This window comes from Coenobita brevimanus, chromosome 67, assembly GCF_032717465.1.
Source record: "Coenobita brevimanus isolate Jiangsu-jjx chromosome 67, ASM3271746v2, whole genome shotgun sequence".
Taxonomy (NCBI): Eukaryota; Metazoa; Arthropoda; class Malacostraca; order Decapoda; family Coenobitidae; genus Coenobita; species Coenobita brevimanus.
Window position 1 is genome coordinate 15,270,874 of NC_137020.1, and position 72,089 is coordinate 15,342,962.

Consider the following 72,089-nt stretch of genomic DNA (forward strand, 5'->3'; position numbering starts at 1 on the left):
TGACTTGTGTCCTTCCAACAATGTCCAAGCTTCACTTCCGTACGTTAGAGTTGGTATCACAATACTGTCATGTAGTAACTTTTTCACTTCCATGCTCACTTCCCTGTTTCTTATCACTGCTTTCAAAGAACCAGCAACCTTTCTTCCCTGCTGTACCCTTTCAAGCACTTCACCCTCCAAACCTCCATCCTTACTCATCACACCACCCAAGTACTTAAACGTACTCATATTTTCCAATTCCTCACCATCCAACCTCACTGCACTATCACCTACTTCACCTCACTCAAAGACCATCACTTTACTCTTCCCTACATTCACCTTTAGATTCCGTTTCTTACTCTCTCAAACTCATCCACCAAGCCTTGCAGCTCCCCTTCGTCTTCACTCAACAACACAGTATCATCTGCAAACAACAGTACAGGGAGTTTCCAAACACTATCCTCTCTCACCAGGGCCACTCCAACATCCACTACCCTACCTTGTACCTCTTTTATTACCCCATCCATGTACAGATTGAACAACCATGGAGACATGACACATCCCTGTTTCAAACCAACTTTCAAAGAGAAAAATTCACTTAGTTCACCATCCACACGCACTGAAGCCTTCGCACCATCGTACATACTCTTCACAGCATTCAACAACTTCCCATCTACTCCATATATTCTTAACACTTTCCACAATCCTTGTCTATCCACCCTGTCATATGCTTTCTCCAAATCCATGAAAGCCGCATACAACTTCTTTCCCTTCTCTAGAAACTTTTCCACTAAAGATCTAAGAAAGAATATCTGATCTACACAACCTCTTCCATTCCTAAAGCCTCCCTGTTCTTCTCCAACTAATTTCTCTGTTCTTTCTCTAACTCTGTCTATAAGTATCCTACCATACACTTTTCCTATTATACTAAGAAGACAAATGCCCCTATGATTACCACACACTTCTTTTTCCCCTTTTCCTTTGTGCAAGGGAATAATTATACCTGACTTCCAATCATCCGGGACTCTACCTTCCTCCCAGGCCAATCTGCACATCTTCCACATCCATTCTACTACTATCTCTCCCCCATGCTTCAGCATTTCACCACACACTCCATCAATTCCTGGGGCTTTCCCCGATTTAACTTATTCATTGCTTCCACAACTTCTATCCTACTGATTTCTTCCTGTCTTCTCACCTTCCTCCTTCTCCCAGCCATTCCCCAGCCACTTATACTTGCATTACTTCCATCCTCTACGTTCAACAATTCCTTAAAGTGTTCTCTCCATCTGTTCACTTTTTCTCCCTTCTCCACTAGTAATCTACCATTTCTATCTTTCACTCCCCTGCTAACTTCACTTCCACCCTGTCTTACTCTTTTCACCTCTCTCCAGAACATTTTCTTACAGTCCCTCCACTTTACACTCAAATTCCTTCCAAATTCCTCATCCACTCTCTTCTTACTCTCTCTTACTAATCTTTTCACCTCTCTCTTTCTTTCCACATATAACTCTCTCTTCCGCCTCTCAACTTCTTCCACGCCCCTATTTCTCATCCATTCATTGTATGCTTTCTTCTTTAGTGCCACAGCCTGTTTCACCTCTTCAGTCTACCACGCCATTCCTTACACCCCCCTCCGTCTTCTCTTCCTTCCACACACCACACCACATGCTGCACATATTGCTTTTGTAAATATCTTACACACACCTTCCACGTCTCCCATCTGCTCCAATTCATATTTGCCCAATCGTTCCTCCACTTCTCTCTTATACTCTGCCTTTTTGACACAGTAGTAAATTGTAGGTAAACATACTAAATGCAACGTCATTACTCATTAGCACAAATTGACAATGTGTGTGTGAAAAAGTTACTACATGACAGTATTGTGATACCAACTCTAACGTATGGAAGTGAAGCTTGGACGTTGTTGGAAGGACAAGAGTCAAGAGTGAGAGCAGTGGAAATGAGTTATTTAAAAGGAGCCTGTGGAGTCACATGGAGAGACAGGCTGACAGATGAGGATATAAGGGAGCGTTGTGGTGTGGATGTGGATGTGATAGGAAGCGTTAGCAGGAATACACTGAGGTGGTTTGGCCATGTGGAGAGGATGGAGGGTGGATGACTGACGAAGAGAGTGTATGTGAGTGAGGTGGAGGGGGGGGAGAGGGAGGGGAAGGTGAGGATGAGATGGAGGGATGGGGTGGAGAGGTATATGAGGGAGGGGGGTGTGAGTTGGGAGCAGGGCAGTGAAATGGCGGGGGACAGGGCGACGTCGAGGCGATTTGTTTGTGGCCACCCGAACGGGATTGAGGCGTCTGGCAATAGATAGATAGATAGATCGTGTGTGTGTGTGTGTGTGTGTGTGTGTGTGTGTTATTGATAGCCAGTTGAGGAGTTTTAGAGAGAGAGAGAGAGAGAGAGAGAGTCGAGGCGGTGGGGCAGGCTGCATGTCATGTTTTCCGTTAACGAGGAGGAGGTATCCTACAGGAGCGTCATATCGATTTTCCTTTGGGGGACAGGCTATTTAGGAGGCCTCCCTACTCCCACCTCCCCACATGGGGGGGATGGCCAGCAAGCATTTTGAAGCCACATGAAAAGCTATATTTAGAGAATGAAAGCAGTAAACATATATATATTTATATACTGTTTATAATTATTTATTAAACCAATTACTTCCTGACACACACACTAATCGATATTCTAGCATTGGCAGTATTTCTATGTGAAGTTGAATATGTAATTTAAAGTTCATTGTAAAGTATATATAGTTGCATTATATGCTAATGAACTTGGATAATAGACCAAATCGCAATTAAAATATTTTTATTGGCGAAAGCTTAAACTGACTTCATTCTTATAGCCTAATGAAAAGATAATCAATAAAAAATTGAAAATGAAAAGTTGTAAACTTGTAATTGAATTAAAAATGTAAAGCTTTAAGCTTACTAGCCCCAAAATTCCATGAACCATATAAAGTAATGTGAAAAAGTAAGCTCTACACTAAGAGGTGGGAGAAATCAAATTATGGTTTTTAAATCTGGAAGACTCTCAGGTAAGAATAGTATATTAATTTCAGAATTCATTAGGGGAACTTTAAAACTAAACTACGTGTATTTATTGCATTGAATAATGAATTAACTACTGCACCAGTGGATATCTCCGTGATCTCTGCTTTGTAAGTTATTTCTAGTCCCCTTTGTGGCTTACGTGCCATGGTGAACAATGCAGTAAATTCTGCCTAAAGCAGCTTTATACTGTACCAATTCCAAGTGAGTATTATAGTTACATGGCAAGATATCATACATTAATTTGACATGTGAGGTGGTGTGTGAGGAGAAGAGAAAATGAAAGGGGATGCAAGGAACAGCATGGTGGAATGAAGAGGTGAGAGAGTCTGGCACAAAAGAAGAAAGCATGTAGGGAGTGGATGAGAAACAAGGGTGTGGAAGAAGTTGACAGACGGATGAGGGGGTTATATACAGAGAGGAAAAGAGAAGTGAAAAGATTGGTAAGAGAGCAAGAAGAGAGTGGATGAGGAATTTGGAAGGAATTTGAGTGTAAAGTGGAGGGAATGTAAGAAAATGTTCTGGAAAGAGGTAAAGAGAGTTAGACAGGGTGTCAAAGGAGTTAGTTAGAGAGTGGAAGATAAAAATGGTAGATTACTAGTGAAGAAGGGAGAAAACGTGAGCAGATGGTGAGAACACTTTAAGGAATTGCTGAACATAGAGCATGGAAGTAATGTGAGTATAAGTGGCTGGGGAATGGCTGGGAGAAGGAGGGAGATGAGAAGACAGGAGGAAATCAGTAGGATGGAAGTTGTGGAAGCAATGAAGAAAGTTAAAATGGGGAAAGCCCCAGGAATTGATGGAGTGTGTGGTGAAATGCTGAAGCATGGGGAAAAGATAGTAGTAGAATGGATGTGGAAGATGTGCAGATTAGCCTGGGAGGAAGGTAGAGTCCCGGAGGATAGGAAGTCAGGTATAATTATTCCCCTGTACAAAGGAAATGGGGAAAAAGAAGTATGTGGTAATCATGGAGATATTTGTCTTCTTAGTGTAATAGGAAATGTATATGGTAGGATACATACTGACAGAGTTAGGGAAATAACAGAGGAATTAGTTGGAGAAGAACAGGGAGGTTTTAGAAAGGAAGAGTTTGTATAGATTAGATATTCATTCTTAGCTCTCCAGGAGAAAAGTTTCCAGAGAAGGGAAAGAAGTTGCCTGCGGCCTTCATGGATTTGGAGAAAACATATGACAGGGTGGATAGACAAGGGTTGTGGAAAGTATTAAGAATCTATGGAGTAGATGCGAAGATGCTGAATGCCGTGAAGAGTATGTATGAGGGTGCTAAGGCTACAGTGCGTGTGGATAGTGAACCGAGTGAATTTTTCTGTTTGAAGGTTGGATTGAAACAGGGTTGTCAGGTCTCCATGGTTGGTCAATCTGTATATGGAGGGAGTAATAAAAGAGATACAAGGTTGGGCAGTGGATGTTGGAGCTGCCCTAATGAGAGAGAGCAGTGTTTGGAAACTCCCTGTACTGTTGTTTGCAGATGATACTGTGTTGTTAAGTGTAGACAAAGGGGAGCTGCATGCCTTGGTGGATGAGTTTGTGATAGTGTGTAAGAAATGGAATTTATAGGTGAATGTAGGGAAGAGTAAAGTTATGGTCTTCGAAAGAAGTGAAGTCAATGAATTTACAATGGGGTTCTATGAGGAGGAAATGCAAAATGTGAGTGCGTTTAAGTACTTGGGTAATCTGATGAGTAAGGACGAAAATTTGGCGGGTGGAGCGCTTGAGAGGGTACAGCAAGGAAGAAAGGTTGCTGGTTCCTTGAAAGCAGTGATAAGAAACGAGGAAATGAGCATGGAGGTGAAAAAATTACTACATGACAGTATTGTGATACCATCTGTTACGTATGGAAGTGAAGCTTGGACCTTGTTGGAGGGACAGAAGTCAAGAGTGAGAGCAGTGGAAATGAGCTATTTGAGAGGAGCATGTGGAGTCACATGGAGAAACAGACTGACAAATGAGGAAGTGAAGGAACGGTGTGGTGTGGATGTGGATGTGATAGGAAGCGTTAGGAGAAACACACTGAGGTAGTTTGGCCATGTGGAGAGGATGGAGAGTGAGAGACTGAAGAAGAGAATGTATGTGAGTGAGGTGGGGGGGGAGAGGGAGGGGAAGGCCAAGGATGAGATGGAGGGATGAAGTGGAGAGGTATATGAGAAAGGGGGGAGTGAGCTGCGAGCAGGGCAGTGAAATGGCGGGGGACAGGGCGACATGGAGGCGATTTGATTGTGGCCACTTCTTATGGGATTAAGGCGTCTGGCAATAGATAGGTAGATAGAACTGTGTTCATACGAACTTTACCAGCCCTTACAGAATGAACTCCCCCATGGTGTCTGCTCTCTGACTGGCTGGCCGCTGGCTTGTGGTGCCTATCGTGTGCAGACCACATTACCAAGATATAAAGAAAGCATTCGAACTTTTAATTCCGATGTCGAACCAAAAAATAAAATAAAACCTTTCTATCGTGTATATTTATATTTTTTTTAAAAGCTTACATGTCACTTAAGTGTTTGTGACTTACATTTTGTCATATAGATTTTGTAAAAAAAAAAAAAAAAAGTTTGCTTGGTGTTACGAGGAGTTATCTCTTATTTCATACAGTACGTTTTCTTTTGTTCTGTATCATGAATGTAATGAATATTATGTTTATTATTGTATAATGTGATTGTATATTGTGTTGGAGTTTATCTTTGGAGAATGTAGAAATGAATTAATATTTGTGAAGTTGTTAAGGGTTAACATGTAAGGTTATGTTGTTGTATTGTGATCCCGTTAGTGAGAGATATGTTATGTATGCACGAGGGGAGAGTGCGTGGCTTCTCTCTCTCTCTTGGTGGCTGGCGGCGTGTGAGGAGCTGATCTGGGTTTCTGCTCGGGTGGGCGTGTTGGAGGGGACACGTGGTGATTTTGGGAGAGCAGCGTGGTCACACAGTGTGAGGTGTTATACAAGGGAAGTGGTGAGATAATTATGTGAATATATTGATGAGTATTACTTGTGGGAGGAGAATATACAGGTGATGGAGAGAGAGAGCGTGGTGTGGGTGACCACAAGATAGCCTAAGGGGCACGTGGTGGTGTACTTGTGATAGTGGAGATTATTATTGTGTGAACCATTGTGGAGTATTTGTGTGGTTAATATTATACAGTAACATGTGAGGGAGAATGGTTAATTATTTTGAGATATTATGGTTATTATTTAATGTCATTTGGTGTTGAGAAGATCATTGTGGGGATATAGCATAAGTGATCTAAGCATATTCTTTATTTGAGTATCATTGTGTTTATTTGTAAATATATGTAAATAGTGTAGTAGGCTATTTCATTATCATTGATGGTGTGATGGATGATACAGTATTTGTGGTGGAGATATCTCATGTTGCTATCCAGATGGCCCGGGAATGAGGAGTTGCAGGCCGAACGAATTTCTTGCTGTACCTAACTATTGCAGCGTGCTTGAGGAGTGACGACAGCTGGGGACGTAACAGAAAATTGGAGGCCTGTCCGGGAGATCTTTGTGATTGTGTGCCACCTGTCTATGAGGCCAGTGTGTGTGACCAGGAGAATCTGCCTTCCTTGCCAGCCCTCCCCTCTGGACTACTGTGTTGTGGTGAGCCTTGAAATTATGTAATCATGGTAGAGAGTAATGGGCAAAACTTTATGAGCAGTAAGGATGTACATTTTCTATACCAGTGCACAAGAGAAGAGCTGAGGGAGTTAGCATGCACTTATGGCATTGAGTTAAAAACTAATCTTAAGGAGGATATGCAGAGAGAACTGATAAAGGGTTTGATGGAATCTGGCATTTTGGGTAGAGAGCAGAGTGAGTGTGAAGAAGAAAAATGGAAAAGGATGAAAAGTATGTAGAAAGAAACAAAGAAATGACTGGTAGTGAGATGATGGAATGGAAAGTGAAGGTAATGGAGATGGAGATAATGTTACAGAGGGAAAAGAATCAAGAGGCTATGATTCAGGTGGAGATAAAAACGTTGGAAGTAGAAAAAGGGGAACACAGAGGAAATTCAGCAGATATAAAGATGAAACTTATGCCAGAATTTGTAGAGGAAGAGGCTGAGGATTTCTTTATACAATTTGAGAAAATTGCTGAATTGAGAAGTTGGCCAAGGAAAGAGTGGGCTTTGTTGGTGCAAGCTAGATTAAAGGGCAAGGCAAGAGAGGCTTATGCTGGTTTGGGTATTGATGAGTGCAGTGATTATGATGTTGTTAAAGAGGCAATCTTACAGACTGTGAAGGTGGATCCAGAAATTTATAGACAGCGTTTCAGAGACGTTGGAAAGACACATAGTAACACCTATTTGGAAGTTGCCAGAGAGATTGTGCTGAAGTGTGGTAAATGGTTGAATTCTGAGGATGTGACAAGCAAGGAAGATGTGATACAGTTATTGATGTTAGAACATTTTAGAAATACTTTAAAACCAGCACTGAGGTATGAAATAATGAAACTAGACATTAGAAATGTGATTGAGGCTGGACGTAAAGCGGATCAGCTTGCTGTTGCGTATGAGATGAGCAAAGGTGCTGATAAAGGTAAATTTAACCAGAGCTGGGTTAACAAGTCCACCAACTCTTGGGGTGGTAAACAAGGTACAGCTAACCAAAACAGTTTCAAGAACTCAAATAATTTTCTGAAATCTAATGTTGGACATGTTCAAGGTCAGGCTGTAGAGTCACCTTTGTTTAGGAGTGATAAGGTCAGTAATGCCTCACATCAAAATAAGTCAGGAATCAAATGTTATAAGTGTGGTGATTTTGGACACTTAAGTATAAGTTGTAAGAAAAATCAGGTGCAACCCAAGTGTCTGCATTGTGGTAAAGTAGGTCACAGGAAGTATCAGTGTTATAGTTTGAAGAATTCCAAGGAAGCTGGATTGACTGTAACTGGGAAGGAACATGTAGAACAATTGTTAGCAAATGTATGTACAGGATCCAAGGTGTTACCTGCAGTAGAGTTTAAGCCATTTATCACCAAAGGTCAGATGAAGGTGGGTGAGGGACAAGGAAAGGAGATTGTGATACTGAGAGACACAGGAGCTAACCTGAGTCTTGTACGTAAAGGTATTGCAGAGTGGAGTGATGAGTCCTTTACTGGTGAAAATGTTGTTGTTAGGGGTGTGAGTTCTTCAGAGCTTGAAGTACCAGTACATTGTATGCGGCTTGAGAGTGGATTTGTCAAAGGAAATGTGAAAGTTGGAGTAAGTGAAGGATTGCCTGTGTCAGGAGTGGACATGCTATTAGGGAATGATTTGGCAGGCAATGAAGTTGTCCCTGAGCCTGAAATTGTGGAGAATCCTGAGGTTGACCAGGAAAGTGAAACCGTAGACCCAGAAGTATGTGAGGATGGTGAGAGACTTGAGGAGAGTATGATTTATCCAGCATGTGTAATGACAAGGGCTAGTGCTAAAAGAGCGGAGGAAGATGAGGAGTGTGAGTTAGACCTAAGCTCATCCTTGCTTTGTGAACCTGGAGATGAAGCAGAGCAGGTGAAAGGGAAGGAAGTAGAGACTTTGCCAGACTTTGTTGTGAAAAAGGAGGACTTAATTGATGCACAAAGGAATGATGAAAGTCTGAAGGCGTTGTGGAGTGAGGCTGAGAGAGGAATTCTTGATGGAGATGTGGGATATTATGTGCAAGACCAAATTTTAATGAGAAAATGGAGACCTGCTGATAGCCCAGTATCTGATCATTGGATGATGAAGACCCAAATTGTTGTCCCTAAGAAGTACAGAAGTAAGATTTTGGAGTTGGCTCATGAAGATAGTTGGTCAGGACATTTTGGTGTAAGAAAGACTTTGAGTAGAGTGACAGCACATTTTTATTGGCCAGGTGTAAAGATGAGTGTAATTAAGCATTGTAAGACTTGTCATACATGTCAGGTTGTTGGTACACCTAACCAGAATATTGTAAAGGCACCATTGCACCCTATTCCTGTTGTAGATGAACCATTCAGCAGGATATGTATTGATGTTGTAGGTCCTCTACCTCGTTCTAAGCGAGGCAATCAATATTTGCTATTATGTGTATGTCAACAAGGTTTCCAGAGGCAATTCCTTTGAGAAGTATCCATGCTAAAGTGATTGTGAGGGAGTTGGTGAAATTTTTCTCATGGGTTGGACTCCCGAGAGTAATTCAGTCAGATCAGGGCAGTAATTTCACTTCAAGGTTGTTTGGTCAGGTGTTGAAAGAGTTGAGGATTAAGCAGCAGTTATCGAGTGCCTACCACCTGCAGTCGCAGGGATGTGTGGAAAGGTTTCACCAAACTCTAAAGAAGACTTTAAAAATATACTGTACTGAAATGGATAAGGATTGGGATGAGGCAGTGCCACTAGCTTTGTTTGCCATAAGAGATGCTGTACAGGAGTCCACTGGCTTCAGTCCATTCGAACTTGTGTATGGACATGAGGTCAGGGGACCTCTGCGTATGTTGAAGGAGAAGTGGTTGGGAAATCATGATGTGCCAAATATGCTGGATTATGTTACTATGTTTAAGGAGAGATTGTTGAGAGCTAGAGAGATTGCCTGTGAGAATTTAAAGGAGTCACAGACTAATATGAAAACCTGGTATGATAAGAAGGCACGAGATAGAAGTTTTCAGCCTGGTGATAAGGTGCTGGTGTTGTTTCCATTGCAGGATAATCCTTTGAAAGCAAAATATTGTGGGCCTTGGGCCATTAAGGAGAAAGTCAGTGATGTAAATTACATAGTCAGAACCCCAGGGAGACGGAAGGGAACTCAATTGTGTCATGTAAATATGATCAAGCCATACTATGGTAGGGAAGAAGTATTGGATGTAAATGATGAAGTAAATTGTGGTAATGGTGTGAAGGTAGAGAAGAGTGATGGTGAAGATGATGACTTGATGAATTGTGAAGGTCAGAGTTTGGAAAAATCAGTCATATTAAATATTTTGGATGAGAAGTTGAAGCATTTAGATAAGGATAAGAAAGGAGAGGTAAAACGAATTGTTAACAAGTTTAGATTTTTGTTTCCTGATGCTCCTAGAAGAACCCATGTTATTGTGCATGATGTGGAAGTAGAGGATGTAAGGCCAATTAAGCAACATGCATACAGAGTGACTCCACAAAAGAGAGAAATTCTGAGGAAGGAAGTAGAGTACATGTTGAAAAATGATTTGAGCCAAGTAATAGTCCATGGAGTTCACCCTGTGTACTTGTACCTAAGGCTGGAGGGAATAGTTACAGATTTTGTACTGACTTTAGAAAAGTGAATACTGTAACTAAGACTGACTCATACCCTATTCCCAGGATTGATGACTGTATTGATCAGTTAGGAAATGCTAAGTATGTGACAAAGTTAGATTTGCTTAAGGGTTTTTGGCAAGTTGGATTAACTGAAAGGGCTAAGGAATTGTCAGCATTTGTTACCATGGATGGGTTGTATCAGTATAAAGTTTTGCCATTTGGAATGAAGAACAGTAGCAATTGTTTTCAGAGATTGGTTAATGCAGTGTTGAGTGGAGTGAAGTGTTGTACTGTATACATTGATGATATAGTACTGTATTCTGATACATGGGAGGAGCATTTGAAGTTGTTGGATGAAGTATTTAGAAAGTTAGATGATGCAAATCTCACAGTGAATTTAGCAAAGAGTGATTTTGTGAAGGCTTATGTGGACTATTTAGGATTCAAAGTAGGACAAGGACAAGTGAGGCCATTGGATGCTAAGGTGAGAGATATTGTGAACTTTCCTTCTCCAACAAATAGGAGAGAATTGTTGAGGTTTTTGGGAATGAGTGGGTATTACAGAAGATTTTGTAAGAACTTTTCAGCCGTTGCATTGCCATTGACCAGGTTGTTGTCAAAGAAGGTGAAATTTATGTGGAGTGAGCACTGTGTGGAGGCTTTTAAGAAAAGGATATGCTAGTAAATGCACCCATATTGGTCACTCCTGATTATGATAAGCCATTTAAATTGTATGTGGATGCCAGTGGTGAGGGAATTGGAGGAGCATTAATGCAGGAAGTGGAGCAGGTTGATCATCCTATTGGGTATTTTTCTAAGAAGTTGTTACCACATCAGATGAATTACAGTACTGTGGAGAAGGAGGCTTTGGCACTGAATATGTGTTTGAATCATTTTGAAGTGTATGTGAAGGGTACCATGAGGCCAGTGCAAATTTTCACTGATCATAATCCTCTTGTATTTGTAAATAGGATGAAGAACTCTAACCAGAGGTTAATGAGATGGTGTCTGCTGTTGCAAGAATATAATTTGGTTGTGACTCATGTAAAGGGAAGAGAGAATGTGATAGCAGACGCTCTCTCTCGCGTTCCTGAGAGATGTGAATCCTCTTAAAGGGAGAATTCACATCTTTACTGGAAGGGGGGTGTTACGAGGAGTTATCCCTTATTTCATACAGTACGTTTTCTTTTGTTGTGTATCATGAATGTAATGAATACTATGTTTATTATTGTATAATGTGATTGTATATTGTGTTGGAGTTCATCTTTGGAGAATGTAGAAATGAATTAATATTTGTGAAGTTGTTAAGGGTTAACATGTAAGGTTATGTTGATGTATTGTGATCCCGTTAGTGAGAGATATGTTATGTATGCACGAGGGGAGAGTGCTTGGGGGGGGGCAAGCGCCCCTCGTTGCCCCCCACAAATGACGCCCCTGGTATCCTAGTGTGTAATCGGGTCTATATAATAAAAATAAATAGGTTTATTATAATTTAGGATACAGGATATCATTGACACCTTAACTATACTGTAATGACGACGATTATACAACTGTTGGCCGCTCACTCCAATACTCCCCTCTTCCCCCTACATCGCGCCATTTCTGGGTGAACTTGCCCTCTGTTTCCATTTCACTGCCCTGCTCCCAACTCACACCCCCCTCTCTCATATACCTCTCCACCCCATCCCTCCATCTCATCCTCGGCCTCCCCCTCCTCTTCCCCCCTCCCTCTTCCCCCCTCCACCTCACTCACATACACTCTCTTCGTCAGTCTTTCACCCTCCATCCTCTCCACATGGCCAAACCAACTCAGTGTGTTCCTCATAACGCTTCCTATCACATCCACATCCACACCACAACGCTCCTTTATATCCTCATTCGTCAGCCTGTCTCTCCATGTGACTCCACAGGCTCCTCTTAAATAACTCATTTCCACTGCTCTCACTCTTGACTTGTGTCCTTCCAACAATGTCCAAGCTTCACTTCCGTACGTTAGAGTTGGTATCACAATACTGTCATGTAGTAACTTTTTCACTTCCATGCTCACTTCCCTGTTTCTTATCACTGCTTTCAAAGAACCAGCAACCTTTCTTCCCTGCTGTACCCTTTCAAGCACTTCACCCTCCAAACCTCCATCCTTACTCATCACACCACCCAAGTACTTAAACGTACTCATATTTTCCAATTCCTCACCATCCAACCTCACTGCACTATCACCTACTTCACCTCTCTCAAAGACCATCACTTTACTCTTCCCTACATTCACCTTTAGATTCCGTTTCTTACTCTCTCAAACTCATCCACCAAGCCTTGCAGCTCCCCTTCGTCTTCACTCAACAACACAGTATCATCTGCAAACAACAGTACAGGGAGTTTCCAAACACTATCCTCTCTCACCAGGGCCACTCCAACATCCACTACCCTACCTTGTACCTCTTTTATTACCCCATCCATGTACAGATTGAACAACCATGGAGACATGACACATCCCTGTTTCAAACCAACTTTCAAAGAGAAAAATTCACTTAGTTCACCATCCACACGCACTGAAGCCTTCGCACCATCGTACATACTCTTCACAGCATTCAACAACTTCCCATCTACTCCATATATTCTTAACACTTTCCAAAATCCTTGTCTATCCACCCTGTCATATGCTTTCTCCAAATCCATGAAAGCCGCATACAACTTCTTCCCCTTCTCTAGAAACTTTTCCACTAAAGATCTAAGAAAGAATATCTGATCTACACAACCTCTTCCATTCCTAAAGCCTCCCTGTTCTTCTCCAACTAATTTCTCTGTTCTTTCTCTAACTCTGTCTATAAGTATCCTACCATACACTTTTCCTATTATACTAAGAAGACAAATGCCCCTATGATTACCACACACTTCTTTTTCCCCTTTTCCTTTGTGCAAGGGAATAATTATACCTGACTTCCAATCATCCGGGACTCTACCTTCCTCCCAGGCCAATCTGCACATCTTCCACATCCATTCTACTACTATCTCTCCCCCATGCTTCAGCATTTCACCACACACTCCATCAATTCCTGGGGCTTTCCCCGATTTAACTTATTCATTGCTTCCACAACTTCTATCCTACTGATTTCTTCCTGTCTTCTCACCTTCCTCCTTCTCCCAGCCATTCCCCAGCCACTTATACTTGCATTACTTCCATCCTCTACGTTCAACAATTCCTTAAAGTGTTCTCTCCATCTGTTCACTTTTTCTCCCTTCTCCACTAGTAATCTACCATTTCTATCTTTCACTCCCCTGCTAACTTCACTTCCACCTTGTCTTACTCTTTTCACCTCTCTCCAGAACATTTTCTTACAGTCCCTCCACTTTACACTCAAATTCCTTCCAAATTCCTCATCCACTCTCTTCTTACTCTCTCTTACTAATCTTTTCACCTCTCTCTTTCTTTCCACATATAACTCTCTCTTCCGCCTCTCAACTTCTTCCACGCCCCTATTTCTCATCCATTCATTGTATGCTTTCTTCTTTAGTGCCACAGCCTGTTTCACCTCTTCAGTCTACCACGCCATTCCTTGCACCCCCCTCCGTCTTCTCTTCCTTCCACACACCACACCACATGCTGCACATATTGCTTTTGTAAATATCTTACACACACCTTCCACGTCTCCCATCTGCTCCAATTCATATTTGCCCAATCGTTCCTCCACTTCTCTCTTATACTCTGCCTTTTTGACACAGTAGTAAATTGTAGGTAAACATACTAAATGCAACGTCATTACTCATTAGCACAAATTGACAATGTGTGTGTGAAAAAGTTACTACATGACAGTATTGTGATACCAACTCTAACGTATGGAAGTGAAGCTTGGACGTTGTTGGAAGGACACAAGTCAAGAGTGAGAGCAGTGGAAATGAGTTATTTAAAAGGAGCCTGTGGAGTCACATGGAGAGACAGGCTGACAGATGAGGATATAAGGGAGCGTTGTGGTGTGGATGTGGATGTGATAGGAAGCGTTAGGAGGAATACACTGAGGTGGTTTGGCCATGTGGAGAGGATGGAGGGTGGATGACTGACGAAGAGAGTGTATGTGAGTGAGGTGGAGGGGGGGGAGAGGGAGGGGGAGGCCGAGGATGAGATGGAGGGATGGGGTGGAGAGGTATATGAGGGAGGGGGGTGTGAGTTGGGAGCAGGGCAGTGAAATGGCGGGGGACAGGGCGACGTCGAGGCGATTTGTTTGTGGCCACCCGAACGGGATTGAGGCGTCTGGCAATAGATAGATAGATAGATCGTGTGTGTGTGTGTGTGTGTGTGTGTGTTATTGATAGCCAGTTGAGGAGTTTTAGAGAGAGAGAGAGAGAGAGAGAGAGTCGAGGCGGTGGGGCAGGCTGCATGTCATGTTTTCCGTTAACGAGGGAGGAGGTATCCTACAGGAGCGTCATATCGATTTTCCTTTGGGGGACAGGCTATTTAGGAGGCCTCCCTACTCCCACCTCCCCACATGGGGGGGATGGCCAGCAAGCATTTTGAAGCCACATGAAAAGCTATATTTAGAGAATGAAAGCAGTAAACATATATATATTTATATACTGTTTATAATTATTTATTAAACCAATTACTTCCTGACACACACACTAATCGATATTTTAGCATTGGCAGTATTTCTATGTGAAGTTGAATATGTAATTTAAAGTGCATTGTAAAGTATATATAGTTGCATTATATGCTAATGAACTTGGATAATAGACCAAATCGCAATTAAAATATTTTTATTGGCGAAAGCTTAAACTGACTTCATTCTTATAGCCTAATGAAAAGATAATCAATAAAAAATTGAAAATGAAAAGTTGTAAACTTGTAATTGAATTAAAAATGTAAAGCTTTAAGCTTACTAGCCCCAAAATTCCATGAACCATATAAAGTAATGTGAAAAAGTAAGCTCTACACTAAGAGGTGGGAGAAATAAAATTATGGTTTTTAAATCTGGAAGACGCTCAGGTAAGAATAGTATATTAATTTCAGAATTCATTAGGGGAACTTTAAAACTAAACTACGTGTATTTATTGCATTGAATAATGAATTAACTACTGCACCAGTGGATATCTCCGTGATCTCTGCTTTGCAAGTTATTTCTAGTGCCCTTTGTGGCTTACGTGCCATGGTGAATAATGCAGTAAAATCTGCCTAAAGCAGCTTTATACTGTACCAATTCCAAGTGAGTATTATAGTTACATGGCAAGATATCATACATTAATTTGACATGTGAGGTGGTGTGTGGGGAGAAGAGAAAATGAAAGGGGATGCAAGGAACAGCATGGTGGAATGAAGAGGTGAGAGAGTCTGGCACAAAAGAAGAAAGCATGTAGGGAGTGGATGAGAAACAAGGGTGTGGAAGAAGTTGACAGACGGATGAGAGGGTTATATACAGAGAGGAAAAGAGAAGTGAAAAGATTGGTAAGAGAGCAAGAAGAGAGTGGATGAGGAATTTGGAAGGAATTTGAGTGTAAAGTGGAGGGAATGTAAGAAAATGTTCTGGAAAGAGGTAAAGAGAGTTAGACAGGGTGTCAAAGGAGTTAGTTAGAGAGTGGAAGATAAAATGGTAGATTACTAGTGAAGAAGGGAGAAAACGTGAGCAGATGGTGAGAACACTTTAAGGAATTGCTGAACATAGAGCATGGAAGTAATGTGAGTATAAGTGGCTGGGGAATGGCTGGGAGAAGGAGGGAGATGAGAAGACAGGAGGAAATCAGTAGGATGGAAGTTGTGGAAGCAATGAAGAAAGTTAAAATGGGGAAAGCCCCAGGAATTGATGGAGTGTGTGGTGAAATGCTGAAGCATGGGGAAAAGATAGTAGTAGAATGGATGTGGAAGATGTGCAGATTAGCCTGGGAGGAAGGTAGAGTCCCGGAGGATAGGAAGTCAGGTATAATTATTCCCCTGTACAAAGGAAATGGGGAAAAAGAAGTATGTGGTAATCATAGAGATATTTGTCTTCTTAGTGTAATAGGAAATGTATATGGTAGGATACATACTGACAGAGTTAGGGAAATAACAGAGGAATTAGTTGGAGAAGAACAGGGAGGTTTTAGAAAGGAAGAGTTTGTATAGATTAGATATTCATTCTTAGCTCTCCAGGAGAAAAGTTTCCAGAGAAGGGAAAGAAGTTGCCTGCGGCCTTCATGGATTTGGAGAAAACATATGACAGGGTGGATAGACAAGGGTTGTGGAAAGTATTAAGAATCTATGGAGTAGATGCGAAGATGCTGAATGCCGTGAAGAGTATGAATGAGGGTGATAAGGCTGCAGTGCGTGTGGATAGTGAACCGAGTGAATTTTTCTGTTTGAAGGTTGGATTGAAACAGGGTTGTCAGGTCTCCATGGTTGGTCAATCTGTATATGGAGGGAGTAATAAAAGAGATACAAGGTTGGGCAGTGGATGTTGGAGCTGCCCTAATGAGAGAGAGAGCAGTGTTTGGAAACTCCCTGTACTGTTGTTTGCAGATGATACTGTGTTGTTATGTGTAGACGAAGGGGAGCTGCATGCCTTTGTGGATGAGTTTGTGACAGTGTGTAAGAAATGGAATTTATAGGTGAATGTAGGGAAGAGTAAAGTTATGGTCTTCGAAAGAAGTGAAGTCAATGAATTTACAATGGGGTTCTATGAGGAGGAAATGCAAAATGTGAGTGCGTTTAAGTACTTGGGTAATGTGATGAGTAAGGACGAAAATTTGGCGGGTGGAGCGCTTGAGAGGGTACAGCAAGGAAGAAAGGTTGCTGGTTCCTTGAAAGCAGTGATAAGAAACGGGGAAATGAGCATGGAGGTGAAAAAATTACTACATGACAGTATTGTGATACCATCTGTAACGTATGGAAGTGAAGCTTGGACCTTGTTGGAGGGACAGAAGTCAAGAGTGAGAGCAGTGGAAATGAGCTATTTGAGAGGAGCATGTGGAGTCACATGGAGAAACAGACTGACAAATGAGGAAGTGAAGGAACGGTGTGGTGTGGATGTGGATGTGATAGGAAGCGTTAGGAGAAACACACTGAGGTAGTTTGGCCATGTGGAGAGGATGGAGAGTGAGAGACTGAAGAAGAGAATGTATGTGAGTGAGGTGGGGGGGGAGAGGGAGGGGAAGGCCAAGGATGAGATGGAGGGATGAAGTGGAGAGGTATATGAGAAAGGGGGGAGTGAGCTGCGAGCAGGGCAGTGAAATGGCGGGGGACAGGGCGACATGGAGGCGATTTGATTGTGGCCACTTCTTATGGGATTAAGGCGTCTGGCAATAGATAGGTAGATAGAACTGTGTTCATACGAACTTTACCAGCCCTTACAGAATGAACTCCCCCATGGTGTCTGCTCTCTGACTGGCTGGCCGCTGGCTTGTGGTGCCTATCGTGTGCAGACCACATTACCAAGATATAAAGAAAGCATTCGAACTTTTAATTCCGATGTCGAACCAAAAAATAAAATAAAACCTTTCTATCGTGTATATATATATTTTTTTTTAAAAGCTTACATGTCACTTAAGTGTTTGTGACTTAGATTTTGTCATATAGATTTTGTAAAAAAAAAAAAAAAAAAAAAAAAGCTTACTTGGTGTTACGAGGAGTTATCTCTTATTTCATACAGTACGTTTTCTTTTGCTGTGTATCATGAATGTAATGAATATTATGTTTATTATTGTATAATGTGATTGTATATTGTGTTGGAGTTTATCTTTGGAGAATGTAGAAATGAATTAATATTTGTGAAGTTGTTAAGGGTTAACATGTAAGGTTATGTTGTTGTATTGTGATCCCGTTAGTGAGAGATATGTTATGTATGCACGAGGGGAGAGTGCGTGGCTTCTCTCTCTCTCTCTTGGTGGCTGGCGGCGTGTGAGGAGCTGATCTGGGTTTCTGCTCGGGTGGGCGTGTTGGAGGAGACACGTGGTGATTTTGGGAGAGCAGCGTGGTCACACAGTGTGAGGTGTTATACAAGGGAAGTGGTGAGATAATTATGGGAATATATTGATGAGTATTACTTGTGGGAGGAGAATATACAGGTGATGGAGAGAGAGAGCGTGGTGTGGGTGGCCACAAGATAGCCTATGGTGCACGTGGTGGTGTACTTGTGATAGTGGAGATTATTATTGTGTGAACCATTGTGGAGTACTTGTGTGGTTAATATTATACACTAACATGTGAGGGAGAATGGTTAATTATTATGAGATATTATGGTTATTATTGAGTGTCATTTGGTGTTGAGATCATTGTGGAGATATAGCATAAGTGATCTAAGCATATTCTTTATTTGAGTATCAGTGTGTTTATTTGTAAATATATGTAAATAGTGTAGTAGGCTATTTCATTATCATTGATGGTGTGATGGATGATACAGTATTTGTGGTGGAGATATCTCATGTTGCTATCCAGCTGGCCCGGGAATGAGGAGTTGCAGGCCGAACGAATTTCTTGCTGTACCTAACTATTGCAGCGTGCTTGAGGAGTGACGACAGCTGGGGACGTAACAGAAAATTGGGGGCCTGTCCGGGAGATCTTTGTGATTGTGTGCCACCTGTCCATGAGCCCAGTGTGTGTGACCAGGAGAATCTGCCTTCCTTGCCAGCCCTCCCCTCTGAACTACTGTGTTGTGGTGAGCCTTGAAATTATGTAATCATGGTAGAGAGTAATGGGCAAAACTTTATGAGCAGTAAAGATGTACATTTTCTATACCAGTGCACAAGAGAAGAGCTGAGGGAGTTAGCATGCACTTATGGCATTGAGTTAAAAACTAATCTTAAGGAGGATATGCAGAGAGAACTGATAAAGGGTTTGATGGAATCTGGCATTTTGGGTAGAGAGCAGAGTGAGTGTGAAGAAGAAAAATGGAAAAGGATGAAAAGTATGTAGAAAGAAACAAAGAAATGACTGGTAGTGAGATGATGGAATGGAAAGTGAAGTTAATGGAGATGGAGATAATGTTACAGAGGGAAAAGAATCAAGAGGCTTTGATTCAGGTGGAGATAAAAACGTTGGAAGTAGAAAAAGGGGAACACAGAGGAAATTCAGCAGATATAAAGATGAAACTTATGCCAGAATTTTAGAGGAAGAGGCTGAGGATTTCTTTATACAATTTGAGAAAATTGCTGAATTGAGAAGTTGGCCAAGGAAAGAGTGGGCTTTGTTGGTGCAAGCTAGATTAAAGGGCAAGGCAAGAGAGGCTTATGCTGGTTTGGGTATTGATGAGTGCAGTGATTATGATGTTGTTAAAGAGGCAATCTTACAGACTGTGAAGGTGGATCCAGAAATTTATAGACAGCGTTTCAGAGACGTTGGAAAGACACATAGTAACACCTATTTGGAAGTTGCCAGAGAGATTGTGCTGAAGTGTGGTAAATGGTTGAATTCTGAGGATGTGACAAGCAAGGAAGATGTGATACAGTTATTGATGTTAGAACATTTTAGAAATACTTTAAAACCAGCACTGAGGTATGAAATAATGAAACTAGACATTAGAAATGTGATTGAGGCTGGACGTAAAGCGGATCAGCTTGCTGTTGCGTATGAGATGAGCAAAGGTGCTGATAAAGGTAAATTTAACCAGAGCTGGGTTAACAAGTCCACCAACTCTTGGGGTGGTAAACAAGGTACAGCTAACCAAAACAGTTTCAAGAACTCAAATAATTTTCTGAAATCTAATGTTGGACATGTTCAAGGTCAGGCTGTAGAGTCACCTTTGTTTAGGAGTGATAAGGTCAGTAATGCCTCACATCAAAATAAGTCAGGAATCAAATGTTATAAGTGTGGTGATTTTGGACACTTAAGTATAAGTTGTAAGAAAAATCAGGTGCAACCCAAGTGTCTGCATTGTGGTAAAGTAGGTCACAGGAAGTATCAGTGTTATAGTTTGAAGAATTCCAAGGAAGCTGGATTGACTGTAACTGGGAAGGAACATGTAGAACAATTGTTAGCAAATGTATGTACAGGATCCAAGGTGTTACCTGCAGTAGAGTTTAAGCCATTTATCACCAAAGGTCAGATGAAGGTGGGTGAGGGACAAGGAAAGGAGATTGTGATACTGAGAGACACAGGAGCTAACCTGAGTCTTGTACGTAAAGGTATTGCAGAGTGGAGTGATGAGTCCTTTACTGGTGAAAATGTTGTTGTTAGGGGTGTGAGTTCTTCAGAGCTTGAAGTACCAGTACATTGTATGCGGCTTGAGAGTGGATTTGTCAAAGGAAATGTGAAAGTTGGAGTAAGTGAAGGATTGCCTGTGTCAGGAGTGGACATGCTATTAGGGAATGATTTGGCAGGCAATGAAGTTGTCCCTGAGCCTGAAATTGTGGAGAATCCTGAGGTTGACCAGGAAAGTGAAACCGTAGACCCAGAAGTATGTGAGGATGGTGAGAGACTTGAGGAGAGTATGATTTATCCAGCATGTGTAATGACAAGGGCTAGTGCTAAAAGAGCGGAGGAAGATGAGGAGTGTGAGTTAGACCTAAGCTCATCCTTGCTTTGTGAACCTGGAGATGAAGCAGAGCAGGTGAAAGGGAAGGAAGTAGAGACTTTGCCAGACTTTGTTGTGAAAAAGGAGGACTTAATTGATGCACAAAGGAATGATGAAAGTCTGAAGGCGTTGTGGAGTGAGGCTGAGAGAGGAATTCTTGATGGAGATGTGGGATATTATGTGCAAGACCAAATTTTAATGAGAAAATGGAGACCTGCTGATAGCCCAGTATCTGATCATTGGATGATGAAGACCCAAATTGTTGTCCCTAAGAAGTACAGAAGTAAGATTTTGGAGTTGGCTCATGAAGATAGTTGGTCAGGACATTTTGGTGTAAGAAAGACTTTGAGTAGAGTGACAGCACATTTTTATTGGCCAGGTGTAAAGATGAGTGTAATTAAGCATTGTAAGACTTGTCATACATGTCAGGTTGTTGGTACACCTAACCAGAATATTGTAAAGGCACCATTGCACCCTATTCCTGTTGTAGATGAACCATTCAGCAGGATATGTATTGATGTTGTAGGTCCTCTACCTCGTTCTAAGCGAGGCAATCAATATTTGCTAACTATTATGTGTATGTCAACAAGGTTTCCAGAGGCAATTCCTTTGAGAAGTATCCATGCTAAAGTGATTGTGAGGGAGTTGGTGAAATTTTTCTCATGGGTTGGACTCCCGAGAGTAATTCAGTCAGATCAGGGCAGTAATTTCACTTCAAGGTTGTTTGGTCAGGTGCTGAAAGAGTTGAGGATTAAGCAGCAGTTATCGAGTGCCTACCACCTGCAGTCGCAGGGATGTGTGGAAAGGTTTCACCAAACTCTAAAGAAGACTTTAAAAATATACTGTACTGAAATGGATAAGGATTGGGATGAGGCAGTGCCACTAGCTTTGTTTGCCATAAGAGATGCTGTACAGGAGTCCACTGGCTTCAGTCCATTCGAACTTGTGTATGGACATGAGGTCAGGGGACCTCTGCGTATGTTGAAGGAGAAGTGGTTGGGAAATCATGATGTGCCAAATATGCTGGATTATGTTACTATGTTTAAGGAGAGATTGTTGAGAGCTAGAGAGATTGCCTGTGAGAATTTAAAGGAGTCACAGACTAATATGAAAACCTGGTATGATAAGAAGGCACGAGATAGAAGTTTTCAGCCTGGTGATAAGGTGCTGGTGTTGTTTCCATTGCAGGATAATCCTTTGAAAGCAAAATATTGTGGGCCTTGGGCCATTAAGGAGAAAGTCAGTGATGTAAATTACATAGTCAGAACCCCAGGGAGACGGAAGGGAACTCAATTGTGTCATGTAAATATGATCAAGCCATACTATGGTAGGGAAGAAGTATTGGATGTAAATGATGAAGTAAATTGTGGTAATGGTGTGAAGGTAGAGAAGAGTGATGGTGAAGATGATGACTTGATGAATTGTGAAGGTCAGAGTTTGGAAAAATCAGTCATATTAAATATTTTGGATGAGAAGTTGAAGCATTTAGATAAGGATAAGAAAGGAGAGGTAAAACGAATTGTTAACAAGTTTAGATTTTTGTTTCCTGATGCTCCTAGAAGAACCCATGTTATTGTGCATGATGTGGAAGTAGAGGATGTAAGGCCAATTAAGCAACATGCATACAGAGTGACTCCACAAAAGAGAGAAATTCTGAGGAAGGAAGTAGAGTACATGTTGAAAAATGATTTGAGCCAAGTAATAGTCCATGGAGTTCACCCTGTGTACTTGTACCTAAGGCTGGAGGGAATAGTTACAGATTTTGTACTGACTTTAGAAAAGTGAATACTGTAACTAAGACTGACTCATACCCTATTCCTAGGATTGATGACTGTATTGATCAGTTAGGAAATGCTAAGTATGTGACAAAGTTAGATTTGCTTAAGGGTTTTTGGCAAGTTGGATTAACTGAAAGGGCTAAGGAATTGTCAGCATTTGTTACCATGGATGGGTTGTATCAGTATAAAGTTTTGCCATTTGGAATGAAGAACAGTAGCAATTGTTTTCAGAGATTGGTTAATGCAGTGTTGAGTGGAGTGAAGTGTTGTACTGTATACATTGATGATATAGTACTGTATTCTGATACATGGGAGGAGCATTTGAAGTTGTTGGATGAAGTATTTAGAAAGTTAGATGATGCAAATCTCACAGTGAATTTAGCAAAGAGTGATTTTGTGAAGGCTTATGTGGACTATTTAGGATTCAAAGTAGGACAAGGACAAGTGAGGCCATTGGATGCTAAGGTGAGAGATATTGTGAACTTTCCTTCTCCAACAAATAGGAGAGAATTGTTGAGGTTTTTGGGAATGAGTGGGTATTACAGAAGATTTTGTAAGAACTTTTCAGCCGTTGCATTGCCATTGACCAGGTTGTTGTCAAAGAAGGTGAAATTTATGTGGAGTGAGCACTGTGTGGAGGCTTTTAAGAAAAGGATATGCTAGTAAATGCACCCATATTGGTCACTCCTGATTATGATAAGCCATTTAAATTGTATGTGGATGCCAGTGGTGAGGGAATTGGAGGAGCATTAATGCAGGAAGTGGAGCAGGTTGATCATCCTATTGGGTATTTTTCTAAGAAGTTGTTACCACATCAGATGAATTACAGTACTGTGGAGAAGGAGGCTTTGGCACTGAATATGTGTTTGAATCATTTTGAAGTGTATGTGAAGGGTACCATGAGGCCAGTGCAAATTTTCACTGATCATAATCCTCTTGTATTTGTAAATAGGATGAAGAACTCTAACCAGAGGTTAATGAGATGGTGTCTGCTGTTGCAAGAATATAATTTGGTTGTGACTCATGTAAAGGGAAGAGAGAATGTGATAGCAGACGCTCTCTCTCGCGTTCCTGAGAGATGTGAATCCTCTTAAAGGGAGAATTCACATCTTTACTGGAAGGGGGGTGTTACGAGGAGTTATCCCTTATTTCATACAGTACGTTTTCTTTTGTTGTGTATCATGAATGTAATGAATACTATGTTTATTATTGTATAATGTGATTGTATATTGTGTTGGAGTTCATCTTTGGAGAATGTAGAAATGAATTAATATTTGTGAAGTTGTTAAGGGTTAACATGTAAGGTTATGTTGATGTATTGTGATCCCGTTAGTGAGAGATATGTTATGTATGCACGAGGGGAGAGTGCTGGGGGGGGGGCCAAGCGCCCCTCGTTGCCCCCCACAAATGACGCCCCTGGTATCCTAGTGTGTAATCGGGTCTATATAATAAAAATAAATAGGTTTATTATAATTTAGGATACAGGATATCATTGACACCTTAACTATACTGTAATGACGACGATTATACAACTGTTGGCCGCTCACTCCAATACTCCCCTCTTCCCCCTACATCGCGCCATTTCTGGGTGAACTTGCCCTCTGTTTCCATTTCACTGCCCTGCTCCCAACTCACACCCCCCTCTCTCATATACCTCTCCACCCCATCCCTCCATCTCATCCTCGGCCTCCCCCTCCTCTTCCCCCCTCCCTCTTCCCCCCTCCACCTCACTCACATACACTCTCTTCGTCAGTCTTTCACCCTCCATCCTCTCCACATGGCCAAACCAACTCAGTGTGTTCCTCATAACGCTTCCTATCACATCCACATCCACACCACAACGCTCCTTTATATCCTCATTCGTCAGCCTGTCTCTCCATGTGACTCCACAGGCTCCTCTTAAATAACTCATTTCCACTGCTCTCACTCTTGACTTGTGTCCTTCCAACAATGTCCAAGCTTCACTTCCGTACGTTAGAGTTGGTATCACAATACTGTCATGTAGTAACTTTTTCACTTCCATGCTCACTTCCCTGTTTCTTATCACTGCTTTCAAAGAACCAGCAACCTTTCTTCCCTGCTGTACCCTTTCAAGCACTTCACCCTCCAAACCTCCATCCTTACTCATCACACCACCCAAGTACTTAAACGTACTCATATTTTCCAATTCCTCACCATCCAACCTCACTGCACTATCACCTACTTCACCTCTCTCAAAGACCATCACTTTACTCTTCCCTACATTCACCTTTAGATTCCGTTTCTTACTCTCTCAAACTCATCCACCAAGCCTTGCAGCTCCCCTTCGTCTTCACTCAACAACACAGTATCATCTGCAAACAACAGTACAGGGAGTTTCCAAACACTATCCTCTCTCACCAGGGCCACTCCAACATCCACTACCCTACCTTGTACCTCTTTTATTACCCCATCCATGTACAGATTGAACAACCATGGAGACATGACACATCCCTGTTTCAAACCAACTTTCAAAGAGAAAAATTCACTTAGTTCACCATCCACACGCACTGAAGCCTTCGCACCATCGTACATACTCTTCACAGCATTCAACAACTTCCCATCTACTCCATATATTCTTAACACTTTCCAAAATCCTTGTCTATCCACCCTGTCATATGCTTTCTCCAAATCCATGAAAGCCGCATACAACTTCTTTCCCTTCTCTAGAAACTTTTCCACTAAAGATCTAAGAAAGAATATCTGATCTACACAACCTCTTCCATTCCTAAAGCCTCCCTGTTCTTCTCCAACTAATTTCTCTGTTCTTTCTCTAACTCTGTCTATAAGTATCCTACCATACACTTTTCCTATTATACTAAGAAGACAAATGCCCCTATGATTACCACACACTTCTTTTTCCCCTTTTCCTTTGTGCAAGGGAATAATTATACCTGACTTCCAATCCTCCAGGACTCTACCTTCCTCCCAGGCCAATCTGCACATCTTCCACATCCATTCTACTACTATCTCTCCCCCATGCTTCAGCATTTCACCACACACTCCATCAATTCCTGGGGCTTTCCCCGATTTAACTTATTCATTGCTTCCACAACTTCTATCCTACTGATTTCTTCCTGTCTTCTCACCTTCCTCCTTCTCCCAGCCATTCCCCAGCCACTTATACTTGCATTACTTCCATCCTCTACGTTCAACAATTCCTTAAAGTGTTCTCTCCATCTGTTCACTTTTTCTCCCTTCTCCACTAGTAATCTACCATTTCTATCTTTCACTCCCCTGCTAACTTCACTTCCACCCTGTCTTACTCTTTTCACCTCTCTCCAGAACATTTTCTTACAGTCCCTCCACTTTACACTCAAATTCCTTCCAAATTCCTCATCCACTCTCTTCTTACTCTCTCTTACTAATCTTTTCACCTCTCTCTTTCTTTCCACATATAACTCTCTCTTCCGCCTCTCAACTTCTTCCACGCCCCTATTTCTCATCCATTCATTGTATGCTTTCTTCTTTAGTGCCACAGCCTGTTTCACCTCTTCAGTCTACCACGCCATTCCTTGCACCCCCCTCCGTCTTCTCTTCCTTCCACACACCACACCACATGCTGCACATATTGCTTTTGTAAATATCTTACACACACCTTCCACGTCTCCCATCTGCTCCAATTCATATTTGCCCAATCGTTCCTCCACTTCTCTCTTATACTCTGCCTTTTTGACACAGTAGTAAATTGTAGGTAAACATACTAAATGCAACGTCATTACTCATTAGCACAAATTGACAATGTGTGTGTGAAAAAGTTACTACATGACAGTATTGTGATACCAACTCTAACGTATGGAAGTGAAGCTTGGAAGTTGTTGGATGGACAAGAGTCAAGAGTGAGAGCAGTGGAAATGAGTTATTTAAAAGGAGCCTGTGGAGTCACATGGAGAGACAGGCTGACAGATGAGGATATAAGGGAGCGTTGTGGTGTGGATGTGGATGTGATAGGAAGCGTTAGGAGGAATACACTGAGGTGGTTTGGCCATGTGGAGAGGATGGAGGGTGGATGACTGACGAAGAGAGTGTATGTGAGTGAGGTGGAGGGGGGGGGAGAGGGAGGGGGAGGCCGAGGATGAGATGGAGGGATGGGGTGGAGAGGAATATGAGGGAGGGGGGTGTGAGTTGGGAGCAGGGCAGTGAAATGACGGGGGACAGGGCGACGTCGAGGCGATTTGTTTGTGGCCACCCGAACGGGATTGAGGCGTCTGGCAATAGATAGATAGATAGATCGTGTGTGTGTGTGTGTGTGTGTGTGTGTGTGTGTGTGTGTGTGTGTGTGTGTGTGTTATTGATAGCCAGTTGAGAAGTTTTAGAGAGAGAGAGAGAGAGAGAGAGAGAGTCAAGGCGGTGGGGTAGGCTGCATGTCATGTTTTCCGTTAACGAGGGAGGAGGTATCCTACAGGAGCGTCATATCGATTTTCCTTTGGGGGGACATAGGCTATTTAGGAGGCCTCCCTACTCCCACCTCCCCACATGGGGGGGATGGCCAGCAAGCATTTTGAAGCCACATGCAAACCTATATTTAGAGAATGAAATCAGTAAACATATATATATTTATATACTGTTTATAATTATTTATTAAACCAATTACTTCCTGACACACACACTAATCGATATTCTAGCATTGGCAGTATTTCTATGTGAAGTTGAATATGTAATTTAAAGTACATGGTAAAGTATATATAGTTGCATTATATGCTAATGAACTTGGATAATAGACCAAATCGCAATTAAAATATTTTTATTGGCGAAAGCTTAAACTGACTTCATTGTTATAGCCTAACGAAAAGATAATCAATAAAAAATTGAAAATGAAAAGTTGTAAACTTGTAATTGAATTAAAAATGTAAAGCTTTAAGCTTACTAGCCCCAAAATTCCATGAACCATATAAAGTAATGTGAAAAAGTAAGCTCTACACTAAGAGGTGGGAGAAATAAAATTATGGCTTTTAAATCTGGAAGACGCTCAGGTAAGAATAGTATATTAATTTCAGAATTCATTAGGGGAACTTTAAAACTAAACTACGTGTATTTACTGCATTGAATAATGAATTAACTACTGCACCAGTGGATATCTCCGTGATCTCTGCTTTGCAAGTTATTTCTAGTGCCCTTTGTGGCTTACGTGCCATGGTGAATAATGCAGTATATTCTGCCTAAAGCAGCTTTATACTGTACCAATTCCAAGTGAGTATTATAGTTACATGGCAAGATATCATACATTAATTTGACATGTGAGGTGGTGTGTGGGGAGAAGAGAAAATGAAAGGGGATGCAAGGAACAGCATGGTGGAATGAAGAGGTGAGAGAGTCTGGCACAAAAGAAGAAAGCATGTAGGGAGTGGATGAGAAACAAGGGTGTGGAAGAAGTTGACAGACGGATGAGAGGGTTATATACAGAGAGGAAAAGAGAAGTGAAAAGATTGGTAAGAGAGCAAGAAGAGAGTGGATGAGGAATTTGGAAGGAATTTGAGTGTAAAGTGGAGGGAATGTAAGAAAATCTTCTGGAAAGAGGTAAAGAGAGTTAGACAGGGTGTCAAAGGAGTTAGAGAGTGAAAGATAAAAATGGTAGATTACCAGTGAAGAAGGGAGAAAACGTGAGCAGATGGTGAGAACACTTTAAGGAATTGCTGAACATAGAGCATGGAAGTAATGTGAGTATAAGTGGCTGGGGAATGGCTGGGAGAAGGAGGGAGATGAGAAGACAGGAGGAAATCAGTAGGATGGAAGTTGTGGAAGCAATGAAGAAAGTTAAAATGGGGAAAGCCCCAGGAATTGATGGAGTGTGTGGTGAAATGCTGAAGCATGGGGAAAAGATAGTAGTAGAATGGATGTGGAAGATGTGCAGATTAGCCTGGGAGGAAGGTAGAGTCCCGGAGGATAGGAAGTCAGGTATAATTATTCCCCTGTACAAAGGAAATGGGGAAAAAGAAATATGTGGTAATCATAGAGATATTTGTCTTCTTAGTGTAATAGGAAATGTATATGGTAGGATACATACTGACAGAGTTAGGGAAATAACAGAGGAATTAGTTGGAGAAGAACAGGGAGGTTTTAGAAAGGAAGAGTTTGTATAGATTAGATATTCATTCTTAGCTCTCCAGGAGAAAAGTTTCCAGAGAAGGGAAAGAAGTTGCCTGCGGCCTTCATGGATTTGGAGAAAACATATGACAGGGTGGATAGACAAGGGTTGTGGAAAGTATTAAGAATCTATGGAGTAGATGCGAAGATGCTGAATGCCGTGAAGAGTATGTATGAGGGTGCTAAGGCTGCAGTGCGTGTGGATAGTGAACCGAGTGAATTTTTCTGTTTGAAGGTTGGATTGAAACAGGGTTGTCAGGTCTCCATGGTTGGTCAATCTGTACATGGAGGGAGTAATAAAAAAGATACAAAGTTAGGCAGTGGATGTTGGAGCTGCCCTAATGAGAGAGAGCAGTGTTTGGAAACTCCCTGTACTGTTGTTTGCAGATGATACTGTGTTGTTAAGTGTAGACGAAGGGGAGCTGCATGCCTTGGTGGATGAGTTTGTGATAGTGTGTAAGAAATGGAATTTGAAGGTGAATGTAGGGAAGAGTAAAGTTATGGTCTTCGAAAGAAGTGAAGTCAATGAATTTACAATGGGGTTCTATGAGGAGCAAATGCAAAATGTGAGTGCGTTTAAGTACTTGGGTAATGTGATGAGTAAGGACGAAAATTTGGCGGGTGGAGCTCTTGAGAGTGTACAGCAAGGAAGAAAGGTTGCTGGTTCCTTGAAAGCAGTGATAAGAAACGGGGAAATGAGCATGGAGGTGAAAAAATTACTACATGACAGTATTGTGATACCATCTGTAACGTATGGAAGTGAAGCTTGGACCTTGTTGGAGGGACAGAAGTCAAGAGTGAGAGCAGTGGAAATGAGCTATTTGAGAGGAGCATGTGGAGTCACATGGAGAAACAGACTGACAAATGAGGAAGTGAAGGAACGGTGTCGTGTGGATGTGGATGTGATAGGAAGCGTTAGGACAAACACACTGAGGTAGTTTGGCCATGTGGAGAGGATGGAGGGTGAGAGACTGAAGAAGAGAGTGTATGTGAGTGAGGTGGGGGGGAGAGGGAGGGGGAGGCCAAGGATGAGATGGAGGGATGAAGTGGAGAGGTATATGAGAAAGGGGGGAGTGAGCTGCGAGCAGGGCAGTGATATGGCGGGGGACAGGGCGACATGGAGGCGATTTGATTGTGGCCACTTCTTATGGGATTAAGGCGTCTGGCAATAGATAGGTAGATAGAACTGTGTTCATACGAACTTTACCAGCCATTACAGAATTAACTCCCCCATGGTGTCTGCTCTCTAACTGGCTGGCCGCTGGCTTGTGGTGCCTATCGTGTGCAGACCACAGTACCAAGATATAAAGAAAGTATTCGAACTTTTAATTCCGATGTCGAACCAAAAAATAAAATAAAACCTTTCTATCGTGTATATATATATATATATATATATATATATATATATATATATATATATATATATATATATATAAATTTATATATTTTTTTTAAAGCTTACATGTCACTTAAGTGTTTGTGACTTAGATTTTGTCATATAGATTTTGTAAAAAAAAAAAAATAAATAAAAGTTTACTTGGTGTTACGAGGAGTTATCCCTTATTTCATACAGTACGTTTTCTTTTGTTGTGTATCATGAATGTAATGAATATTATGTTTATTATTGTATAATGTGATTGTATATTGTGTTGGAGTTTATCTTTGGAGAATGTAGAAATGAATTAATATTTGTGAAGTTGTTAAGGGTTAACATGTAAGGTTATGTTGTTGTATTGTGATCCCGTTAGTGAGAGATATGTTATGTATGCACGAGGGGAGAGTGCGTGGCTTCTCTCTCTCTTGGTGGCTGGCGGCGTGTGAGGAGCTGATCTGGGTTTCTGCTCGGGTGGGCGTGTTGGAGGAGACACGTGGTGATTTTGGGAGAGCAGCGTGGTCACACAGTGTGAGGTGTTATACATGGGAAGTGGTGAGATAATTATGTGAATATATTGATGAGTATTACTTGTGGGAGGAGAATATACAGGTGATGGATAGAGAGAGCGTGGTGTGGGTGGCCACAAGATAGCCTATGGTGCACGTGGTGGTGTACTTGTGATAGCGGAGATTATTATTGTTTAAACCATTGTGGAGTACTTGTGTGGTTAATATTATACAGTAATATGTGAGGGAGAATGGTTAATTATTATGAGATATTATGGTTATTATTGAGTGTCATTTGGTGTTGAGATCATTGTGGGGATATAGCATAAGTGATCTAAGCATATTCTTTATTTGAGTATCAGTGTGTTTATTTGTAAATATATGTAAATAGTGTAGTAGGCTATTTCATTATCATTGATGGTGTGATGGATGATACAGTATTTGTGGTGGAGATATCTCATGTTGCTATCCAGCTGGCCCGGGAATGAGGAGTTGCAGGCTGAACGAATTTCTTGCTGTACCTAACTATTGCAGCGTGCTTGAGGAGTGACGACAGCTGGGGACGTAACACTTGGTTCTGATACCACCCTGCCGCCCCCCCCCCCCTACCGTCCCCTTTTTCCTCGCGGTCCCATGGTACCTCCCCTCCCCTCTGGATCTTTCCACCTTCCATTTTGGGAACCACTGATCTACATGAACTCTTAAGATTCCTGCCTACAGGTACGTACTTCCTAAGATGAAGAAAATCTTGTAATGATTGCCAGAATACAATAAAAAAGGCAGCTCGATACTGAAAATAACTGAACAGGGACCTAGGAACATACAGTATTTACATTGACATCCTTTAGTATACCTAGTAAATTATTGTGATTATTACACACACACACACGCACACACACACACACACACACGATATATTTCACTCAAAACGTACTGAGGCTAAATACGAATTATTTTTAATGTCATGATGTTAACCTTATATTTTTTCATTAATTGTCGTTGATTTGGAGGCCCCCTCAGAAAGCTTGGGGGGGGGGCAAGCGCCCCTCGTTGCCCCCAACAAATGACGCCCCTGGTATCCTAGTGTGTAATCGGGTCTATATAATAAAAATAAATAGGTTTATTATAATTTAGGATACAGGATATCATTGACACCTTAACTATACTGTAATGACGACGAATATACAACTGTTGGCCGCTCACTCCAATACTCCCCTCTTCCCCCTACATCGCGCCATTTCTGGGTGAACTTGCCCTCTGTTTCCATTTCACTGCCCTGCTCCCAACTCACACCCCCCTCTCTCATATACCTCTCCACCCCATCCCTCCATCTCATCCTCGGCCTCCCCCTCCCTCTTCCCCCCTCCACCTCACTCACATACACTCTCTTTGTCAGTCTTTCACCCTCCATCCTCTCCACATGGCCAAACCACCTCAGTTTGTTCCTCATAACGCTTCCTATCACATCCACATCCACACCACAACGTTCCTTTATATCCTCATTCGTCAGCCTGTCTCTCCATGTGACTCCACAGGCTCCTCTTAAATAACTCATTTCCACTGCTCTCACTCTTGACTTGTGTCCTTCCAACAATGTCCAAGCTTCACTTCCGTACGTTAGAGTTGGTATCACAATACTGTCATGTAGTAACTTTTTCACTTCCATGCTCACTTCCCTGTTTCTTATCACTGCTTTCAAAGAACCAGCAACCTTTCTTCCCTGCTGTACCCTTTCAAGCACTTCACCCTCCAAACCTCCATCCTTACTCATCACACCACCCAAGTACTTAAACGTACTCACATTTTCCAATTCCTCACCATCCAACCTCACTGTACATTCACTAACTTCACCTCTCTCTAAGACCATCACTTTACTCTTCCCTACATTCACCTTTAGATTCCGTTTCTTACACACCCTCTCAAACTCATCCACCAAGCCTTGCAGCTCCCCTTCGTCTTCACTCAACAACACAGTATCATCTGCAAACAACAGTACAGGGAGTTTCCAAACACTATCCTCTCTCACCAGGGCCACTCCAACATCCACTACCCTACCTTGCACCTCTTTTATTACCCCATCCATGTACAGATTGAACAACCATGGAGACATGACACATCCCTGTTTCAAACCAACTTTCAAAGAGAAAAATTCACTTAGTTCACCATCCACACGCACTGAAGTCTTCGCACCATCGTACATACTCTTCACAGCATTCAACAACTTCCCATCTACTCCATATATTCTTAACACTTTCCACAATCCTTGTCTATCCACCCTGTCATATGCTTTCTCCAAATCCATGAAAGCCGCATACAACTTCTTTCCCTTCTCTAGAATCTTTTCCACTAAAGATCTAAGAAAGAATATCTGATCTACACAACCTCTTCCATTCCTAAAGCCTCACTGTTCTTCTCCAACTAATTTCTCTGTTCTTTCTCTAACTCTGTCTATAAGTATCCTACCATACACTTTTCCTATTATACTAAGAAGACAAATGCCCCTATGATTACCACACACTTCTTTTTCCCCTTTTCCTTTGTGCAAGGGAATAATTATACCTGACTTCCAATCATCCGGGACTCTACCTTCCTCCCAGGCCAATCTGCACATCTTCCACATCCATTCTACTACTATCTCCCCCCCATGCTTCAGCATTTCACCACACACTCCATCAATTCCTGGGGCTTTCCCCGATTTAACTTATTCATTGCTTCCACAACTTCTATCCTACTGATTTCTTCCTGTCTTCTCACCTCCCTCCTTCTCCCAGCCATTCCCCAGCCACTTATACTTGCATTACTTCCATCCTCTACGTTCAACAATTCCTTAAAGTGTTCTCTCCATCTGTTCACTTTTTCTCCCTTCTCCACTAGTAATCTACCATTTCTATCTTTCACTCCCCTGCTAACTTCACTTCCACCCTGTCTTACTCTTTTCACCTCTCTCCAGAACATTTTCTTACAGTCCCTCCACTTTACACTCAAATTCCTTCCAAATTCCTCATCCACTCTCTTCTTACTCTCTCTTACTAATCTTTTCACCTCTCTCTTTCTTTCCACATATAACTCTCTCTTCCGCCTCTCAACTTCTTCTACGCCCCTATTTCTCATCCATTCATTGTATGCTTTCTTCTTTAGTGCCACAGCCTGTTTCACCTCTTCAGTCTACCACGCCATTCCTTGCACCCCCCTCCGTCTTCTCTTCCTTCCACACACCACACCACATGCTGCACATATTTCTTCTGTAAATATCTTACACACACCTTCCACGTCTCCCATCTGCTCCAATTCATATTTGCCCAATCGTTCCTCCACTTCTCTCTTATAATCTGCCTTTTTGACACAGTAGTAAATTGTAGGTAAACATACTAAATGCAACGTCATTACTCATTAGCACAAATTGACAATGTGTGTGTGAAAAAGTTACTACATGACAGTATTGTGATACCAACTCTAACGTATGGAAGTGAAGCTTGGACGTTGTTGGAAGGACACAAGTCAAGAGTGAGAGCAGTGGAAATGAGTTATTTAAAAGGAGCCTGTGGAGTCACAGGGAGAGACAGGCTGACAGATGAGGATATAAGGGAGCATTGTGGTGTGGATGTGGATGTGATAGGAATCGTTAGGAGGAATACACTGAGGTGGTTTGGCCATGTGGAGAGGATGGAGGGTGGATGACTGACGAAGAGAGTGTATGTGAGTGAGGTGGAGGGGGGGGAGAGGGAGGGGGAGGCCGAGGATGAGATGGAGGGATGGGGTGGAGAGGTATATGAGGGAGGGGGGTGTGAGTTGGGAGCAGGGCAGTGAAATGGCGGGGGACAGGGCGACGTCGAGGCGATTTGTTTGTGGCCACCCGAACGGGATTGAGGCGTCTGGCAATAGATAAATAGATAGATCGTATGTGTGTGTGTGTGTGTGTGTGTGTGTGTGTGTGTGTGTGTGTGTTATTGATAGCCAGTTGAGAAGTTTTAGAGAGAGAGTGAGAGAGAGAGAGAGAGAGAGAGAGAGAGAGAGAGAGAGAGAGAGAGTCGAGGCGGTGGGGTAGGCTGCATGTCATGTTTTCCGTTAACGAGGGAGGAGGTATCCTACAGGAGCGTCATATCGATTTTCCTTTGGGGGGACATAGGCTATTTAGGAGGCCTCCCTACTCCCACCTCCCCACATGGGGGGGATGGCCAGCAAGCATTTTGAAGCCACATGCAAACCTATATTTAGAGAATGAAATCAGTAAACATATATATATTTATATACTGTTTATAATTATTTATTAAACAAATTACTTCCTGACACACACACTAATCGATATTCTAGCATTGGCAGTATTTCTATGTGAAGTTGAATATGTAATTTAAAGTACATGGTAAAGTATATATAGTTGCATTATATGCTAATGAACTTGGATAATAGACCAAATCGCAATTAAAATATTTTTATTGGCGAAAGCTTAGACTGACTTCATTGTTATAGCCTAACGAAAAGATAATCAATAAAAAATTGAAAATGAAAAGTTGTAAACTTGTAATTGAATTAAAAATGTAAAGCTTTAAGCTTACTAGCCCCAAAATTCCATGAACCATATAAAGTAATGTGAAAAAGTAAGCTCTACACTAAGAGGTGGGAGAAATAAAATTATGGTTTTTAAATCTGGAAGACGCTCAGGTAAGAATAGTATATTAATTTCAGAATTCATTAGGGGAACTTTAAAACTAAACTACGTGTATTTACTGCATTGAATAATGAATTAACTACTGCACCAGTGGATATCTCCGTGATCTCTGCTTTGCAAGTTATTTCTAGTGCCCTTTGTGGCTTACGTGCCATGGTGAATAATGCAGTATATTCTGCCTAAAGCAGCTTTATACTGTACCAATTCCAAGTGAGTATTATAGTTACATGGCAAGATATCATACATTAATTTGACATGTGAGGTGGTGTGTGGGGAGAAGAGAAAATGAAAGGGGATGCAAGGAACAGCATGGTGGAATGAAGAGGTGAGAGAGTCTGGCACAAAAGAAGAAAGCATGTAGGGAGTGGATGAGAAACAAGGGTGTGCAAGAAGTTGACAGACGGATGAGAGGGTTATATACAGAGAGGAAAAGAGAAGTGAAAAGATTGGTAAGAGAGCAAGAAGAGAGTGGATGAGGAATTTGGAAGGAATTTGAGTGTAAAGTGGAGGGAATGTAAGAAAATCTTCTGGAAAGAGGTAAAGAGAGTTAGACAGGGTGTCAAAGGAGTTAGAGAGTGAAAGATAAAAATGATAGATTACCAGTGAAGAAGGGAGAAAACGTGAGCAGATGGTGAGAACACTTTAAGGAATTGCTGAACATAGAGCATGGAAGTAATGTGAGAATAAGTGGCTGGGGAATGGATGGGAGAAGGAGGGAGATGAGAAGACAGGAGGAAATCAGTAGGATGGAAGTTGTGGAAGCAATGAAGAAAGTTAAAATGGGGAAAGCCCCAGGAATTGATGGAGTGTGTGGTGAAATGCTGAAGCATGGGGAAAAGATAGTAGTAGAATGGATGTGGAAGATGTGCAGATTAGCCTGGGAGGAAGGTAGAGTCCCGGAGGATAGGAAGTCAGGTATAATTATTCCCCTGTACAAAGGAAATGGGGAAAAAGAAATATGTGGTAATCATAGAGATATTTGTCTTCTTAGTGTAATAGGAAATGTATATGGTAGGATACATACTGACAGAGTTAGGGAAATAACAGAGGAATTAGTTGGAGAAGAACAGGGAGGTTTTAGAAAGGAAGAGTTTGTATAGATTAGATATTCATTCTTAGCTCTCCAGGAGAAAAGTTTCCAGAGAAGGGAAAGAAGTTGCCTGCGGCCTTCATGGATTTGGAGAAAACATATGACAGGGTGGATAGACAAGGGTTGTGGAAAGTATTAAGAATCTATGGAGTAGATGCGAAGATGCTGAATGCCGTGAAGAGTATGTATGAGGGTGCTAAGGCTGCAGTGCGTGTGGATAGTGAACCGAGTGAATTTTTCTGTTTGAAGGTTGGATTGAAACAGGGTTGTCAGGTCTCCATGGTTGGTCAATCTGTATATGGAGGGAGTAATAAAAAAGATACAAGGTTGGGCAGTGGATGTTGGAGCTGCCCTAATGAGAGAGAGCAGTGTTTGGAAACTCCCTGTACTGTTGTTTGCAGATGATACTGTGTTGTTAAGTGTAGACGAAGGGGAGCTGCATGCCTTGGTGGATGAGTTTGTGATAGTGTGTAAGAAATGGAATTTAAAGGTGAATGAAGGGAAGAGTAAAGTTATGGTCTTCGAAAGAAGTGAAGTCAATGAATTTACAATGGGGTTCTATGAGGAGGAAATGCAAAATGTGAGTGTGTTTAAGTACTTGGGTAATGTGATGAGTAAGGACGAAAATTTGGCGGGTGGAGCTCTTGAGAGTGTACAGCAAGGAAGAAAGGTTGCTGGTTCCTTGAAAGCAGTGATAAGAAACGGGGAAATGAGCATGGAGGTGAAAAAATTACTACATGACAGTATTGTGATACCATCTGTAACGTATGGAAGTGAAGCTTGGACCTTGTTGGAGGGACAGAAGTCAAGAGTGAGAGCAGTGGAAATGAGCTATTTGAGAGGAGCATGTGGAGTCACATGGAGAAACAGACTGACAAATGAGGAAGTGAAGGAACGGTGTCGTGTGGATGTGGATGTGATAGGAAGCGTTAGGACAAACACACTGAGGTAGTTTGGCCATGTGGAGAGGATGGAGGGTGAGAGACTGAAGAAGAGAGTGTATGTGAGTGAGGTGGGTGGGAGAGGGCGGGGGAGGCCAAGGATGAGATGGAGGGATGAAGTGGAGAGGTATATGAGAAAGGGGGGAGTGAGCTGCGAGCAGGGCAGTGATATGGCGGGGGACAGGGCGACATGGAGGCGATTTGATTGTGGCCACTTCTTATGGGATTAAGGCGTCTGGCAATAGATAGGTAGATAGAACTGTGTTCATACGAACTTTACCAGCCATTACAGAATTAACTCCCCCATGGTGTCTGCTCTCTAACTGGCTGGCCGCTGGCTTGTGGTGCCTATCGTGTGCAGACCACAGTACCAAGATATAAAGAAAGTATTCGAACTTTTAATTCCGATGTCGAACCAAAAAATAAAATAAAACCTTTCTATCGTGTATATATATATATATATATATATATATATATATATATATATATATATATATATATATATATATATATATATATTTTAAATCTTACATGTCACTTAAGTGTTTGTGACTTAGATTTTGTCATATAGATTTTGTAAAAAAAAAAAAAAAAAAAGTTTACTTGGTGTTACGAGGAGTTATCCCTTATTTCATACAGTACGTTTTCTTTTGTTGTGTATCATGAATGTAATGAATATTATGTTTATTATTGTATAATGTGATTGTATATTGTGTTGGAGTTTATCTTTGGAGAATGTAGAAATGAATTAATATTTGTGAAGTTGTTAAGGGTTAACATGTAAGGTTATGTTGTTGTATTGTGATCCCGTTAGTAAGAGATATGTTATGTATGCACGAGGGGAGAGTGCGTGGCTTCTCTCTCTCTTGGTGGCTGGCGGCGTGTGAGGAGCTGATCTGGGTTTCTGCTCGGGTGGGCGTGTTGGAGGAGACACGTGGTGATTCTGGGAGAGCAGCGTGGTCACACAGTGTGAGGTGTTATACATGGGAAGTGGTGAGATAATTATGTGAATATATTGATGAGTATTACTTGTGGGAGGAGAATATACAGGTGATGGATAGAGAGAGCGTGGTGTGGGTGGCCACAAGATAGCCTATGGTGCACGTGGTGGTGTACTTGTGATAGCGGAGATTATTATTGTTTAAACCATTGTGGAGTACTTGTGTGGTTAATATTATACAGTAATATGTGAGGGAGAATGGTTAATTATTATGAGATATTATGGTTATTATTGAGTGTCATTTGGTGTTGAGATCATTGTGGGGATATAGCATAAGTGATCTAAGCATATTCTTTATTTGAGTATCAGTGTGTTTATTTGTAAATATATGTAAATAGTGTAGTAGGCTATTTCATTATCATTGATGGTGTGATGGATGATACAGTATTTGTGGTGGAGATATCTCATGTTGCTATCCAGCTGGCCCGGGAATGAGGAGTTGCAGGCCGAACGAATTTCTTGCTGTACCTAACTATTGCAGCGTGCTTGAGGAGTGACGACAGCTGGGGACGTAACACTTGGTTCTGATGCCACCCTGCCGCCCCCCCCCCTACCGTCCCCTTTTTCCTCGCGGTCCCATGGTACCTCCCCTCCCCTCTGGATCTTTCCACCTCCCATTTTGGGAACCACTGATCTACATGAACTCTTAAGATTCCTGCCTACAGGTACGTACTTCCTAAGATGAAGAAAATCTTTTAATGATTGCCAGAATACAATAAAAAAGGCAGCTCGATACTGAAAATAACTGAACAGGGAGCTAGGAACATACAGTATTTACATTGACATCCTTTAGTATACCTAGTAAATTATTGTGATTATTACACACACACACACGCACACACACACACACACACACACGATATATTTCACTCAAAACGTACTGAGGCTAAATACGAATTATTTTTAATGTCATGATGTTAACCTTATATTTTTTCATTAATTGTCGTTGATTTGGAGGCCCCCTCAGAAAGCTTGGGGGGGGGGGCAAGCGCCCCTCGTTGCCCCCAACAAATGACGCCCCTGGTATCCTAGTGTGTAATCGGGTCTATATAATAAAAATAAATAGGTTTATTATAATTTAGGATACAGGATATCATTGACACCTTAACTATACTGTAATGACGACGAATATACAACTGTTGGCCGCTCACTCCAATACTCCCCTCTTCCCCCTACATCGCGCCATTTCTGGGTGAACTTGCCCTCTGTTTCCATTTCACTGCCCTGCTCCCAACTCACACCCCCCTCTCTCATATACCTCTCCACCCCATCCCTCCATCTCATCCTCGGCCTCCCCCTCCCTCTTCCCCCCTCCACCTCACTCACATACACTCTCTTTGTCAGTCTTTCACCCTCCATCCTCTCCACATGGCCAAACCACCTCAGTTTGTTCCTCATAACGCTTCCTATCACATCCACATCCACACCACAACGCTCCTTTATATCCTCATTCGTCAGCCTGTCTCTCCATGTGACTCCACAGGCTCCTCTTAAATAACTCATTTCCACTGCTCTCACTCTTGACTTGTGTCCTTCCAACAATGTCCAAGCTTCACTTCCGTACGTTAGAGTTGGTATCACAATACTGTCATGTAGTAACTTTTTCACTTCCATGCTCACTTCCCTGTTTCTTATCACTGCTTTCAAAGAACCAGCAACCTTTCTTCCCTGCTGTACCCTTTCAAGCACTTCACCCTCCAAACCTCCATCCTTACTCATCACACCACCCAAGTACTTAAACGTACTCACATTTTCCAATTCCTCACCATCCAACCTCACTGTACATTCACTAACTTCACCTCTCTCTAAGACCATCACTTTACTCTTCCCTACATTCACCTTTAGATTCCGTTTCTTACACACCCTCTCAAACTCATCCACCAAGCCTTGCAGCTCCCCTTCGTCTTCACTCAACAACACAGTATCATCTGCAAACAACAGTACAGGGAGTTTCCAAACACTATCCTCTCTCACCAGGGCCACTCCAACATCCACTACCCTACCTTGCACCTCTTTTATTACCCCATCCATGTACAGATTGAACAACCATGGAGACATGACACATCCCTGTTTCAAACCAACTTTCAAAGAGAAAAATTCACTTAGTTCACCATCCACACGCACTGAAGTCTTCGCACCATCGTACATACTCTTCACAGCATTCAACAACTTCCCATCTACTCCATATATTCTTAACACTTTCCACAATCCTTGTCTATCCACCCTGTCATATGCTTTCTCCAAATCCATGAAAGCCGCATACAACTTCTTTCCCTTCTCTAGAAACTTTTCCACTAAAGATCTAAGAAAGAATATCTGATCTACACAACCTCTTCCATTCCTAAAGCCTCCCTGTTCTTCTCCAACTAATTTCTCTGTTCTTTCTCTAACTCTGTCTATAAGTATCCTACCATACACTTTTCCTATTATACTAAGAAGACAAATGCCCCTATGATTACCACACACTTCTTTTTCCCCTTTTCCTTTGTGCAAGGGAATAATTATACCTGACTTCCAATCATCCGGGACTCTACCTTCCTCCCAGGCCAATCTGCACATCTTCCACATCCATTCTACTACTATCTCTCCCCCATGCTTCAGCATTTCACCACACACTCCATCAATTCCTGGGGCTTTCCCCGATTTAACTTATTCATTGCTTCCACAACTTCTATCCTACTGATTTCTTCCTGTCGTCTCACCTCCCTCCTTCTCCCAGCCATTCCCCAGCCACTTATACTTGCATTACTTCCATCCTCTACGTTCAACAATTCCTTAAAGTGTTCTCTCCATCTGTTCACTTTTTCTCCCTTCTCCACTAGTAATCTACCATTTCTATCTTTCACTCCCCTGCTAACTTCACTTCCACCCTGTCTTACTCTTTTCACCTCTCTCCAGAACATTTTCTTACAGTCCCTCCACTTTACACTCAAATTCCTTCCAAATTCCTCATCCACTCTCTTCTTACTCTCTCTTACTAATCTTTTCACCTCTCTCTTTCTTTCCACATATAACTCTCTCTTCCGCCTCTCAACTTCTTCTACGCCCCTATTTCTCATCCATTCATTGTATGCTTTCTTCTTTAGTGCCACAGCCTGTTTCACTTCTTCAGTCTACCACGCCATTCCTTGCACCCCCCTCCGTCTTCTCTTCCTTCCACACACCACACCACATGCTGCACATATTTCTTCTGTAAATATCTTACACACACCTTCCACGTCTCCCATCTGCTCCAATTCATATTTGCCCAATCGTTCCTCCACTTCTCTCTTATAATCTGCCTTTTTGACACAGTAGTAAATTGTAGGTAAACATACTAAATGCAACGTCATTACTCATTAGCACAAATTGACAATGTGTGTGTGAAAAAGTTACTACATGACAGTATTGTGATACCAACCCTAACGTATGGAAGTGAAGCTTGGACGTTGTTGGAAGGACACAAGTCAAGAGTGAGAGCAGTGGAAATGAGTTATTTAAAAGGAGCCTGTGGAGTCACAGGGAGAGACAGGCTGACAGATGAGGATATAAGGGAGCATTGTGGTGTGGATGTGGATGTGATAGGAAGCGTTAGGAGGAATACACTGAGGTGGTTTGGCCATGTGGAGAGGATGGAGGGTGGATGACTGACGAAGAGAGTGTATGTGAGTGAGGTGGAGGGGGGGGAGAGGGAGGGGGAGGCCGAGGATGAGATGGAGGGATGGGGTGGAGAGGTATATGAGGGAGGGGGGTGTGAGTTGGGAGCAGGGCAGTGAAATGGCGGGGGACAGGGCGACGTCGAGGCGATTTGCTTGTGGCCACCCGAACGGGATTGAGGCGTCTGGCAATACATAGATAGATAGATCGTATGTGTGTGTGTGTGTGTGTGTGTGTGTGTGTGTGTGTGTGTGTGTGTGTGTGTGTGTGTGTGTTATTGATAGCCAGTTGAGAAGTTTTAGAGAAAGAGTGAGAGAGAGAGAGAGAGAGAGAGAGAGAGAGTCGAGGCGGTGGGGTAGGCTGCATGTCATGTTTTCCGTTAACGAGGGAGGAGGTATCCTACAGGAGCGTCATATCGATTTTCCTTTGGGGGGACATAGGCTATTTAGGAGGCCTCCCTACTCCCACCTCCCCACATGGGGGGGATGGCCAGCAAGCATTTTGAAGCCACATGCAAACCTATATTTAGAGAATAAAATCAGTAAACATATATATATTTATATACTGTTTATAATTATTTATTAAACAAATTACTTCCTGACACACACACTAATCGATATTCTAGCATTGGCAGTATTTCTATGTGAAGTTGAATATGTAATTTAAAGTACATGGTAAAGTATATATAGTTGCATTATATGCTAATGAACTTGGATAATAGACCAAATCGCAATTAAAATATTTTTATTGGCGAAAGCTTAGACTGACTTCATTGTTATAGCCTAACGAAAAGATAATCAATAAAAAATTGAAAATGAAAAGTTGTAAACTTGTAATTGAATTAAAAATGTAAAGCTTTAAGCTTACTAGCCCCAAAATTCCATGAACCATATAAAGTAATGTGAAAAAGTAAGCTCTACACTAAGAGGTGGGAGAAATAAAATTATGGTTTTTAAATCTGGAAGACGCTCAGGTAAGAATAGTATATTAATTTCAGAATTCATTAGGGGAACTTTAAAACTAAACTACGTGTATTTACTGCATTGAATAATGAATTAACTACTGCACCAGTGGATATCTCCGTGATCTCTGCTTTGCAAGTTATTTCTAGTGCCCTTTGTGGCTTACGTGCCATGGTGAATAATGCAGTATATTCTGCCTAAAGCAGCTTTATACTGTACCAATTCCAAGTGAGTATTATAGTTACATGGCAAGATATCATACATTAATTTGACATGTGAGGTGGTGTGTGGGGAGAAGAGAAAATGAAAGGGGATGCAAGGAACAGCATGGTGGAATGAAGAGGTGAGAGAGTCTGGCACAAAAGAAGAAAGCATGTAGGGAGTGGATGAGAAACAAGGGTGTGCAAGAAGTTGACAGACGGATGAGAGGGTTATATACAGAGAGGAAAAGAGAAGTGAAAAGATTGGTAAGAGAGCAAGAAGAGAGTGGATGAGGAATTTGGAAGGAATTTGAGTGTAAAGTGGAGGGAATGTAAGAAAATCTTCTGGAAAGAGGTAAAGAGAGTTAGACAGGGTGTCAAAGGAGTTAGAGAGTGAAAGATAAAAATGGTAGATTACCAGTGAAGAAGGGAGAAAACGTGAGCAGATGGTGAGAACACTTTAAGGAATTGCTGAACATAGAGCATGGAAGTAATGTGAGTATAAGTGGCTGGGGAATGGCTGGGAGAAGGAGGGAGATGAGAAGACAGGAGGAAATCAGTAGGATGGAAGTTGTGGAAGCAATGAAGAAAGTTAAAATGGGGAAAGCCCCAGGAATTGATGGAGTGTGTGGTGAAATGTTGAAGCATGGGGAAAAGATAGTAGTAGAATGGATGTGGAAGATGTGCAGATTAGCCTGGGAGGAAGGTAGAGTCCCGGAGGATAGGAAGTCAGGTATAATTATTCCCCTGTACAAAGGAAATGGGGAAAAAGAAATATGTGGTAATCATAGAGATATTTGTCTTCTTAGTGTAATAGGAAATGTATATGGTAGGATACATACTGACAGAGTTAGGGAAATAACAGAGGAATTAGTTGGAGAAGAACAGGGAGGTTTTAGAAAGGAAGAGTTTGTATAGATTAGATATTCATTCTTAGCTCTCCAGGAGAAAAGTTTCCAGAGAAGGGAAAGAAGTTGCCTGCGGCCTTCATGGATTTGGAGAAAACATATGACAGGGTGGATAGACAAGGGTTGTGGAAAGTATTAAGAATCTATGGAGTAGATGCGAAGATGCTGAATGCCGTGAAGAGTATGTATGAGGATGCTAAGGCTGCAGTGCGTGTGGATAGTGAACCGAGTGAATTTTTCTGTTTGAAGGTTGGATTGAAACAGGGTTGTCAGGTCTCCATGGTTGGTCAATCTGTATATGGAGGGAGTAATAAAAAAGATACAAGGTTGGGCAGTGGATGTTGGAGCTGCCCTAATGAGAGAGAGCAGTGTTTGGAAACTCCCTGTACTGTTGTTTGCAGATGATACTGTGTTGTTAAGTGTAGACGAAGGGGAGCTGCATGCCTTGGTGGATGAGTTTGTGATAGTGTGTAAGAAATGGAATTTAAAGGTGAATGAAGGGAAGAGTAAAGTTATGGTCTTCGAAAGAAGTGAAGTCAATGAATTTACAATGGGGTTCTATGAGGAGGAAATGCAAAATGTGAGTGTGTTTAAGTACTTGGGTAATGTGATGAGTAAGGACGAAAATTTGGCGGGTGGAGCTCTTGAGAGTGTACAGCAAGGAAGAAAGGTTGCTGGTTCCTTGAAAGCAGTGATAAGAAACGGGGAAATGAGCATGGAGGTGAAAAAATTACTACATGACAGTATTGTGATACCATCTGTAACGTATGGAAGTGAAGCTTGGACCTTGTTGGAGGGACAGAAGTCAAGAGTGAGAGCAGTGGAAATGAGCTATTTGAGAGGAGCATGTGGAGTCACATGGAGAAACAGACTGACAAATGAGGAAGTGAAGGAACGGTGTCGTGTGGATGTGGATGTGATAGGAAGCGTTAGGACAAACACACTGAGGTAGTTTGGCCATGTGGAGAGGATGGAGGGTGAGAGACTGAAGAAGAGAGTGTATGTGAGTGAGGTGGGGGGGAGAGGGAGGGGGAGGCCAAGGATGAGATGGAGGGATGAAGTGGAGAGGTATATGAGAAAGGGGGGAGTGAGCTGCGAGCAGGGCAGTGATATGGCGGGGGACAGGGCGACATGGAGGCGATTTGATTGTGGCCACTTCTTATGGGATTAAGGCGTCTGGCAATAGATAGGTAGATAGAACTGTGTTCATACGAACTTTACCAGCCATTACAGAATTAACTCCCCCATGGTGTCTGCTCTCTAACTGGCTGGCCGCTGGCTTGTGGTGCCTATCGTGTGCAGACCACAGTACCAAGATATAAAGAAAGTATTCGAACTTTTAATTCCGATGTCGAACCAAAAAATAAAATAAAACCTTTCTATCGTGTATATATATATATATATATATATATATATATATATATATATATATATATATATATATATATATATATATATAATTTAAAGCTTACATGTCACTTAAGTGTTTGTGACTTAGATTTTGTCATATAGATTTTGTAAAAAAAAAAAAAAAAAAGTTTACTTGGTGTTACGAGGAGTTATCCCTTATTTCATACAGTACGTTTTCTTTTGTTGTGTATCATGAATGTAATGAATATTATGTTTATTATTGTATAATGTGATTGTATATTGTGTTGGAGTTTATCTTTGGAGAATGTAGAAATGAATTAATATTTGTGAAGTTGTTAAGGGTTAACATGTAAGGTTATGTTGTTGTATTGTGATCCCGTTAGTGAGAGATATGTTATGTATGCACGAGGGGAGAGTGCGTGGCTTCTCTCTCTCTTGGTGGCTGGCGGCGTGTGAGGAGCTGATCTGGGTTTCTGCTCGGGTGGGCGTGTTGGAGGAGACACGTGGTGATTTTGGGAGAGCAGCGTGGTCACACAGTGTGAGGTGTTATACATGGGAAGTGGTGAGATAATTATGTGAATATATTGATGAGTATTACTTGTGGGAGGAGAATATACAGGTGATGGATAGAGAGAGCGTGGTGTGGGTGGCCACAAGATAGCCTATGGTGCACGTGGTGGTGTACTTGTGATAGCGGAGATTATTATTGTTTAAACCATTGTGGAGTACTTGTGTGGTTAATATTATACAGTAATATGTGAGGGAGAATGGTTAATTATTATGAGATATTATGGTTATTATTGAGTGTCATTTGGTGTTGAGATCATTGTGGGGATATAGCATAAGTGATCTAAGCATATTCTTTATTTGAGTATCAGTGTGTTTATTTGTAAATATATGTAAATAGTGTAGTAGGCTATTTCATTATCATTGATGGTGTGATGGATGATACAGTATTTGTGGTGGAGATATCTCATGTTGCTATCCAGCTGGCCCGGGAATGAGGAGTTGCAGGCCGAACGAATTTCTTGCTGTACCTAACTATTGCAGCGTGCTTGAGGAGTGACGACAGCTGGGGACGTAACACTTGGTTCTGATGCCACCCTGCCGCCCCCCCCCCTACCGTCCCCTTTTTCCTCACGGTCCCATGGTACCTCCCCTCCCCTCTGGATCTTTCCACCTCCCATTTTGGGAACCACTGATCTACATGAACTCTTAAGATTCCTGCCTACAGGTACGTACTTCCTAAGATGAAGAAAATCTTTTAATGATTGCCAGAATACAATAAAAACGGCAGCTCGATACTGAAAATAACTGAACAGGGAGCTAGGAACATACAGTATTTACATTGACATCCTTTAGTATACCTAGTAAATTATTGTGATTATTACACACACACACACGCACACACACACACACACACACACGATATATTTCACTCAAAACGTACTGAGGCTAAATACGAATTATTTTTAATGTCATGATGTTAACCTTATATTTTTTCATTAATTGTCGTTGATTTGGAGGCCCCCTCAGAAAGCTTGGGGGGGGGGCAAGCGCCCCTCGTTGCCCCCAACAAATGACGCCCCTGGTATCCTACTGTGTAATCGGGTCTATATAATAAAAATAAATAGGTTTATTATAATTTAGGATACAGGATATCATTGACACCTTAACTATACTGTAATGACGACGAATATACAACTGTTGGCCGCTCACTCCAATACTCCCCTCTTCCCCCTACATCGCGCCATTTCTGGGTGAACTTGCCCTCTGTTTCCATTTCACTGCCCTGCTCCCAACTCACACCCCCCTCTCTCATATACCTCTCCACCCCATCCCTCCATCTCATCCTCGGCCTCCCCCTCCCTCTTCCCCCCTCCACCTCACTCACATACACTCTCTTTGTCAGTCTTTCACCCTCCATCCTCTCCACATGGCCAAACCACCTCAATTTGTTCCTCATAACGCTTCCTATCACATCCACATCCACACCACAACGCTCCTTTATATCCTCATTCGTCAGCCTGTCTCTCCATGTGACTCCACAGGCTCCTCTTAAATAACTCATTTCCACTGCTCTCACTCTTGACTTGTGTCCTTCCAACAATGTCCAAGCTTCACTTCCGTACGTTAGAGTTGGTATCACAATACTGTCATGTAGTAACTTTTTAACTTCCATGCTCACTTCCCTGTTTCTTATCACTGCTTTCAAAGAACCAGCAACCTTTCTTCCCTGCTGTACCCTTTCAAGCACTTCACCCTCCAAACCTCCATCCTTACTCATCACACCACCCAAGTACTTAAACGTACTCACATTTTCCAATTCCTCACCATCCAACCTCACTGTACATTCACTAACTTCACCTCTCTCTAAGACCATCACTTTACTCTTCCCTACATTCACCTTTAGATTCCGTTTCTTACACACCCTCTCAAACTCATCCACCAAGCCTTGCAGCTCCCCTTCGTCTTCACTCAACAACACAGTATCATCTGCAGACAACAGTACAGGGAGTTTCCAAACACTATCCTCTCTCACCAGGGCCACTCCAACATCCACTACCCTACCTTGCACCTCTTTTATTACCCCATCCATGTACAGATTGAACAACCATGGAGACATGACACATCCCTGTTTTAAACCAACTTTCAAAGAGAAAAATTCACTTAGTTCACCATCCACACGCACTGAAGTCTTCGCACCATCGTACATACTCTTCACAGCATTCAACAACTTCCCATCTACTCCATATATTCTTAACACTTTCCACAATCCTTGTCTATCCACCCTGTCATATTTTTTCTCCATATCCATGAAAGCCGCATACAACTTCTTTCCCTTCTCTAGAAACTTTTCCACTAAAGATCTAAGAAAGAATATCTGATCTACACAACCTCTTCCATTCCTAAAGCCTCCCTGTTCTTCTCCAACTAATTTCTCTGTTCTTTCTCTATCTCTGTCTATAAGTATCCTACCATACACTTTTCCTATTATACTAAGCAGACAAATGCCCCTATGATTACCACACACTTCTTTTTCCCCTTTTCCTTTGTGCAAGGGAATAATTATACCTGACTTCCAATCATCCGGGACTCTACCTTCCTCCCAGGCCAATCTGCACATCTTCCACATCCATTCTACTACTATCTCTCCCCCATGCTTCAGCATTTCACCACACACTCCATCAATTCCTGGGGCTTTAACCGATTTAACTTATTCATTGCTTCCACAACTTCTATCCTACTGATTTCTTCCTGTCTTCTCACCTCCCTCCTTCTCCCAGCCATTCCCCAGCCACTTATACTTGCATTACTTCCATCCTCTACGTTCAACAATTCCTTAAAGTGTTCTCTCCATCTGTTCACTTTTTCTCCCTTCTCCACTAGTAATCTACCATTTCTATCTTTCACTCCCCTGCTAACTTCACTTCCACCCTGTCTTACTCTTTTCACCTCTCTCCAGAACATTTTCTTACAGTCCCTCCACTTTACACTCAAATTCCTTCCAAATTCCTCATCCACTCTCTTCTTACTCTCTCTTACTAATCTTTTCACCTCTCTCTTTCTTTCCACATATAACTCTCTCTTCCGCCTCTCAACTTCTTCCACGCCCCTATTTCTCATCCATTCATTGTATGCTTTCTTCTTTAGTGCCACAGCCTGTTTCACTTCTTCAGTCTACCACGCCATTCCTTGCACCCCCCTCCGTCTTCTCTTCCTTCCACACACCACACCACATGCTGCACATATTTCTTCTGTAAATATCTTACACACACCTTCCACGTCTCCCATCTGCTCCAATTCATATTTGCCCAATCGTTCCTCCACTTCTCTCTTATACTCTGCCTTTTTGACACAGTAGTAAATTGTAGGTAAACATACTAAATGCAACGTCATTACTCATTAGCACAAATTGACAATGTGTGTGTGAAAAAGATACTACATGACAGTATTGTGATACCAACTCTAACGTATGGAAGTGAAGCTTGGACGTTGTTGGAAGGACACAAGTCAAGAGTGAGAGCAGTGGAAATGAGTTATTTAAAAGGAGCCTGTGGAGTCACATGGAGAGACAGGCTGACAGATGAGGATATAAGGGAGCGTTGTGGTGTGGATGTGGATGTGATAGGAAGCGTTAGGAGGAATACACTGAGGTGGTTTGGCCATGTGGAGAGGATGGAGGGTGGATGACTGACGAAGAGAATGTATGTGAGTGAGGTGGAGGGGGGGGAGAGGGAGGGGGAGGCCGAGGATGAGATGGAGGAATGGGGTGGAGAGGTATATGAGGGAGGGGGGTGTGAGTTGGGAGCAGGGCAGTGAAATGGCGGGGGACAGGGCGACGTCGAGGCGATTTGTTTATGGCCACCCGAACGGGATTGAGGCGTCTGGCAATAGATAGATAGATAGATCGTGTGTGTGTGTGTGTGTGTGTGTGTGTCTGTGTGTGTGTGTGTGTGTGTTACTGATAGCCAGTTGAGAAGTTTTAGAGAGAGAGTGAGAGAGAGAGAGAGAGAGAGAGTCGAGGCGGTGGGGTAGGCTGCATGTCATGTTTTCCGTTAACGAGGGAGGAGGTATCCTACAGGAGCGTCATATCGATTTTCCTTTGGGGGGACATAGGCTATTTAGGAGGCCTCCCTACTCCCACCTCCCCACATGGGGGGGATGGCCAGCAAGCATTTTGAAGCCACATGCAAACCTATATTTAGAGAATGAAATCAGTAAACATATATATATTTATATACTGTTTATAATTATTTATTAAACCAATTACTTCCTGACACACACACTAATCGATATTCTAGCATTGGCAGTATTTCTATGTGAAGTTGAATATGTAATTTAAAGTGCATGGTAAAGTATATATAGTTGCATTATATACTAATGAACTTGGATAATAGACCAAATCGCAATTAAAATATTTTTATTGGCGAAAGCTTAAACTGACTTCATTGTTATAGCCTAACGAAAAGATAATCAATAAAAAATTGAAAATGAAAAGTTGTAAACTTGTAATTGAATTAAAAATGTAAAGCTTTAAGCTTACTAGCCCCAAAATTCCATGAACCATATAAAGTAATGTGAAAAAGTAAGCTCTACACTAAGAGGTGGGAGAAATCAAATTATGGTTTTTAAATCTGGAAGACGCTCAGGTAAGAATAGTATATTAATTTCAGAATTCATTAGGGGAACTTTAAAACTAAACTACGTGTATTTACTGCATTGAATAATGAATTAACTACTGCACCAGTGGATATCTCCGTGATCTCTGCTTTGCAAGTTATTTCTAGTGCCCTTTGTGGCTTACGTGCCATGGTGAATAATGCAGTATATTCTGCCTAAAGCAGCTTTATACTGTACCAATTCCAAGTGAGTATTATAGTTACATGGCAAGATATCATACATTAATTTGACATGTGAGGTGGTGTGTGGGGAGAAGAGAAAATGAAAGGGGATGCAAGGAACAGCATGGTGGAATGAAGAGGTGAGAGAGTCTGGCACAAAAGAAGAAAGCATGTAGGGAGTGGATGAGAAACAAGGGTGTGCAAGAAGTTGACAGACGGATGAGAGGGTTATATACAGAGAGGAAAAGAGAAGTGAAAAGATTGGTAAGAGAGCAAGAAGAGAGTGGATGAGGAATTTGGAAGGAATTTGAGTGTAAAGTGGAGGGAATGTAAGAAAATGTTCTGGAAAAAGGTAAAGAGAGTTAGACAGGGTGTCAAAGGAGTTAGTTAGAGAGTGAAAGATAAAAATGGTAGATTACTAGTGAAGAAGGGAGAAAACGTGAGCAGATGGTGAGAACACTTTAAGGAATTGCTGAACATAGAGCATGGAAGTAATGTGAGTATAAGTGGCTGGGGAATGGCTGGGAGAAGGAGGGAGATGAGAAGACAGGAGGAAATCAGTAGGATGGAAGTTGTGGAAGCAATGAAGAAAGTTAAAATGGGGAAAGCCCCAGGAATTGATGGAGTGTGTGGTGAAATGCTGAAGCATGGGGAAAAGATAGTAGTAGAATGGATGTGGAAGATGTGCAGATTAGCCTGGGAGGAAGGTAGAGTCCCGGAGGATAGGAAGTCAGGTATAATTATTCCCCTGTACAAAGGAAATGGGGAAAAAGAAATATGTGGTAATCATAGAGATATTTGTCTTCTTAGTGTAATAGGAAATGTATATGGTAGGATACATACTGACAGAGTTAGGGAAATAACAGAGGAATTAGTTGGAGAAGAACAGGGAGGTTTTAGAAAGGAAGAGTTTGTATAGATTAGATATTCATTCTTAGCTCTCCAGGAGAAAAGTTTCCAGAGAAGGGAAAGAAGTTGCCTGCGGCCTTCATGGATTTGGAGAAAACATATGACATGGTGGATAGACAAGGGTTGTGGAAAGTATTAAGAATCTACGGAGTAGATTCGAAGATGCTGAATGCCGTGAAGAGTATGTATGAGGGTGCTAAGGCTGCAGTGCGTGTGGATAGTGAACCGAGTGAATTTTTCGGTTTGAAGGTTGGATTGAAACAGGGTTGTCAGGTCTCCATGGTTGGTCAATCTGTATATGGAGGGAGTAATAAAAAAGATACAAGGTTGGGCAGTGGATGTTGGAGCTGCCCTAATGAGAGAGAGCAGTGTTTGGAAACTCCCTGTACTGTTGTTTGCAGATGATACTGTGTTGTTAAGTGTAGACGAAGGGGAGCTGCATGCCTTGGTGGATGAGTTTGTGATAGTGTGTAAGAAATGGAATTTAAAGGTGAATGTAGGGAAGAGTAAAGTTATGGTCTTCGAAAGAAGTGAAGTCAATGAATTTACAATGGGGTTCTATGAGGAGGAAATGCAAAATGTGAGTGCGATTAAGTACTTGGGTAATGTGATGAGTAAGGACGAAAATTTGGCGGGTGGAGCTCTTGAGAGTGTACAGCAAGGAAGAAAGGTTGCTGGTTCCTTGAAAGCAGTGATAAGAAACGGGGAAATGAGCATGGAGGTGAAAAAATTACTACATGACAGTATTGTGATACCATCTGTAACGTATGGAAGTGAAGCTTGGACCTTGTTGGAGGGACACAAATCAAGAGTGAGAGCAGTGGAAATGAGCTATTTGAGAGGAGCATGTGGAGTCACATGGAGAAACAGACTGACAAATGAGGAAGTGAAGGAACGGTGTGGTGTGGATGTGGATGTGATAGGAAGCGTTAGGAGAAACACACTGAGGTAGTTTGGCCATGTGGAGAGGATGGAGGGTGAGAGACTGAAGAAGAGAGTGTATGTGAGTGAGGTGGGGGGGAGAGGGAGGGGGAGGCCAAGGATGAGATGGAGGGATGAAGTGGAGAGGTATATGAGAAAGGGGGGAGTGAGCTGCGAGCAGGGCAGTGAAATGGAGGGGGACAGGGCGACATGGAGGCGATTTGATTGTGGCCACTTCTTATGGGATTAAGGCGTCTGGCAATAGATAGGTAGATAGAACTGTGTTCATACGAACTTTACCAGCCCTTACAGAATGAACTCCCCCATGGTGTCTGCTCTCTGACTGGCTGGCCGCTGGCTTGTGGTGCCTATCGTGTGCAGACCACATTACCAAGATATAAAGAAAGCATTCGAACTTTTAATTCCGATGTCGAACCAAAAAATAAAATAAAACCTTTCTATCGTGTATATATATATATATATATATATATATATATATATATATATATATATATATATATATATATATATATATATATATACATTTTTTAAAGCTTACATATCACTTAAGTGTTTGTGACTTAGATTTTGTCATATAGATTTTGTAAAAAAAAAAAAAAAAAAAAAAGTTTACTTGGTGTTACGAGGAGTTATCCCTTATTTCATACAGTACGTTTTCTTTTGTTGTGTATCATGAATGTAATGAATATTAGGTTTATTATTGTATAATGTGATTGTATATTGTGTTGGAGTTTATCTTTGGAGAATGTAGAAATGAATTAATATTTGTGAAGTTGTTATTGTGATCCCGTTAGTGAGAGATATGTTATGTATGCACGAGGGGAGAGTGCGTGGCTTCTCTCTCTCTTGGTGGCTGGCGGCGTGTGAGGATCTGATCTGGGTTTCTGCTCGGGTGGGCGTGTTGGAGGAGATACGTGGTGATTTTGGGAGAGCAGCGTGGTCACACAGTGTGAGGTGTTATACATGGGAAGTGGTGAGATAATTATGTGAATATATTGATGAGTATTACTTGTGGGAGGAGAATATACAGGTGATGGAGAGAGAGCCCGTGGTGTGGGTGACCACAAGATAGCCTATGGTGCACGTGGTGGTGTATTTGTGATAGTGGAGATTATTATTGTGCGAACCATTGTGGAGTATTTGTGTGGTTAATATTATACAGTAACATGTGAGGGAGAATGGTTAATTATTATGAGATATTATGGTTATTATTGAGTGTCATTTGGTGTTGAGATCATTGTGGGGATATAGCATAAGTGATCTAAGCATATTCTTTATTTGAGTATCAGTGTGTTTATTTGTAAATATATGTAAATAGTGTAGTAGGCTATTTCATTATCATTGATGATGTGATGGATGATACAGTATTTCTGGTGGAGATATCTCATGTTGCTATCCAGCTGGCCCGGGAATGAAGAGTTGCAGGCCGAACGAATTTCTTGCTGTACCTAACTATTGCAGCGTGCTTGAGGAGTGACGACAGCTGGGGACGTAACAGAAAATTGGGGGCCTGTCCGGGAGATCTTTGTGATTGTGTGCCACCTGTCCATGAGCCCAGTGTGTGTGACCAGGAGAATCTGCCTTCCTTGCCAGCCCTCCCCTCTGGACTACTGTGTTGTGGTGAGCCTTGAAATTATGTAATCATGGCAGAGAGTAATGTGCAAAACTTTATGAGCAGTAGGGATGTACATTTTCTATACCAGTGCACAAGAGAAGAGCTGAGGGAGTTAGCATGCACTTATGGCATTGAGTTAAAAACTAATCTTAAGGAGGATATGCAGAGAGAACTGATAAAGGGTTTGATGGAATCTGGCATTTTGGGTAGAGAGCAGAGTGAGTGTGAAGAAGAAAAATGGAAAAGGATGAAGAGTATGTAGAAAGAAACAAAGAAATGACTGGTAGTGAGATGATGGAATGGAAAGTGAAGTTAATGGAGATGGAGATAATGTTACAGAGGGAAAAGAATCAAGAGGCTATGATTCAGGTGGAGATAAAAAAGATGGAAGTAGAAAAAGGGGTGCACAGAGGAAATTCAGCAGATATAAAGATGAAACTTATGCCAGAATTTGTAGAGGAAGAGGCTGAGGATTTCTTTATACAATTTGAGAAAATTGCTGAATTGAGAAGTTGGCCAAGGAAAGAGTGGGCTTTGTTGGTGCAAGCTAGATTAAAGGGCAAGGCAAGAGAGGCTTTTGCTGGTTTGGGTATTGATGAGTGCAGTGATTATGATGTTGTTAAAGAGGCAATCTTACAGACTGTGAAGGTGGATCCAGAAATTTATAGACAGCGTTTCAGAGACGTTGAAAAGACACATAGTAACACCTATTTGGAAGTTGCCAGAGAGATTGTGCTGAAGTGTGGTAAATGGTTGAATTCTGAGGATGTGACAAGCAAGGAAGATGTGATACAGTTATTGATGTTAGAACATTTTAGAAATACTTTAAAACCAGCACTGAGGTATGAAATAATGAAACTAGACATTAGAAATGTGATTGAGGCTGGACGTAAAGCGGACCAGCTTGCTGTTGCGTATGAGATGAGCAAAGGTGCTGATAAAGGTAAATTTAACCAGAGCTGGGTTAACAAGTCCACCAACTCTTGGGGTGGTAAACAAGGTACAGCTAACCAAAACAGTTTCAAGAACTCAAATAATTTTCTGAAATCTAATGTTGGACATGTTCAAGGTCAGGCTGTAGAGTCACCTTTGTTTAGGAGTGATAAGGTCAGTAATGCCTCACATCAAAATAAGTCAGGAATCAAATGTTATAAGTGTGGTGATTTTGGACACTTAAGTATAAGTTGTAAGAAAAATCAGGCGCAACCCAAGTGTCTGCATTGTGGTAAAGTAGGTCACAGGAAGTATCAGTGTTATAGTTTGAAGAATTCCAAGGAAGCTGGATTGACTGTAACTGGGAAGGAACATGTAGAACAATTGTTAGCAAATGTATGTACAGGATCCAAGGTGTTACCTGCAGTAGAGTTTAAGCCATTTATCACCAAAGGTCAGATGAAGGTGGGTGAGGGACAAGGAAAGGAGACTGTGATACTGAGAGACACAGGAGCTAACCTGAGTCTTGTACGTAAAGGTATTGCAGAGTGGAGTGATGAGTCCTTTACTGGTGAAAATGTTGTTGTTAGGGGTGTGAGTTCTTCAGAGCTTGAAGTACCAGTACATTGTATGCGGCTTGAGAGTGGATTTGTCAAAGGAAATGTGAAAGTTGGAGTAAGTGAAGGATTGCCTGTGTCAGGAGTGGACATGCTATTAGGGAATGATTTGGCAGGCAATGAAGTTGTCCCTGAGCCTGAAATTGTGGAGAATCCTGAGGTTGACCAGGAAAGTGAAACCGTAGACCCAGAAGTATGAGGATGGTGAGAGACTTGAGGAGAGTATGATTTATCCAGCATGTGTAATGACAAGGGCTAGTGCTAAAAGAGCGGAGGAAGATGAGGAGTGTGAGTTAGACCTAAGCTCATCCTTGCTTTGTGAACCTGGAGATGAAGCAGAGCAGGTGAAAGGGAAGGAAGTAGAGACTTTGCCAGACTTTGTTGTGAAAAAGGAGGACTTAATTGATGCACAAAGGAATGATGAAAGTCTGAAGGCGTTGTGGAGTGAGGCTGAGAGAGGAATTCTTGATGGAGATGTGGGATATTATGTGCAAGACCAAATTTTAATGAGAAAATGGAGACCTGCTGATAGCCCAGTATCTGATCATTGGATGATGAAGACCCAAATTGTTGTCCCTAAGAAGTACAGAAGTAAGATTTTGGAGGTGGCTCATGAAGATAGTTGGTCAGGACATTTTGGTGTAAGAAAGACTTTGAGTAGAGTGACAGCACATTTTTATTGGCCAGGTGTAAAGATGAGTGTAATTAAGCATTGTAAGACTTGTCATACATATCAGGTTGTTGGTACACCTAACCAGAATATTGTAAAGGCACCATTGCACCCTATTCCTGTTGTAGATGAACCATTCAGCAGGATATGTATTGATGTTGTAGGTCCTCTACCTCGTTCTAAGCGAGGCAATCAATATTTGCTAACTATTATGTGTATGTCAACAAGGTTTCCAGAGGCAATTCCTTTGAGAAGTATCCATGCTAAAGTGATTGTGAGGGAGTTGGTGAAATTTTTCTCATGGGTTGGACTCCCGAGAGTAATTCAGTCAGATCAGGGCAGTAATTTCACTTCAAGGTTGTTTGGTCAGGTGTTGAAAGAGTTGAGGATTAAGCAGCAGTTATCGAGTGCCTACCACCTGCAGTCTCAGGGATGTGTGGAAAGGTTTCACCAAACTTTAAAGAAGACTTTAAAAATATACTGTACTGAAATGGATAAGGATTGGGATGAGGCAGTGCCACTAGCTTTGTTTGCCATAAGAGATGCTGTACAGGAGTCCACTGGCTTCAGTCCATTCGAACTTGTGTATGGACATGAGGTCAGGGGACCTCTGCGTATGTTGAAGAAGTGGTTGGGAAATCATGATGTGCCAAATATGCTGGATTATGTTACTATGTTTAAGGAGAGATTGTTGAGAGCTAGAGAGATTGCCTGTGAGAATTTAAAGGAGTCACAGACTAATATGAAAACCTGGTATGATAAGAAGGCACGAGATAGAAGTTTTCAGCCTGGTGATAAGGTGCTGGTGTTGTTTCCATTGCAGGATAATCCTTTGAAAGCAAAATATTGTGGGCCTTGGGCCATTAAGGAGAAAGTCAGTGATGTAAATTACATAGTCAGAACCCCAGGGAGACGGAAGGGAACTCAATTGTGTCATGTAAATATGATCAAGCCATACTATGGTAGGGAAGAAGTATTGGATGTAAATGATGAAGTAAATTGTGGTAATGGTGTGAAGGTAGAGAAGAGTGATGGTGAAGATGATGACTTGATGAATTGTGAAGGTCAGAGTTTGGAAAAATCAGTCATATTAAATAATTTGGATGAGAAGTTGAAGCATTTAGATAAGGATAAGAAAGGAGAGGTAAAACGAATTGTTAACAAGTTTAGATTTTTGTTTCCTGATGCTCCTAGAAGAACCCATGTTATTGTGCATGATGTGGAAGTAGAGGATGTAAGGCCAATCAAGCAACATGCATACAGAGTGACTCCACAAAAGAGAGAAATTCTGAGGAAGGAAGTAGAGTACATGTTGAAAAATGATTTGAGCCAAGTAATAGTCCATGGAGTTCACCCTGTGTACTTGTACCTAAGGCTGGAGGGAATAGTTACAGATTTTGTACTGACTTTAGAAAAGTGAATACTGTAACTAAGACTGACTCATACCCTATTCCCAGGATTGATGACTGTATTGATCAGTTAGGAAATGCTAAGTATGTGACAAAGTTAGATTTGCTTAAGGGTTTTTGGCAAGTTGGATTAACTGAAAGGGCTAAGGAATTGTCAGCATTTGTTACCATGGATGAGTTGTATCGGTATAAAGTTTTGCCATTTGGAATGAAGAACAGTAGCAATTGTTTTCAGAGATTGGTTAATGCAGTGTTGAGTGGAGTGAAGTGTTGTACTGTATACATTGATGATATAGTACTGTATTCTGATACATGGGAGGAGCATTTGAAGTTGTTGGATGAAGTATTTAGAAAGTTAGATGATACAAATCTCACAGTGAATTTAGCAAAGAGTGATTTTGTGAAGGCTTATGTGGACTATTTAGGATTCAAAGTAGGACAAGGACAAGTGAGGCCATTGGATGCTAAGGTGAGAGATATTGTGAACTTTCCTTCTCCAACAAATAGGAGAGAATTGTTGAGGTTTTTGGGAATGAGTGGGTATTACAGAAGATTTTGTAAGAACTTTTCAGCCGTTGCATTGCCATTGACCAGGTTGTTGTCAAAGAAGGTGAAATTTATGTGGAGTGAGCACTGTGTGGAGGCTTTTAAGAAAATTAAGGATATGCTAGTAAATACACCCATATCGGTCACTCCTGATTATGATAAGCCATTTAAATTGTATGTGGATGCCAGTGGTGAGGGAATTGGAGGAGTATTAATGCAGGAAGTGGAGCAGGTTGATCATCCTATTGGGTATTTTTCTAAGAAGTTGTTGCCATATCAGATGAATTACAGTACTGTGGAGAAGGAGGCTTGGCACTGATTATGTGTTTGAATCATTTTGAAGTGTATGTGAAGGGTACCATGAGGCCCGTGCAAAATTTCACTGATCATAATCCTCTTGTATTTGTAAATAGGATGAAGAACTCTAACCAGAGGTTAATGAGATGGTGTCTGCTGTTGCAAGAATATAATTTGGTTGTGACTCATGTAAAGGGAAGAGAGAATGTGATTAATATTTGTGAAGTTGTTAAGGGTTAACATGTAAGGTTATGTTGTTGTATTGTGATCCCGTTAGTGAGAGATATGTTATGTATGCACGAGGGGAGAGTGCGTGGCTTCTCTCTCTCTTGGTGGCTGCCGGCGTCTGAGGAGCTGATCTGGGTTTCTGCTCTGGTAGGCGTGTTGGAGGAGACACGTGGTGATTTTGGGAGAGCAACGTGGTCACACAGTGTGAGGTGTTATACAAGGGAAGTGGTGAGATAATTATGTGAATATATTGATGAGTATTACTTGTGGGAGGAGAATATACAGGTGATGGAGAGAGAGAGCGTGGTGTGGGTGGCCACAAGATAGCCTATGGTGCAAGTGGTGGTGTACTTGTGATAGTGGAGATTATTATTGTGTGAACCATTGTGGAGTATTTGTGTGGTTAATATTATACAGTAATATGTGAGGGAGAATGGTTAATTATTATGAGATATTATGGTTATTCTTGAGTGTCATTTGGTGTTGAGATCATTGTGGGGATATAGCATAAGTGATCTAAGCATATTCTTTATTTGAGTATCAGTGTGTTTATTTGTAAATATATGTAAATAGTGTAGTAGGATATTTCATTATCATTGATGGTGTGATGGATGATACAGTATTTGTGGTGGAGATATCTCATGTTGCTATCCAGCTGGCCCGGGAATGAGGAGTTGCAGGCCGAACAAATTTCTTGCTGTACCTAACTACTGCAGCGTGCTTGAGGAGTGACGACAGCTGGGGACGTAACACTTGGTTCTGATGCCACCCTGCCGCCCCCCCCCCCTAACGTCCCCTTTTTCCTCGCGGTCCCATGGTACCTCCCCTCCCCTCTGGATCTTTCCACCTCCCATTTTGGGAACCACTGATCTAAATGAACTCTTAAGATTCCTGCCTACAGGTACGTACTTCCTAAGATGAAGAAAAACTTTGAATGATTGCCAGAATACAATAAAAAAGGCAGCTCGATACTGAAAATAACTGAACAGGGAGCTAGGAACATACAGTATTTACATTGACATCCTTTAGTATACCTAGTAAATTATTGTGATTATTACACACACACACACACACACACACACACACACACACACACACGATATATTTCACTCAAAACGTACTGAGGTTAAATACGAATTATTTTTAATGTCATGATGTTAACCTTATATTTTTTTCATTAATTGTCGTTGATTTGGAGGCCCCCTCAGAAAGCTTGGGGGGGGGGCAAGCGCCCCTCGTTGCCCCCCACAAATGACGCCCCTGGTATCCTAGTGTGTAATCGGGTCTATATAATAAAAATAAATAGGTTTACAGTATTATAATTTAGTCCCCCCAAAACCAAGCCCGTTGTAGTCGTGGGGGGGCTCAGGGGTCTGGGGCTGGGACCTGATGGTGGAGGTGGTTTCCCTATGCCCTTCTTCCCCCCTATGCCCTGCTTCCTCCTATACCCTGCTTCCCCCACCCTTGGGTCCCAGTCCTTGGCCCTGCTAATTTTGCTTGGTCCTTTTTCTTCTCTTTCTTCTTTTATTTTCTTTCTTCTCACCTTCCTAAGGTGTGAGAGCCGTGCTGATGGGATGCAAGGCTGTCTCTTTTATGTCAGTCGCAAACGGCCTCAGGGAACCATGGGTACGGTAGCCCTTGTTTCTTTCACCCTTATTCTTGACTCGGGCTCTCAGGAGTGGACTAGTTAATTCCCGCTTGAATAATTAGGCTCACCATGGCCAATAATGAAATTATAAAAAAAAACCCAAGGAGCAACGGGAGATGCTCCTCCAAAACCTTCTCCCGGTCAGGCGGATCCCCCTCCCCCTACTTTTCCGCCTCTTTCTTCCTCTTCCTATCCTTCTGTTTCTTCTTCTCCCCCCCCCCTCTCCTTCCCCCTCCCCTCTTTCCAAACCCTCCAACAATAACATCAATTTTTGGTCGCCAGACATGGCCAAAATTTTTCAACATTGAACCCACAACAAATGACCTCACCCTCCATCTCTCTCTCCTTCAACAAATAGGTCCCGACGTCACTTTCACATCACGACCAAATGGAGACCGCCTCTTGACCGTTAAAACTGCTGCACAGGCTGAGAAGGTGAGGTCGCTCACCGATCCCTCTGGCCATCCCATCTCAGCAACTCCAGATCTCCAATTAAACTCTAGTACTGGAACTGTTCTCATTCCCTCATACATAACAATTGGAGATCGTAACTTCTCAGAATGTTCCGCAGACATCCAAGCAATCTTGTCTGCACAACAACTACCAGTAATATCTGTTCAGTGCTACACACTTCCCCCCCAGGGGCGCCGCAAGTACTCCGCCAACATTGCCAAAATAATCTTTAAAGACCGCGATTTACCTGCCTCTCTCATCATTGGTGGTACACGACTTGCAGTCAAAGAATATACGCCTCGTCCTCGACAGTGCTCTTCTTGTTGGCGCTACGGCCACCCAGCTAAATACTGCAGGTCAGAGGCAGTGTGCCCAACCTGCGCCCAACCCGGCCACACCTCCTTAGCCTGCATAGCACAGAACCAAGTCTGCCCGAACTGCCAAGGTTCTCATGCTGCCTCATCCCGGAACTGTCCAGAATACATTTTTGAATCGGAAGTCGCAAGGATTCGCTGGAAAGAAGGTCTCTCCCTCCGTGCAGCCCGTCAACGTGCCCGTGATTTAGGATTCTCCCCCCGTGTTACCTATGCTCGAGTGGCCCGGCCTATTTCCACTACCTCTGCCACCTCTCAGTCCTACCATACTACAACCACGACACACTCTAACTGCTTTTCTACCATCACCTTATCTGACACACCTGTCCCCTTGGTATCGCCAGCCACCAGCTCCTCTACTATTTCAACCTCTTTTCCTGTCCCTACTCATACCTCCTCTTCACCTACCCCTCTGACTGTCACTATTGTCTCCTCTCCATCTGTCTCTACTCTCCCCTCTTCCACCTCCCCTTCTCCCTCCTCTTGTTCTGCCTCCTACTCTCAGGCCCCTTCAGTTTCTATTTCCAACTCTTTCTCTGTCCTAGACTCTTCCACTCCTACCTCCTCCTTGTCACTTCCGTTGTCCACTCCCCTCTCTTCCCCCCATCGCCCTTCCAGTTCTGCTGCTCCACCCCGCTCATCCTCTTCCCAACACCAACAGTTACTTCCTCTGCCACAGCGTGATGCCCGCCGTCTGCCTGCCTCTGGCAAACGTGGGCTGCCTCCCACCACATCGGATACCAAGGGTACCACAAAACCCACACACTCTCCCCCAACTCGTAAAATGTGAATTACTCGTCCTTCGCCCTCCGTGACACCAACAACAAAGATCCCTGTCTCAACCCAACGATCAGCTAGTTCCAACCCTATCCGGACTCCTCAAACCACTTCACAACCAGTTCCAGCTCCCCTGTCAACACCACAGATGACACAATCAACAGGTGCCGAGAGTGAAACTTTCTCAGATATTATGGAATACTTAGCAACTCCTTTACAAGAACCACTGAGTCCCCCAAAAATACGTCATACAGCAGAAGTCCATTCAGCTCCTTCCGATCTTCCTCCCACTCCCATCCCTCCTTCCCCTTCTGCCCCTCTTTCATGTTCTAATCCCTCTCCTTTATCCCTCCCTATGCCACCAGGCTATAGCGACCGTCCTACTCATTCACTTCTTCCACACTCTGCTCCTATTCCTACCATTGAACCAACCCAGTGATGTGTGATACCCTCTCAACATAAATTCGTTTTTTACTATATTTTATTCTTTGTAAAGTTTTGGTAACCTTTTACTTTTCTTTGATTTTACTTTAGTTCTTTTATTTTACTTTTTAGTGTTATACAATTTTAATATGTCTCTTTTACAATGGAACATGCGAAGTTTCATGGCCCACCGTAATGATCTACGTTATCTACTTTCAATTCACCATCCTTCAATAGTCTGTTTACAAGAACTCCGTTTGTCTTCCCCACCAGTACCCATACCTGACTATTGTTTCTTGTTTTCTCCTGCTTCTCTTCCTGTTTCCGCCATTTTAGTTCATAACACAGTCCCATTAGAATATCTATCGCTTCACACCACTGTTCCATGTCATTTTGTTCGTGTTTTTCTCGAACAATGGATTACGATAGTGTCTGTATATTTCTCTCCCTCCCAACCTATTGATTTCCCAGCTTTAACCCTTTTATTATCACAATTACCCACTCCAATTTTATTAATGGGAGATTTTAACTATCGCCACGCTTTGTGGGGCGATGATGTTACAAATTTGCGTGGCCGCCACCTTGAATCTTTTATTTTTAATAACAATTTATCCATACTGAATACGGGAACTTATACACACTTTGACTCTAGAACTCACACTTTTTCCTGTCTTGATCTCTCCCTATGCTCCCCTTCTCTTTCCCTAGATTTCCATTGGTCTGTCCTTTCAGACGTTTTATATAGCGACCACTTTCCTATCAAACTTACTCTTACCACATATCGTCCTGTACTCAGACCCCCTCGATGGTGTTTCCCGAAAGCTGACTGGCCGTCATTTACTTCTCTGACTGTTCCTACTGTACCTCCTTCTTCATTCTCTACTATTTTAGATATGCTCACTTATTTTAATGAAATAATTCTTAGTGCAGCTTTGACCGCGATCCCTAGGTCGTCCCGTCCTTTTACTTCTAAGTGTGTACCTTGGTGGGATTCAGACTGTACTGTAGCACTCCGTGTTAAACGTGCACGTTGGAAGAGTTACCTACGCAAACGCAACACTGCGGATGAACAGAATGCAGTTCTGCTGTTTAAAAAGGCCCGTCCCCGTCTTCGAAAGATTGTTAAACAGGCTAAACGCCGTAGCTGGAGGTCATACGTTTCCACCATTACTACCAATACACCCATTGCATCCGTCTGGAAACGTATACGCAAAATAGCGGGGTAAGCATCTTCCTATGCCCTCCCCTGTCCTACACTTAGATGGAGAGTCAGTAGCAGATGCTCATCTAGTTGCTAATGGCTTAGGTCGTCACTTCAGTAATGTTAGTAGCGGCTCTCATCTCTCACCTGAATTTCATACCCTTAAAGCTGCTACTGAATGTACGCCTGTTGTCTTCAAGCTGTCGTCTAGTCAGTCATATAACACGCCATTCACACTCCATGAATTGACCTCTGCCCTTCGTCTGTGTAAGAACACTTGCGAGGGTCCTGATGGCATACACTATAATATGCTCCGTCACCTTTCCCCTCAGGCCATGGCCTTATTAATAACTATTTATAATCGTATCTGGACAGAGGGTGTTCTTCCCCCCTCATTTCGTGATGCTGTCATTCTCCCATTTCTTAAACCGGGAAAGCAAGGCCATGTCCCTCAAGATTATCGCCCCATTGCTCTTACTAGCTGTCTTTGCAAATTGTTTGAGTGTATGATAAATCATCGCCTTATGTGGCTCCTAGAATCCAAGCAACTTTTGTCTTCTTCACAATTTGGTTTTCGAAAAGCTCGCGGCACCTTAACTCCTCTCCTAAATCTTGAGACTTATATCCGTTCAGCCTTTGCCACTCAACAATCTGTTATCGCAGTGTTCTTCGACCTTGAGAAAGCTTATGACATAGCCTGGCGCTACCATATTTTAAGCACAGTTCGCTCTTGTGGTATTGATGGTAACCTTGGTGTCTTTTTAAAGAATTTTCTATCAACTCGTTTCTTTAGAGTCCGTGTTCAACATACCTATTCAGACTCATTTCCACAATACGAAGGTGTTCCCCAAGGCAGTGTTCTTAGCACTACTCTATTTTTATTAGCAATTAATGGGATTGTTTCTTGTCTCCCAGTTGGTGTCCGTTCTTCTTTGTATGTTGATGATTTTGCAATATATGCCTCAAATCCTGACATCTCTGCCCTTGGTGCTCTTATTCAACGTGCAGTTTCGGCTGCCTCAGAATGGGCCACTTCTCATGGCTTTCGGTTCTCTCCTCTTAAGTCTCATGCTATTATTTTTAATCGTTCTCATCATATTCCTCAACCACCTCTTTTTCTTTATGGCTCTCCTCTCCCGTACAAAACCTCCGCTTCCTTTCTTGGCCTTCTTTTCGATTCCCGTCTTACTTGGAAGGATCATATTACCTCCTTGAAAACCTCAGCCTTGCAACGCCTCCGTCTCTTGCAAACTTTGTCTCATGTGTCGTGGCGTGCTGATCGAGCTACTCTCCTTCGCCTCCATATTGTTCTCGTTCTCTTCAAACTTGACTATGCTTGCCAAGTCTATTCTTCTGCTTCAGACACCGTCCTCCAACAACTTGATTCTGTACATCATTACGGTTTGCGTCTGGCTCTTGGTGCCTTTAAGTCCTCCCCAGTTGAGAATCTGTATGCTGAATCAGGAGTTCCATCACTCTTCCGTCGTCGCGCTCTTCTTTCTCTTCGTACCTATGCTAAGTTGCACTGTTTTCCTCATACCCCTTCTCTACTTCCTCCCAGTCCTGACCCAGGCATATTTTCCACTCCTAGGACCAAGCCACCATTTGCAGTTCGAACCCGTACTCTTCTCTCGCGCTCCTCTCTTACTGTTAGTAATTTTTTCCTTTCCGCACTTGTCTTTTTCCTCCATGGTTACTTCCTCGACCCCACATTTGTTCTTCCATTTTCCCTTATTCCAAGTCCAATTCTCCTCCTTTCATTCTTCGTTCTCGGTTTTCAGACCATCTCTCCCAACATTCCTCTGCAGTCCCTATATACACTGATGGTTCAAAAACTCCTGCTGGCGTTGGATTTGCGATACTCTTTCCTGACACTCATTATCATTTTAGCCTTCCTACCTATGCAAGTGTTCTAACAGCAGAATTATATGCCCTCTTGTTTGCGTTGCGGTATATTTGTCATGCCTCTTCTTCCTCATTTGTGATATTCTCTGATTCATATAGTGCTCTATCCCTTCTTCAGTCACCTTCGGCTTCTCACCCTCTGGTTCTTCGTATCTTGGAATGGTTGTTCCGTATCTCCTCCCGTCGTAAAACAGTCCAGTTCTGTTGGGTCCCAGGACATGTGGGCATCGCAGGCAATGAACGTGCTGATCAGTTGGCTCGCATGGCAGTTAGCAGGGATGTCTCTCCTTCCTTCCTCATTCCAGTCTCTGACCTTCTTCCTGCTCTGTCATCCTTCCTTCAGCACCGGTGGCAGTCTTGTTGGGACTCTATCACTAATAACAAACTACGTGTTGTTAAACCGTTTATTTCTCATTGGTTGACCCCTTGCCACCGTAATAGGAGGTGGGAGACGGCTTTAGCTCGCCTCAGAATCGGTCATACACGACTTACCCACTCTTATTTGATGTCTGGTGGTCGCCCTCCCCTTTGTACTCGTTGCAATACCATTCTTTCTGTACGCCATATTTTCCTTGATTGTCCACTTTACACACTACAGCGACGTATTGCATTTTCATTTTTGTCTCACCTCCAACGTCCCCCCGTTCTTGCAGACTTTCTTCGAGAGTCATCGCATTTTTCCCTCCATAATATCATGTCCTTCCTTACCTCTATTGGTCTTCTTTCCGACATCTAATTCCGTTCCTTTTTTCAGTAGCCCCATCTGTGATATGATATACTTCTTCCATTGACCTATTTCTTCTGGCCCACCCAACGTACACAACTTGTAGCCGATGATCCGGCTTTGTGCTGGATTTTGGCACTAGGTTCTTATTGTTCTTCTTCTTCTATTATAATTTAGGATACAGGATATCATTGACACCTTAACTATACTGTAATGACGACGAATATACAACTGTTGGCCGCTCACTCCAATACTCCCCTCTTCCCCCTACATCGCGCCATTTCTGGGTGAACTTGCCCTCTGTTTCCGAACCACAACTCAACCTGTATCGTGGTTCATGCTACAAGGCATGAGAATTATTTTATATAACTCATACTATGAATAGTATAGTGCACAGACCTTTATCCCAATCACATAATATTTATTAGCCTTTATCATAGCATAATACAATGGTCACATAATTCGGAAGATGAAGCTTAGCCATCCGAAAAATTGTCGAGTTTGTACACACACACACACACACACACACACACACACACACGGGTGCACGCTGTTGCCACTTTAGCCAAATCCCGCTGCAAGATGATCCAGTCGGAAATTTTGCCGCGTATACATGCATGCTCAGAATGCTCCCATGCGTACTGAAATCATGCTATGCATGTAAGAGAGAAGTATTCAAATGACATCACATGTTACATGTACGTGCATGCCTTTAATGCTGAAATCATGCTATGCGTGTAACAGTCCAAATATAACACTTGTTTTATACATAATTATACTTTCACAAAAAGATCATAAACAAGAAAATAAAAAAATTCTTGTAAAATGTTTGCTTCGAAGTAGGAATGGCAAAAGTGCACAGATAAGAGATGAAAAAAGCACAGAAATAAGAGCATTCCACCAGCTACAAATACACGTTCGTAGCTAAGGTGTGGAATGTATTAATGGATATAGGTCTCCAAATCTGTAAGGGGCAAAAGTACTGAGAAAAAAAAAAAAAAAAAGAGCAATCAGGATGGGAGCAAATTTGGAGACCAATACCCATTACTACATTTCACCAGCAATAAGTCTGTGGCTAAAGAGATCAAGGGGAAGAAGAAACTGAAACCGACTCTTCCAGAGCTGACTATCTGTGCATTCGAAAGACTGGGAATACCCCATTAGCTACCACATTAGGGAGTTGGACAGAAAAGGAGAGAGAGAGAGCACTTATTCAGAATGTTTATCCTCATCTTTATGACTAAAATCTTACACAGAGTTAGTTGCATCTAAAATGTTTTGTTTCTGTGAATTTGATGATCTCTGTTTTGTGGATCACGTCTCATGACATCTCACTATTTCTGTAACACAACAAAAATATTTTATGTTACCCTTAAAAGTATTAACTTCTTATTAATTCCACCAAAGAAGTTGGAGAAGACTGTGTGTTCACACGTATTTGTTTGTTTGTTTGATTGTTGTCGCACAAGATATTTCAGACAGTTGGTATCGGGTCGCACTGATATCTGATGGATACGCGTGCAGTGGATGAAGGAAGATTTATTATATTTTGAGGTATAACCGGATCCGAATAAAGGAATAACTCACAAGTTTTATTGGGGTCGCTTTAGGTACGCCTTCTTTGATATTTTGTAACACGACAGACTAAGACTGTAGAATTAATAACCCCCGTCAGCTGCTTTGAACAGAAGTTGGTTTATGAAATCATATATTAAATTGGTTCAGGCAGATTTATGCGCTCTATGATTGCTGTCTTGTGTTCCAATGTTTACTTTAGTCATAACTTTTTTTAATGGTTGTTGGGCTTTCTACTCTCTTGATAGGTGGAAAGGAATTGGATAATGGATGGATTAGTTTTCATTATTATTCCCCAAATCAACAGGTTAATAGTGAAAATTAAACACGAGTCATTTTCATCTTTAGAAATTACTGGATCTACTTTTGCCACTGATACTCGTTGCTCTTACTCCACTTAAAGTTTCTGTTTTTCTTGCCAGCAATACTTTCAGGGTTTAAATCATTATTCTTCCTTTTATAATCCCACACAACACCCTGTGCCCTTCATGCATTCTCTTTGTATCCCAGTTTGGGATTTAAAACTGCTACAAATATTTTCATTTACATCTCCAGGTAACCAATAGCTTTGTACACTGAACTGTGAGTATTTCTTCAGTTTCTCTTTACCCACTTCTCTCTTTTCTCTCCCTCCTTCTGTGTACTATTTCTTGTCTTCTTAGATTCCTTAATTTTAAACATTTTGACCTGCTCTTACTGTTTCACTACCCGCTTTCTTGCTTCCTTCTGCTACCTTCCTCTTTTTTCTTATTGCTTCTCCACAGGTTATGCTTTTCACTTTCCTTGACACTTCTACCGTTCTTCCTTTCAGGAGCACTTTCTCTCTCCTCTCCCCTTGTTCCTTCTCCCTTAAGTTAATGAAAACTTTCAAATTCTATTCCTCGCCCAAGGGTCAGCCTGGTGCAGCTGTTTTAGAAAACATAAACAGTTAAGCTAATGAAGTTCCACAGCTTTACTGAGAAAAATGCCCATGAATATTGTTGTCCCGTACTACCAAGGAGAAAAACTGAAGGCGCATTTACAACCCCCCATCCCCCTCCTCTCTCCCAGACACACACAATGGCCAGTCAAGTGGAAGCTTTCATGAGAAAACTAACGAGGTTAAAATGAGATAGGAAACATTTTCCAACACACTCCTTTTCAATGGCAGTTTGCTTGGAGAGTGTACATAGACGGTTAGCATGGTAAAACATGACATGCCAGCCTGCACTACAGAATATAACATGGCTAATTGTGTGGGGGAATATATGGATGGAAAAAATCTGTGTTGCTGTAATGCATTTATTTTACATAGGCATTTCTGCGTATCTCTAGATGAAAACAACTAATTTGATCCATGTCCAAAGAGAAGAAAATAATCATACTTTTTATAACTTTCAAATACAAATGTCACAGTACTTTAATTTTGCTAAATTAACCCGCTGCATGCCAGTGCCATTTTAAAACAGTCTGACATAATGCCGCGGCCGGTGCCAGTGCCATTTTAAAATGGTCTAAAATAAAAAAAACTTCACTATGACTGCATTTTTCAAGATTCGCAGGTAAAAACTGGCAGGCATGTAAGGTAACTGTTTCTCTACCATCCCCCAGGCTGTCAGGGCCATACACTCACTCGCTCCCCCCCCTCATGTTCGCTCTGCCTTACTTTGCCTGTGTGCCTCACCCAGTGCTGTACATAGTGAAGGCATATTGTAAATATCTTCATGTAAATGTAAGTTGTAAATATTTTCTTGTAATTTTAAAGACTATATAGTGAAGTCAATTTGTAAATACCTTCTTGTAAGTGCCAGGACTGTAAGTAATGAAGTCAGGTTGTACCTATCTTCAAGTAAGTGTAAGATCATTCATTCACAGTGAGAAAGACAAGCAAATTGTGGAAGATCCTGAAGTAATAAATAATCAGAAAAGTATACTGAACATTGCTCTACCGTCCCAGCATAAATACCTGCGTATACCTTACATAGAAAACGGCTTTCTCTCACGTACGTTTTGAGCGTGAGAGCGCGGCTATACCTGTGCACGAGTATGCAGGACTCAATAAAACCGATTTTCGACCCTCGGTGAGCATTTTAACCCTTACACCGCGGGCATGTTTCCCAATGTTTTGCGTCTCCCGCGGGGTTATTCGGGCTTCAACAGACTCTCAAAAAATATTTGCCAAAAATCAGTTATTAGTCCTAGAATATTAAAATTACATATTCATATGGCACATACCTTCAGCTTTCTCCTGGGATGTTTGTTGAGCCTTCGTCGATTACCGTCGATATATATATATTACCCTTTACGTTTCTGTCTCACTCTGTCTGAAGATGTAATATACAAAAGTACTCGCTGTCGCTCCTTTCATTTCTTCTTTGGTTATTTTGTATAGATATATATATATATATATATATATATATATATATATATATATATATATATTTATATGTATATAATATATGTATATAAGTAATCACTCCAATATCCGACGTAATAGAGCCATAGGTAGGTCCGGTTATTGGTTTTGTCCAGATATTGGGCCCCAGCTTATGGACTTGTACTTATGGACCATAACTCAGAGAAACACCCATACAACTCCCTCTGGACATGCATAGCACCTATTTAAGACCCAAATCACACCAATAAGGCATATAAATGACTGAAATAAATGCAAAAGAAACATAAAATTAGGGTTTAGAAGTATGTTCATACATTAATAAACATTCTGGTACTTATGGACCCTAACCTAGCCTAACTCAGAAAAACACATTCCTACTGCACATGCATAGCTACTAACACCCTATTCACACCAATAAAGGACATTAAAGAGTGAAATGAGGTAAGTACAGTATGGAAAAAAGTACAGTATGAAACATTCTGGCTACTTACAGCAAGTCCCTGGCCACCTCGATGAATAACCGCCTCCTCTCAGACTCTGACAGTAAGAACGATTTCCTGAAGCACTTGCAGTACACTGTTCCTGAAGTCTTACACTGAACTTAGTCAATAATACACAGAAGTCCGTTCTCTTCACAGTGTGCACTTTTGTCTAAATAATGCTCCATTGTAACTTACTAAGTGTTGCACTTTAACTTTTCCCATTCTTATAATTTTCCAAAGCCAAAACAAACAAGTCTATTTACATTAAATTTATTTTCTATAGAGTCTTTTCTCTCACAACTTTACATCCTTAACACAACACACTGAATTATTTCACTGCACAACACTCAAAATTCCCGTGTGGTCTAGTGGAGAAGTTCTTGCTGTTTATTCACTGTCAGAGTCCGAGAGTATCACTGGCAGGCGACCTAGGGGTGCATCGCTGGGTCGTGGTGATGGTGTACCCACTGCTGAGGACTCTGAAGACAGCCGCAAACTCACGTCGAGCGATGACTCCACCGTGGCCGATGTGCTGGGCTGTGGCTCGGAGCATGAGGGCCTGTCTTGGGAAGGCAACGGAGTGGAGCCAGGGCTGGGCACAGCAGGGGTCGCGGGCCTGAAAAAACTGTCAATGGTTGATTGACGCAATGACCAACGATTCTGACGATTGATGATGCGCTGCCTGAAAGCACGCACTTCCTCCACGAGTCCCAAGGGCCCCATCTCTCTGTCGCAGTCCGGGTGTTCCAGGTAGTCTAGGACGAACTCTAGATGTTCCCGGAGTGCGCTCAGCTTGGGGATGGCTGGAGTAGTGTCCTGCTGAGAGGAGTCCGCATCATCATTGCCTTCAGCGTCGGAATCTTCAAGTTCGGTACTGACACCTGCAACCGAAGACGCGATCTCGATATCAGGCAACGTTTGATACCCAGGATCGCCCTCGTCGTCATCCAACCACTCACGAACATCGTCCACATCTACATCGTCACCGTGCGTACGTAGCCGTGCATGGAAGTCATCCACGTCAAAGCCTAGAAAATCGTACTCCACATCCGTTCCGAGAAGCAGACGAGACCAACCATTTTCCAGAGTCTTCACAGGGACTTCCTTCCATGCACTAGCCCAGTTGTACAGCGCAGACTGGATGTTGTAGCGGTGAAGGTTTTCCAAAGTCCGCTTGCCTCGTGTGTCCCGTCCCTCCCTGCGCTCGTCCTCGTCCTCGAGAACAACCATCACCACGTCCAGGAACTTCCGACGGTGTAGGCGCTTTGTTGATACGATCATTTCTTGGTCCATTGGTTGGATGAGAGCAGTCGTATTAGGTGGCAGAAACATGCACCTAATACGGCCATTCTCAGCAACCAAGTCCTT

At 42.1% G+C, this 72,089-nt stretch overlaps 1 protein-coding gene across 1 annotated transcript; it reads left to right on the forward strand.

Moving 5' to 3' along the window:
* Positions 1 to 54,442: 54,442 nt before the first annotated feature.
* Positions 54,443 to 55,831, forward strand: LOC145405562 (uncharacterized). Its single transcript, XM_080276895.1, has one exon. It carries the CDS (start codon positions 54,443 to 54,445, stop codon positions 55,829 to 55,831), a length of 1,389 nt encoding a protein of 462 aa, XP_080133021.1.
* The last annotated feature ends 16,258 nt before the right edge of the window (positions 55,832 to 72,089 follow it).

What these genes read in the sequence shown, in the direction of transcription:
- LOC145405562 (XM_080276895.1), top strand. Translation starts at nt 54,443, where the DNA reads ATGATTCAGGTGGAGATAAAAAAGATGGAAGTAGAAAAAGGGGTGCAC.